Below are 60,948 nucleotides of genomic sequence, written 5' to 3' on the forward strand. Positions count from 1 at the left end.
AAGTGCTTTTTACAGTCAATTTTAATCAAATAATACTTGTAAACTTATGTCAATTTTATCTTCAAAATATATCTTCTTGGTTTTCTTATTGCTAATACATTAACAATTAATCGCCTTTCGAAACTCTAGGAACAGAATTTTTCCTTCGACGTAAAGACCGGAAAAAAATGTTACATGATGGGAGCAAGGGATCTCAATATTTCACACGGAAACAGCTCACAGAATTGGAAATGGAGATTTGATGCCGATTCCAGGTTCGTTTTCGAACGCCTCACTATCATTTTCAGGAAAGCGAAAAACGTTTACTAATTTTGAAAATTGTTTTGACGAAACATTTTCTCGTAAATCTTAAAGATTTGCGGAGGTGGCTGAGCTCGATTCAGTATGGAGGCTCGATATCCGAGCAAAGATTAGAACGAAAATTCTGCAGCCGAGGAATGTTTATGCAGCATATCTAGTCTTCAAGATAGGAGAGAGATCCGAGGGCATTGAATCGGCCAAGGCGATGATCCGATTCGTGAACGACGAGTCTGACGAAGAAGCTGCGAAGCGGGCTCAAGTCGTCCATTTTCACCCCGGGCCAAAAGGTACTACTACTACTAAGAGAGGAGTTGCGGTGGAGAGAGTTGGCGGATGGATGGAGGTCGAAATCGGAAACTTCTATATTAGCAAAGGGGATGGCGGCGGCGATGGAGAGGTGGAGGTGCGTCTGCTGGATATCCGCAGGCGGAAAATGGGCCTCATTGTTGAAGGCGTTGAGTTCCGACCTACGGATAGGTATTCGGAGACTCCACTTATTTCCAAGCAATTTTTGTTGACGAAGGTATTGGGATGATAAAACGCAAGTACCTAACGAAAATTGGATGAGTTCGTAATAAGTTCGAATTGTCATCAAGTTTTGTAAATTGATTTGTGCCATTCAAACAACTTATAGTTTCAACCAATTTTCTCATAAGTAGTTACATTTGGGATCTATAGTTACTTCCTCTTTTACCTTCAACTTATGATGAGCATTGTAAACTGTCTGATCCAGTACACAGTTTATGTTTGTTTGATTCCTTTACTTTAGGAATATTCATTCCAAATTTTTAATTTAAAAGGGCAAGAAATGGTCTTTCAATTTGAAAATTAGATTTTAAAATAGAATTTAAAAGGGGCTACTACAAATAAGTTCATTATGAATTACTTCTTCATAAATAGGTCCAGACTAAAAATTTATTTACAAAGAAATCCAGAGTTGTGTAAAAGACTAGAATACCCATTCACATTTTAATATGCTCCAATTTCATCAATTTAACCTCAATTTGACCCCTAATTTCACCAATTATTCAATTTTTTGACCTCTAACCCAATTTAATTCCAATTTTGATCGTCGCCACTGGTCAGCCGCTGTTGACCGCCGATCTCCGGCGTTGATTTTTTTTTTCTTCTTTATGTTTTTTTATTTTTGTCGCCGCCGCTGACCGGCGGTCAACGCTGACTCTGGCGGCGTTGTCTTTTTTCTTTTTCTTTTTTTTTTCCTAAACATTTTTTGGCCCCCGTTAAAAAACAATAGGGCAAATTACCAAAACCCCCCTGAGGTAAGCCTAAATAACGAAAATCCCCCCATGTTCTCGTAATTACGAAAACCCCCCTGAGGTATGCAGACGTCTTACAAATCGCTCTAACGGTGTTAGACTCCATAGAATCTTTTTGATTCTCCCGAATATTCCTCCGATAATACCAATTTTGCCCTTGTACACGAAATTATCCTTAGGGGGGTAATTGTAAGCATTTTATTTAATGAGGGGTCATTATGAATGTACAAAATACTTATTTTTCTTAAATTAAACCCAAATATAATCAATCATTATGAATGTACAATATATTTTTATTGGATTAAAAAAAATCAATGAATGAGATTTCAAAATTTAATTATTTTTTATATATAAAATTAAATATTTTACAATTCGAGAAATACAACCATGCATCATTCAAGCTAAAAGCATAAATCCGTATGAATACTCCTCTAGATAAATAAAATCAATTAAAATATATAAATAAAAAAATATATAAGTTTCTACAAAATACTTATTTTTCTTAAATTAAACCCAAATATAATCAATCATTATGAATGTACAATGTATTTTTATTGGATTAAAAAAAATCAATGAATGAGATTTCAAAATTTAATTATTTTTTATATATAAAATTAAATATTTTACAATTCGAGAAATACAACCCTGCATCATTCAAGCTAAAAGCATAAATCCATATGAATACTCCTCTGGATAAATAAAATCAATTAAAATATTAATGATATGCATAATTGGGCCAACCCAATGGGCCTACAAATTACTTACCTACTGGGCCACGAGCCCAATATCGAAGACCAATATCACCGAGGCCCAATCACCTTCAAGTAAGGTTTGGGCCCGACAATCTCAACTAAACTATAAATAATGGTTTGAACTCATTCTTTAAGGTATGTCCTATTATTGAGTAATACTACAAAATGTATATTCTCTGGACTATTTCTATGATCAGCACGTCTGACTTGAGCGTCGGAGGGGTTTCCGCCGGATCAACCCCCGGCGTAGTTCACGTGTGTTCATATCGCAGGTACCTCAGGATCATCAAGTTGTCAAGCTACTGATCTGCTTTGCTCTCCCATCTCATTTTCTACATCACCCTAGGTGAGCTATATTTTAGCATCATCATTTTGGCGCCGTCTGTGGGAACGATGCAAACCAGATCACGTAGCCAACAAGATCCTCCTGAGGCGTCTGCTCGGAGAGAAAATGACACAGCTAACGACCTCCCACCTCGTGGAGGCTCTGGCTTGCCACCTCCTCCACATCCCATGGATCCGCCTCGCGAGGTTCAGGTAATCCCCCCTTGGGACCCACCACTTGCCGATCCACCACTCCCTGCTCCTCGAATGGTTCAAATAACCGAGGATGCGCTTCAACGCATGATAGCAAAAGCTTCAACTCGCGCCGCCACAGAGGCCGTGACCCAATATATCGCCACGATGGGAGCAAATGCTCGCAACGCGATACTAGCACATGCTCCACATGTGGAGCCACCTATGGCACCACCGCCATCGACTCCCTGGGGGCTTACATCGCCCCCAAAATATTTCGCTCGCCAAGGGTTATCGACTCCCTGGGGGCTTACATCGCCCCCAAAATATTTCGTTCGCCAAGGGTTATCGACTCCCTGGAGGCTTGCATCTGCCCCCAAAATATTTCGTTCCCCAAGGGTTATCGACTCCCTGGGGGTTTATAGAGCCCCCAAAATATTTCGCTCGCCAAGGGTTATCGACTCCCTGGGGGCTTACATCGCCCCCAAAATATTTCGTTCGCCAAGGGTTATCGACTCCCTGGGGGCTTACATCTGCCCCCAAAATATTTCGTTCGCCAAGGGTTATCGACTCCCGGGGGTTCACATCGCCCCCAAAACATTTCATTCGTCATAGTAGGAGCCAACGCTCCTCCTCGTGAGGCCCCACTGGGTCCTCAACATGATCAATTTCTACTTACTTTTCGAACGGTTCAGATAACCGAAGAAGACCTTCAGCGTATGATCACGGAAGATTCAACTCGTGCTGCCACTGAATCAGTGGCACCATATATCGCCAAGGTTGGGCATCTCACCCCAGTGGTTCGTGATCGCCTCATCCTAAATGGGGGACTATCCTATCGTAAAGTTGGGCATCTCATCTCAAGGGTGGTACATCCACTTACCTTTCAACCCCAAGGGGTTTCACATCCCATCAAGTGTTTCACGTCCCTACTTCAAAAACAGAAAAAAGGGTCTGACGCGCACGCGCGAACCAATGGCACAACCGTGCGCATCCACCTCAGACCATAGGTCTCGAGCGTCTCATCCTACAGTGGGCAGTTATCCCCATCCTAAGGTTGGGCATCACCCTTACCTTCCAACCCTAAGTGGGTTCACATCCCATCTCAATAAACGAAGATAATCTCCCTACATCCCATCTCAAGGAACGAGGGTAATCTCCCTACTAAAAAAATAGAACATCCCCAAGGGGGTGCACATCTCATCTCAAGGAACGAGGATATCTCCCTACTCAAAAAATAGAACATCCCCAAGGGGGTGCACATCCCATCTCAAGGAACGAGGGTAATCTCCCTACTCAAAAAATAGAACATCCCCAAGGGGGTGCACATATCATCTCAAGGAACGAGGATATCTCCCTACTCAAAAAATAGAACATCCCCAAGGGGGTGCACATCCCATCTCAAGGAACGAGGATAATCTCCCTACTCAAAAAATAGAACATCCCCAAGGGGGTGAACATAAACCACGTAAATAAAAAAAAGGGGTAAAATCGCGCACGCGAAACTCAAAGAAAAAAGAAGATGAAAAAAGATAAGAAGAAAAAAGAAGAAGAAAAAAAGAAGAAGATGAAAAAAGAGAAGAAGAAAAAAGAAGAAAGAAAAAAAAAAAGAAGATGAAAAAACAGAAGAAGAAAGAAAGAAAAAAAAAAAAAAAAAAAAAAAAAAAAAAAATTTGGGTTGCAGCGTGCGCCCCGCTCCCCAACACCCCGCGAGCACGCTCCCCGCTCCCCAGCAACCAGCGAGCGCGCATCCCTCGCCCCCAATCGCCGACCGCGCGCGCCCCGCGCCCTAGAAGCCCCGCGCGCGCGCTCCCCGTTCCCCGCCAGCCCGCGCGCGCGCGCCCCGCGCCCCAGCCGCTTGCGCGCGTGCTCCCCGCTTCCCAGCCGCTCGCGCGCGTCCTCTCTGCTCCCCAATCACCCGACCGCGGGTGCCCTCTTCGCGCCCCAATAGACCTATCGCGCGCGCGTTCCCCGTTTCCCAACAGCCCGCAAGCGCGCCCCGCGCCCCAATAGTGCCGCGCGCGCGCTCCCTGCTCCCAAGTAGCCCGCCAGCGCGCGCCCCCAACCACCCGCACGCGCAACCTCTTCGCGCGCTAGCCGGGCCATATCCTCGCGCGTGCTCCCTGCTCCCGAGCATCCAGCGAGCGCGCGCCCCGCTCCCCAACACGCTTGCGCGCGCCCTACACCCCCGAAAAGCCTGCGCGCTCCCCACACACCAACCTGCGCACGCTAGCACCACGCTCCCCTTACCGCGCGCGCGCCCCGCTCCCTTTGTCGCGGCGCCTTGTGCCCCGCTCCCCAAGTGCCCAGCACGCCCGCGCCCTGCTCCCCGCGCACTCAGCATGCCCGCGCCCCATTAAAGGCGCGTCCTGCGCTGCAAAAAAAAAAAAAAAAAAAAAAACACGATTAGTGAAACACTACAACACCGACCTACTCTCGACACGATTCGGTACAATTTACGACTTGTCTCCCACATCGAATCGAGAGTGGGGGGCTTGCGAGACTCCTACGAGGAGCTAACTCGCTCAGTCTTACAACCCGTTGCGAGGCAACTCCCACAAGGAGCCAACTCCCTCGGCACTACAAAGCGCAGCGAGACAGCTCCCACGAGGGGCCAACTCGCTCGATAGTACAACTCGCTCAGAGCGACCTCAATCCGCAGCGAGACACCTCCCACGAGGAGCCAACTCGCTCGGTACCACAACTCGCAGGCGAGACAACTCCCACGAGGAGCCAACTCGCTCGGTCCTACAAACCTGTTGCGAGACAACTCCCACGAGGAGACAACTCGCTCTGTCCTACATCCCGCAGTGAGACAACTCCCACGAGGAGACAACTCGCTCGGACCTACAACCAGCAGCGAGACAACTCCCACGAGGAGCAAACTCGCTCGGTCCTACAACCCGCAGCGAGACAACTCCCACGAGGAGCAAACTCGCTCTGTCCTACATCCCGCAGTGAGACAACTCCCACGAGGAGACAACTCGCTCGGACCTACAACCAGCAGCGAGACAACTCCCACGAGGAGCAAACTCGTTCTGTCCTACATCCCGCAGTGAGACAACTCTCATGAGGAGCAAACTCGATCGGTCCTACAACCAGCAGCGAGTCAACTCCCACGAGGAGACAACTCGCTCGAAACTCACTACATAATCACAAGCTCAAGTTAGCACGATTACAACCCTAGAAACACTTAGAAATATTATGGGAATCTATATAGCCTGGCCAGCTTGATTACTCAAAATTATCTACTTGTTTTCGATGGGTCCTTCATTAAAACGTGGCCACGGTCCAAACATATTTACGACCCACGAGGTCTAACAAAGGGCACGATCCCCATATAAAAATCTTGAGAGCCTGATCCCCTCCTCAAGTACATCACGCACAAAGCTATATGTAAACACATACAAGCAACGCGTCACAACATTGACAATGTCGATAAATAACAACTCCCACGAGGAGAATACTCGCTCTGTGCTACTACATTATCGCGAGACAACTCCCACGAGGAGATAACTCGATCAACTCTATTACCCCGCGACGCGACAACTCCCACGAGGAGATAACTTGATCCGAGCTATTACATCGTCGCGGGACAACACCGACGACTCAAGTAACTTACATCGCGACAACTTGGTTGCGCTACGCGCTAAAGCGCCTTCAGGCCCCTCCGACACACGCTCCGATGCGTTTTCGCACACCATTAGGCCATACGCCAACGATCTACTTCTACAAATTTTACTCTCGACACGATCTGACACCCATTTCAACATGGCCCCCACATCGAATCGAGAGTGGGGGGCTTAATGATATGCATAATTGGGCCAACCCAATGGGCCTACAAATTACTTACCTACTGGGCCACGAGCCCAATATCGAAGACCAATATCACCGAGGCCCAATCACCTTCAAGTAAGGTTTGGGCCCGACAATCTCAACTAAACTATAAATAATGGTTTGAACTCATTCTTTAAGGTATGTCCTATTATTGAGTAATACTACAAAATGTATATTCTCTGGACTATTTCTATGATCAGCACGTCTGACTTGAGCGTCGGAGGGGTTTCCGCCGGATCAACCCCCGGCGTAGTTCACGTGTGTTCATATCGCAGGTACCTCAGGATCATCAAGTTGTCAAGCTACTGATCTGCTTTGCTCTCCCATCTCATTTTCTACATCACCCTAGGTGAGCTATATTTTAGCATCATCAAATATATATATAAAAAAATAAAAAATTATAATATCAAATTATCAAGACAAATTACAAAGTAATAAATAAATTTATAAAAGCAATAAATCATCAACTAAAAGGGATGTCAGGGGGGATTTTCGTTATTTAGGCTTACCTCCGGGGGGTTTTGGTAATTTGTCTTTTTTCTTTTATTTTTCACATATTTAACAGAAGGATATAATAGACATTTCACCTTTTCGGTTAAAAAAATTCGGTCAACCGTTAGTCAAGGGGGGTTTTCGTAATTACGAGAACATGGGGGGGATTTTCGTTATTTAGGCTTACCTTCAGGGGGGTTTTGGTAATTTGCCCAAAACAATAATATACGTTACAAGAAACCCCTTGAGGTAAGGTCTAATTACAAAAATCTCCCTCATGTTTGCGTAATTACGAAAATCCCCCTAAGGTATGTTACCGTCTTACATTGTCCCCTACGCTGTTACTTTTGACAAATCCCAACTTAAGGTGCTACAATTTTAGTAAGTTGAAGTATGCCTGTTCAACTTTTTTACGTTCAGGGGGTAAATGTAAAAATGTCCAAAGTTAAGGGAATTTTACGCTCTTTACCCTAAAACTTAACAACCATAACCAAACGACCCCTAAATGCATTTTTAAAATAATAAAAACTTTGCATAATCGTTTTCAAAAATTAAAATCAGACCGCTACTTTGAAGTTTACTCATCAAACACTAGTAACATATTCCATTAGTGAAACTAACCAATGTATAGCAATATTCTCTAAATTGGGATCCCTTCAAAAGATGATCAATATTGTTTTTCGTATTAAATTGATTTTGTTACCTATTTTGCTAGTGATCTTACACAATCTTTTGATATATGTAACATATCCACGTACCATTATATTAATAAAATATCTTAGATTGTAAAGATTATAATATTGTGTCTTTTATGTAGCAACTAGCTACTATTTAAACTCAATGAATTCATCACTTTGTTATCATCACAATTTAAAACCTTAACAAAGTTCCATTATTGTAGACAAAGTTCCAATGGAGAAAATCAATATCTCTTTATTTTTAATTTGCTTACTTGTTGGTGTTGCACACTCCAAACCAACTATTGGTCGTAAGCAAGCCGTCGATTGGTGTATTGCTATAGCAAATACTCCAGCAGACAAGTTGCAAGGATTTATAGACTACGCGTGCGGGGTTATAGATTGCTCAGCCATTTTACCAGGTGGTCCTTGTTATGCTCCCAACAATTTATTGGCTCATACAGATTACGCTCTGAATCAATTCTACAAGAGTAGAGGTACATGCAATGCGGACATCGGCGCGATCATAACAATCGATCCTTCTTATGGAAACTGCAAGTTTTCATGAGCCCGAAGGAATTCGAAGAACAAGCGAGAATTCTATAGAGTGGGAAATGTAGTTAGATAATATTCTCCAATATTTGAAATAAATGATGTCGTGAGGGAAAAAAAAAGTCTAAATAAGTATATTGTATACAAATTTTAGATTAAATATTTTGAAACGAAATGCTAATAAAAGTTCAGCTAGACATTGAATTTATCTTCGATATTACTCGAATGGTGGTTGAGTAACTCAATACCCCATTTTGATACTCCACATTTTTTTCATGGTCAAATTACGAAAAAAACTTCTCGTGTTTGGGTAATCATAGCCACCCCTCCTTTTAAATATTTTTACATAAAATTTATGTAATTCGGTTATTCACCAAATTAAATTGTATATTTAGTTCGGTAAACGGCACAAAAATGTTGGCGTAACGAAATTTTGGTTCGGTTTACCGATTTAACATCCCTAAATTTACCTCTAGAGGGGTATTTTCGTAAAATATTGCATGGTTGAGGGATGGCTGTAATTACCCAAACAGGAGGGGGATTTTCATAATTTGACCATAGCTCAAGCGGTAGCCGTAATTTGCTCCATATAATATTACTAAAACACATAACGATAATATGATTTTCTACACATCTCAAGTAAAATATACTACATAATCACAAGTGAAATAAAAACTTGAAAGATAATTATTATTAACTACGTTATGATTTGATTTGTAATAGCGGATCGGATAGCCGCCAATAGCGGATTCATGAATTTTCGGTTTGGAATAGTAATTTTACGGGTGTTTAGGGCCGGTGTTCAACCATAAATAAGTTGTTCTTGCACCAAAAGGAGAAATCCCTCATTTTAGGGCACCTATTTCCTAGTTCCAATTTTAATGGCGTTTCTTGATTTCTTAGTAGTTGGATCAACAGGCATTGCCGAATTTAGTTTTTTTAGGGCAAATAGCAGTTAACCCCACTCTGGTTACAAGATTTTGCAAATGATCCCTTGTGGTTTAGGGGGTAGCTTCCGTTTCCATCAAACTTAATCGCCTGTGTCAAACTTCAAAGTTAACCCCTTGTCCTTACATTTTCCCTTTCATTAATTATGTTTGATTGAATTTACTGTGTATTTTTACCACCTCGGAACATGGGGATCAAAATTAGAATCGGGGCAAACATGATGGACGGAAAATGTTTTCCCCCATAAATCAATGGAAATGTGATGAAATTATTTACATACCGTTTCGTTTATGGTATACAATATTTTTAACGAAAGAAATATGAGTTATAATGATGCTATTGTGCATCTAGCTAACTGGTGATAACTAAAAGTTTCTAAAAATAAATCATTGTAACGTGTTATTTCGATTTTTTGTATTTCAATTAAAATAGGGTAAAATACACTATGAACCCCTGTACTATGGAATATGTCGCACTTACCCCCCTATAGTATTGAAAACATCAAAGAACCCCCTATTTTTAGTCAATGGTCATAAATTTAAGGGCAAATTACCAAAACCCCCCTGAGGTAAGGCTGAATAACGAAAATCCCCCCCTTGTTTGCGTAATTACGAAAATCCCCCTGAGGTATGTTGTCATCTTACAAATTCCCCCTACGGTGTTACTTCTGACGGAATCTTTTTGATTCCATGGAATATTCCTCCGAAAATGACATTCTTGCCCTTGAGGGGTAATTGTAAGCATATTAATTACTTAGGGGGTAAATTGTAATGTATTTAAAAAATGTAGTTATTTTAATTTTAAAACTATAATGTATTTCTTCATTTTATAATTATTAAAAAGATAAAATGTATATAAAATAATTAAAGATAACATTAAAAGTTTTTATTTCTTTTTTAATTTTTTTATATATTTTTTTATTCAATAAAATCGAGGTTACGTATTTTTGAAATACTCTCGTATTTCTTATTTTATGCTACAAATATTTTTAATAGTTTTTTTAATATTATGGTAATTGTCAATGTTTTATTATATTTTTTCGTCAAAAGTAACACCGTAGGGGGGCTTATAATACTTAAAAAACGTAGTTATTTTAATTTTAAAACTATAACGTATTTCTTCATTTTATAATTATTAAAAATATACAAAAAGAATATATAAAATAATTAAACATATCTTGTAACATAATTTTTTTTACTTGTTTTGTATTTTTTTTTTATATATTTTATATTTTTTTATTCAATCAAAACGAGTTTACATATTTTTGAAATATTCTCGTATTTCTTATTTTACGGTAAAAATATTTTTAATAATTTTTAATATTTGTTTAATTATATTTCAATTTTAAACAAACGAAATGTAAAAAGTATATATTAAATACAAATAAATCATAATATTCCATTGAGGGGGATTTTCGTAATTACGCCTTACCTCAGGGGGGTTTTCGTAATTTGTTTTTTTTCTTTTATTTTTTACATATTTAACAGAAGGGTATAATAGACTTTTCACGTTTTCTGTTAAAAAAAATTGGTCAACCGTTAGTCAAGGGGGATTTTCGTAATTACGCAAACAAGGGGGGGATTTTCGTTATTCAGCCTTACCTCAGGGGGGTTTTGGTAATTTGCCCTAAATTTAACCATGTTGAATTTTGTTGTGCAATTACTCTTCTACCCTTTCTTGCATCTTCTGAAATATCTCTCTCATCACTCTCTCTTCTCTCTGCAAAAAAAAAAATCTCAGTCTCTCTTTCACAGTGCAAAAAATATCACTAGAAAATGGATTCCTCATTTTGGCCGAAAAATTGGTTGGAGAAATTATGTATTAAAGGAAGATTAACACAAATTACTTCAATTTTCCCCCACAACCGCCACCACCCCACCACCCACCACCAAAATCTTGAAATCCTACACGATGATGATGTCACCACCCCTACTGTCGATCTCCTCCTATTGAACGAATACACCATCACCGCCGTGCGTACGGCGGAAAATGACGCGTCACCACCTCTGCCGCCGCCGCCGCAGACTCCCGACGGGCGACGGCTGACACCAAGGTGAATTCTTCCGCAGGGATGAAAACACAAAAATTAGATGATGGGTTCTTGATCAAGGTTAAAGTGATGAAAATTGTAGAGAAAATACTGAACATAAAAGAATTAACAAAAATCTGATGATGGGTTCTTCATTCTAGGGATTGTTCTTCGGGATGGGGCGCTGAGGGCATGAGAAAAAATGATGGAGTTTTATTAATGGTAATTAATTGATAATATTAATTATTTATTGTTTTATAAATTGTAATTAAATAGAAATAGACATTTTTCTAATAATAATTATTTCTTTAATTTTTTTAAATAGTAATTAATTATAATAAATATCAGGAAATTATAAATACATTAATTATGATTTTTATCATTCTTTGAATGAACATTAATGTATAGTTTTTTTTATTTTAATTTGTAAATTATTGAAAACATTTAATCTAAAAATATATGCTTGATTTTTTTAGTTTGTCTCATTAATTTATTTTAAATTAAAACCAATTATTTGATACCTTAAGTATATTATATGTATGTTATCTCCATTTTTTTAATTAATTAATGCAAATACTATATAGATGTTATAATAAAAAAATTTCATTATAAATAAACAACTTAAAATTAAATTCGACTAGAATTTAAAATTTAATACAAACAATAAATATAACTGAAAAAATATTATATTTAATTAATGAATATTTTATTATAATTTTAATATATGAGGATAAGTTTTAGGGAATACTAATACTCACCACTAGAGCAACTTTTATTTTAGGGGGATAAAAATGGGTTATTTTTTTAGGGATTGGATAAATTGATGATGTGTCATATGGGTCCCACTATTTAGGGGGTGGTTTTGGGGTAAATGAGTAGAGATGCTCTGATTGCTGGTTGTGTTGGGGAACTGGGATTATTTTTTATTTTGGAAGATGATGAAGAGGAGAAATTAAGAAAAGGGGAAAAGATAATTTAATAATGTGAAATTCTAATATTAATATAAATATTTATATTCATAAAAAACAGATTTTTCTATATTACATAGAAATTTGAAATTTTAAAATTTTATATAGTTTTTAATAGAATATACATATTATATATTTTTCTGAATTTCTATAATCAAAAAAATATATTTTATTCTTTTGTTATTTTATAAATTAGAGCATATTTCATTATTTAGCAATTTTTATTATTTATTTGAAATAAATATAACATATATAAATGAATTTATAATTATTAACATAGAAATTTGCAACTAAGATTTTCATAATAGTTTCTATAATTTTATATATATATATTTTTAATTCATTTATTGTTTGTATGAAATACTACATATATATATATATATATATATATATATATTTTGTGAAAGGGTAAAAATGTCAAAAAAAAAAAGTAAAATAGATATAGTCAACGTGCCACCTCACTTTTTACTGACATATTATATAACACTGAGGGGGTGAATGATGTTTTCAATACTATAGGGGGATAAATGCGACCTATTACGTAGTACAGATATGCAAAGTGTATTTACCCATTAAAATATATTATAGATACTTCAGGGATAATAGTGCGATTAAAATAATCACTAATCAGGAATATTGAGTTAAGCTTTGATGAGTTATCTTTTCAAATATATATAATCGAGCATCCAACCAATCATATAGGTACATTGGATAAATATACATTCTGGTATATAAGCATATATTTGCTTGTTACAATCTTTTATTCTTTTGCTAATGAAGGAACACGCAGTCAATCATATAGGTGCACTGGATAAACCTACATTCTTGTATAATAGTTTGCAAATCATACGAGAAACATAAATCACATTAGACTAATCATGTGTGACAAACTCCATCTAGCGACTGTTGATAAAGGGATCCGAACATAAGTCAATTGATACAGACTCACTTACTCCAACCGCTAAGTCATCCCTTGCGAAACAACACATAACACACATCTTTCCCTAAAATAAATTAAAAATGCAATTTGACTTATGAAATAGATTTTTCTTGTTGATGTAATTTTGTAACATATATGGATTATATAAAATCATCAGCCCATTTTTCAGTTAAGGTATTAAATTTGATTTTGTCACCCATTTTGCTTTTGATATTTACACAATCTTTTGATATATGTCGTATGCCAACTTACAATTATATCCAATCATCAATAAAGCTTCATATAATAATATTGTAGATTATAAATATTAAATAAAACCGTTGTGTCTTTATATAGCAACTAGCTACTATTTAAAGGCAATGAACTTGTCCATTTGTTATCACCGCAAATAAAAACCTTAAACAAAGTTCCATTATTGTAGACAAAGTTCTAATGGAGAAAATCAATATCTCTTTATTTTTAATTTGTTTCCTTGTTGGTGTTGCACACTCCAAATCAATTGGTCATAAGCAAGTCGGCAATTGGTGTGTTGCCGAAGCAAATGCTCCCGACGAAAAGATGCAAGGATTTCTAGACTATGCTTGTGGGGTTATAGATTGTGCAGCCATTCAATCAGGTGGTCCTTGTTACGATGCGAACAATATATTCACTCATGTAGATTACGTTTTAAATCAAGTCTACAAGACTAAAGGTACATGCAATACAGAGATTGGTATGATCGTAACGGTTGATCCTTCATTTGGAAGTTGCAAGTTTCAATGAGTCTAAAGGAAATGGAATAACAAGCGAGAATTTTATAGAACGGGAAAAATAGTTAGATTATATTTTCCAATATTTGAAATAAATGATATAGTGAGAAAAACAATAATCTAAAATAGTATATAGTATACAAATGTTATATAAAAAATTTTGAAACGAAAAGCCAATTAAAGATTGAACTTGACATTGAATTTATCTTCGATATTGAGATTATATAGTTTGTTGAATATGTTTAGCACCACAAATGCACATGTATCATCCATTTGATGCATATGTTAGAGCATCAAATGGTGGTTGTGTAATTCAATACCCTATTTTGATGGTCCACATTTTTTGTATGTACACAAAATTAGCTGCAAACAATAAATTTCTACGGGGAAGTGCAAAATTTTCAAATTTCTAAAGGACAAACTGCATTTTGTCCTAAAAATATAAAAGAAAAATTCAACATTTTTTTATTGTGGAATTAATAAACATTAGAGATCCAAATTCTAATAGAAAGATTATAGAATTAATTTTACTAGATGCAAAAAACCCCCCGTTAAATTTAGTCAAACGCAAAACCAAAAACCCTGATGCATTTTCGTGTGGCACACTCGTTGGATGCGCTCGTTATGGATTTTTAGATATCCCACTTTGAATTCCATCCCCCTTCCACTACATCAACATGACCTCCACCATAGGCTGCTCCACCGTGTTGCTCTCCAATTACCACCGCTACCGCCAGACTCGAGCACATCGTGAGGACGCACAAGGGCACATCATGATGCCCCTCTCTCCTCTCCTCTTCTTCAACTAAAAAAATCTGAAAATAATCAATATGAGAAAAATCTGCATATTCACATTAAATGTGAATTCTCCTCATGCGCTTGACATTTGATTTCAAAAAATGAGTGACAGAGTATAAGGGGCGGAACATAAAAGGGGCAAGGTGGGGCTGTGGACCCCCCAAGATCTAAAAAAAAGTTTTTGTAGTAATTTTGAGTTATATTTTTAAGATATAGATTTTGGCCCCCCAATCTTATGTAAATATAAGTTTTGACCCTTCATTTTTTAAATTTTTTCTCTATTCTTTTATGTAAATTTATATTATATTGCTTATTTTTGCTTCATTTTTTATGAATTACTCTAAAAACATTCCCGGGCGATCATTTCATAAAAACTTGGCCCCCTCAATTAAATTTTCTAGTTCCGCCACTGCGCGGATGGCAGGAGAAGAACACGGAGGGCTGGACGGACGTAGCAGACGACGGAGGGCTGGAGAAAATTGGGGCTGAAAGTTGTTTGGAGGTGGGGGGTGGGTTGGGGGACGAGGAAAAGGAAAAATTAAAAAAGGAAGAGTTGGTGATGAAGCAGGAGGGCTGAGGTGGTGGCGGTGGAAGAAGTGTTGGAGTATTGGAGATATTAATATTAAATGATACATTCACTAACAGCTAAAGTTATTGGTTGAGATGGAGTTAGTCTAGGAAATGTTCTTAGGAGAAATTGCAATCAAGTCCCTATTCAAGTTTCAAAAATTTAGCATAAATTACAATTTGGCCTTTATTTAATTTTTTTGGAATCAATTTGAACACAATTTTATGTCATTTTATTTTATTGAAGGGTATATTTGTCTTTTCACCATCAGTCAATGATTAAAATTACACTGGTCGAATGTGTTATTTAAAAAAATTCACAGGGGAATTTTTTGCTAGTTTATTTATCATAGGGGATTTTCAACTATTTCGAGAATACACCGGGGAACGTTTTGCAGTTTACTCTTTTGATATGTCAAGAGTATGGAGGATAAAAATATTTGGGGGGCCAAAACTCATATTAAATGATATTAGGGAAAAATACATTTTTCAGCCCTTAAGTTTGCACAAATTTCATATTTGACCCCTCATGTTCACAAAAAATATGTCCGGTCCCTCATATTTCAAAATTTCAACATTGTTAGTCTTTTTCGTCAATTTTCCGTTAGTAATAACGGAATCAAAATTCTGTCCATCATGCTTTGATTGCGGACTAATGGTAGATTGAGAAAAATGGCCAAAAGCGTTAAATTATTCAAAAACGAAGGACCAAATTTGTTTTTTTTTTTTTGTGAAAATGAGGGGTCAAATATAAAATCAGTGCAAAATTGAGGGGTGAAACTATAATTTTCCCAATTATATTATAATAAAATAAATATAACCTCGTGCCTCGATGTATTATTGCACAGCAGTTAATTAGCCATTTTTTTCTACAACATGTGGGCCAACTTTTTTGAAAACTAGGACATATTTTTAGCTTTTTTTATTTCTACAATAATGCGTCATTCAAAGTGACGCTTTTTAAGAAGCTGCAACGTGTCAAGGTAATTGTGGGTCGCTTTGTATTTTCTTCAAATAAAAAATTGATGCAAAAATTAAAAATGTGTAGGACCCACACGGTAAAAGAGGAGATGGATGGATGGGCTTGGGGGTAAGAGGCCGAATGTGGGGGGGGGGGGGGGGGGGGGGGGGGGGGGGGGGGGGTGTTTGGGGGGTTAAGGTCATATGTGGGGGCTTTTTTAGCATTTTTTAATTTGTTTATTTAATCAATTTGTTTTGAATAACTAATAAAAAATTAATTAAGTAAATCAAATATTCGTATTTGTATTTTTTTACTTAATAATTTTTTAATAAGTAATTACAAACATTATTTTTTATTTTAGACCCTAATTCAGAATTCCTTAATTTCACCATTATTCTAAAAAAATCAAAAACATTGTGAAAACTTTTATAATTTTAATAATAATAATAATAATAATAATAATAATAATAATAATAATAATAATAATAATAATAATAATAATAATATATTCTTTAAACTTTAAAACCATATTCAAAATTCTGAAAATATGAAATGATTAAAAAATATTAGAAAAAGTATATTATATCTGTTTTTTTTTTTTTTTTACAAATTATACAAGTTTTCAAAATTTATAGATATTCCAAAGTTATGTTCTCCAAATTTATTCGGAAATTTAAAATATATCAAGTTTTTAAATTAAAAAAATGTTGATATTGTCAAAATAATTTCAAAATTAAAATTATATTAATTTCAGAATTTTAGTTTCTTATTCAAAATAAAATATACAAGAGTATAATTTTTTTTTTCTTAATAATGATTATATTTGCATCCCCCAAATTTATTTATACAAAAAAAATGCATACACTCCAAACCCCCCATTCGGTCCTCACCTCCAAAACCCACCCACCCACCCATCTCCTCTTTTACCGTGTAGGCCTCACATATTTTAAATTTTTGCATCAATATTTTATTTGGAAAAAATATAAAGTGGTCCAATATTACCTTGACACGTGTCAGCTTTTTAAAAAGCATTACTTTAAATGAGGCATTATTGTAAAAGTGAAAGAAGCCGAAAAAATGTCTTAGTTTTCAAAAAAGTTGGTACATATATTGTAGAAAAAAAAAATGGCCCATGCTTCTTTTACATCTCATCTGACACAATTTTCAGAGAGAAACCCTAAAATAATTTCATGTGTGAACCAATCAGATCGGACAAACTACAGATTAATATTAAGGTAAACTTTTCATTAATGTGTTTCCAGTTTCATGAAATCATATCTTCATTAATTAGGTGTTTGCATTTCTATTTGTTCATGGATTCAGGTTTTCTGGGATTAGGGTTTGATTATTTTGGATTAGATTAACTAACTAATCATTAAATAGTGAGATGTTTGGTTTATTATAAGAGATCGAGTTTCGCAATTGTCGAAATCTGATATTAAATCTGATTTCTCAAGAACATGTCTAATTGAACAATAATCATATCGTAATTTTAAGTATTTTCATGTCGAAATTAATCATAAGAGTAGGGCAACTACTACATTCGTTGCATAGTAGCATTTAATTGCGAGTTTCAGTTTTTGTACCGGGCTTAAGTTAGTTTCAAAATCTTGCCAGTCGAATATTATACTGACTTCTACTATTTAATCAACACAACTTAGTATTGACGAACGAACGAGGCCAAATAATTTTCCGAAATACTTTAGATTTTTGCAAAATCATTTCCCGAAAATTAAAAACCAGACGAGGATTTAAAGATAGCACATCAACCAAGTGAATTACTAACCACTAGTAGAAAAAAAGTTTTTTACTAATTTTTCTTTTTCCAACAGTAAAAAGTCATAACAAAAAGTACGTTTTACTATAGGGCAATAAAATCTTGAAGGCATAGTAAATGCTAAGATTTACTGGAGCAAAAAAATATTTGGTACCGCGATTTACCGTAACAAAGTTTTTGTCACGCTCGTGTATGATACAGGACAAATTCTTAGCAAATGCATAGCAAAAGCTTTTTTACTACGAATTTGATACATTTTGCTGGTTACTGGTCGTAGTAAAAAAACATTTTTCTACTAGTGAACACTAATGAGTAATAACATATTGTTTACTACTGTTTATCAATGTTAATTAATCAAGATTCTTTTTGCGCCAAGCTTTTTTCTAGGATAAAACTCGAATAAATAAAGATGTCTACAAACTATGACAACTGGAAGAGACTGTTGAGAGCCGTACGATTTAGAGAGCTAGACAAGCAAATGATCTTGTTAAAATCCACAAAATCTCCATTATCTAGTTTCGATCTCGGTTATAACACGACTTCCGCAATAATCGACGACAATAATCCTCAAACGAGAAGTCTATTAGCCATGCACAATTTAGGGGGCGCGCTCGACCACAATCAATGGAAGGCAATGCTCCCAACCGGCAAAGATGTACTAGTTTGGAAATCAAATTGTTCATTGGTGAGGACTTTTTTTTTCGTATATCCTTTTCTCGACTATTCTATTTTTTTTTAACACATTTGCAAATTTAATGAACAGAGTTTTTTTATGGACAAAAATGGGAAGAATTGTTTCTTGTTTGGAGCCTACTCAAGACCCGGAATTTCACCGAAAGATGGCCTCAAATTTACTTATGACCTTAAATCCAGGTATTTTGTGCAAATTTTTATTGTTCATTATAATTATATATATATATATATATATATATATATATATATATATATATATATATATATATATATATATATATATATATATATACATTTATTTTAATTTTATTGCAGATTCGGGAGGGTGGCGAAGCTTAAAAATAAATGGGGGGTCGATATCAGCTGCAGTATAAGTGCACAATTTCTTTCGCCCGAGACTACATACGTTGTATATCTTGTGATTGAATACAATTATAAGAACGAGAGTAGATCTCCTCAGAAAGCACTTTCATTCGTCGGTTTTAACGAAAGTAAATGGGAATACGGTTACTCGAAAGAGCGAGCGAGGATTGTGGATTTCGGACGGATCAAAGAGAGATCGGATAGATGGGACGAGGTTGAAATCGGGAGATTCTATGTTGGTTTGGAAGAAGAGAATTCTTTTAGAGAAGAGCGAGATGTGCTCGTGCAATTGCTCGGAAGTAGTGGATACATTATCGAAGGTATTGAGTTCCGACCTTTGGAGGAAGAGTCTTGAGGAATTGTTTTTCTTTTTTTTTTTTTTTCGAATTTAAGGATTTTCTAAAACTTATAATTTGTGGTGCGAGTGGATTGAAAATTGAAAACCTACGTTATCGATTTACTGAAAAACTCCTCGTGTTATTGATCTTATGATATTTTTTTCTTATAGCGACACTTCCGAAATGGTTAGTTTTTCGGGGCATAATTTGCTAATAGTATAACAAAGAGAATTTTTTTTTTTTTTACAGTTGGCATAATCAAAGATGGATTAAGGTTTATTCCTTCAACCTCATTTTTTTCCTCGAAAATCCCGTCGTTGCATCCCTAATTTATTTTCTAACATTTTGAATTCTTCTCCTTCCCACATCTGCATTGGTTTCTAGTATTAATTAGCAGATACTACAGTTTCGAAGAATTAGTTCGTGAACGAAATTGTAGGATTTGAAGGGGATTCTTTTGGAGTGATTAGGGGATTTGAAGAATTAACCCTAAACTCGTTCCGAAAGTAGCAAATTGTTATAAAGCGAGAGCAACGTGCGTCTCACGGTACATTATTTCTCATATTTAAGAAGATACAACAAGAGAATTAATTGTTTTGTAAAATTGCATGCGCTCCATAGTTTTGTCTTCGATAATTAACAAGACCTAAGAGGGTGTTCGGGTAGCTTATTCAAACTTATAAGCTCTTCAAGGGTGTGATATAAAAAAAAAATCTTAGAAACTCAAAAAATAAGTTGCTGGATGGCAAATAATAACTCTTCTTCTTCTTTAAATAAAATTAATACCTAAAATAAGACGTAACAACTTATCAGCTCTTGAAACAAATTATCAAATATAAGAGTTTATCAGCTGTTTAAAACAAGCTTAGCCAACCAAACCCTTAATAACAATTAAACATGCACTCACTAGCTTCGATCTAATCCATGTTTCGACAACACATTAAAATTCAACTATTTTAGACAAGCAAATGATCTTGTTAAAATCCACAAATTCCCCATTATCTAGTTTCAATCTCGGTTACAACACGACTTCTGCAATAATCGACGAAAATGACCCGCAAAAGAGAAGTCTATAATCTATGAATTTCTTGCGATTACAGCTCCGACAGATGGAAGGCAATGATCCCAGCTGATAAAGACGAACTAATATGAAGTTCAATTTATTCGGTGGTGAGACTTTTTTCGAAGAATATCTTTTTTTCCGACTATTTTACGCGAGTATTGCATAAAATCTCCTTGTGTTAACGAAAACTTGCACCAAACACTGGGGGCAGAGCTACATGTAGATTTGTGGGGGTTAGGGGATGGGTGGGGTGGGAGGGTTGTTGGAGCCGATTTTGTTTATTTGTCTTAGGTTCTATTTATTTATGAGTTTTTAGCACTAACCATCCCCTGTAATTAGGGATGGCAATTTTTATCCGACCCGTGGGTATCTGCCCCGAAGTTTTCGGGTAATACCGCCCCGCAAATTAATGAGGCGGGTACGTATTCTATTTTTTCCCCGAAAACGGGTTCTGTGCGGGTGCGAATTTGTGCATACCCGCCCCTTAGACCCGCCCTGCGTATATATATTGATTATTATGATATCATTATAATAAATTTGTTATTTGGATTTAGAATTGTTGTTCTCTATCAGGCTTATTCAATTTTTTTTTTTTTTTTTTTAATTTCTTCAATTTTCATGGGTTTTTTAGCGGGGCAGGTCCCGCAGGTTTTCTATGGGGCGGGTGCGGGTTGGTAAAAATTATACCCATTGTAGGGCGGGGCAGGTGCGGATTGAACAGGTTTCTTAACGGGGCGGGGGCGGAAATGCCAAACCCGCCCATGGCCATCCCTACATGTGATCTCTAATTGTCACAAAAGTCCATATTTTAAAATAACTAGCAAAGACGTCCCTATAAAAGTTAGTCAAAGCCAATAAGGTCCCTGTGAGTTGGTCGTGCGATACACTCACAAATAACGCGAATGGGGTTAATTTTTTAACTTAAAAAGACTGGAATACCCTTTAAATTAGAAATTTTATAAATAAGCCTCAAAATGAAGTTTTCAGCATTTTCAATTTAATTAGTCCCTTTCGCTTTGAAAAGGGCCCTCTTCTTCCTTAAGTAAGGAATTGATTTGCAATTTTCCAGAAATACACTTAACATAGCTGAGCTGCCGCTCTTCTTCGGGCGAACAACCTATCCGGCCTCACCTTCAGTTCAACCATATCCCCCTTTCGCCCGCCGCTTCAACATTTTCTCCGACGAAGTTCGGTTCGGTTTAGAGCTTCCCACACCTTTTTCCGCCTATATATTGGAGCTTTTTCATCACACCAAATTGAGAGCAGGTTGAAGAAAGATGTGGTGGTCGGGGAGAGTGCAGTGGGGGCTGAAGATTGTTTAATTTTGTTTCTTTTTCTCATTTTTTAATTTAAAATTGAAATATTGTTTAATTTTTATTAGGAAGTTTCGTCATTTCACAAAAGTCAATAGATAATTTTGAAATAAGGGGTGGTGTCTTGCAAAACACAACGTACAGGGGTTAGTGCTAACTTTTTTAATTAACATGTCGATTTCTTTGGTCAGTGCTAAAAGCTCTTAATTTATTTATACATTGTAGTGTATTTGCATGCCCCAATCCCCTAGAAATTAATATACCCACTTATATTGCAAAAATTTCCGAGCTTAAAAAGTTTTAAATAAGGGTAAATTACAAACACCCCCCTGAGGTATGGTCAAATTACAAAAACACCCCTCTTGTTTGGATAATTACAACCACCCCCTCAACTCCTCAAATTTAGTGGGAATCTTCGAGATTATATGGAATATTATCACCTGTGTACCCGTTTTATCCCATTCAAACTCTACATTATGAAGCAAGATGATCATAATATGCGATTTTTAGCTTGTATATATCAGTTCGTGGTGCATCGAAAATTGTATTTTTACACAAAACGAGTACAAACTAGTGCACATTCCACGGAATCTAGATGATTATGTTGAATTTGGCACAATAAGGGTGAAGGTGTAAGAAAAAATCATAGTTGAGGGGGGTAGATATAATTATCCAAACAAGAGGGGGATTTTTGTAATTTGACCATACCTCAGGGGGTGTTTGTAATTTACCCTTTAAATAATGATATCATTGTCATATTATTTAAAAAGTTAACTTCGAGGGCGGGCAAGTCTTATTTACGGTGAGTCCCTCGCCCCAGGCCCCCCATCCTATGGCTCAGGTCGGAATATTGAATTCTTTGTTATTTTTTTTTTGTAACGAATGACAACCATAAAGGTGTACCGGGTAAACCTACACTCATATATAATAGCCTGCAAACAACACGAGAGACGTAAATCACATTAGGCTAACCATGTGTGACAATCTCTACCTAGTGACAGTTGACAAGGGAATTTAAACCAGGGTAAATTGACACATGCTCACTTGCTTCAACCGCTAGACCATATCTTGTGGGATGGAATATTTTATTCTATTTACAATAAAAGTTGCTGATGCCTTTTTTTTCCTTCTTTTTTGAATTCAATATTTTTGTTATTTTGTTCTCATATGAACTCAAATGCCACTAGAATTATTTATTGGGTAAATTTCACTTTATCCCCTCGTACTCTGCCCAAGAACCACTTTACCCTCTCGTACTCTCAATTTTATCGATTTACCTCCTTGTACTTGTACAATTTCCCAATAAAGCCCTCTTCGTCAACCTTTTTCGATTTTGACTCTGACGCCATTTGGTCAAGAGTCAAAATATTGACGTAAATATTGATTTTTTTTCGATTTTGACTCTCGTGATTAGAAAAGAGAAAGTTTCACACATTCATATATTTTTTTTCTTTGCACTGGGTAGAATCGATCAATTTTTGGGTCTTGATTTTTACTAAGTTAGGGGTTCAATTTGGGGATATCTTGGAAGGGGAAGTGGTGGGAGAAGAAGAAATGACAATATTGATGGAGAAGAAACGACGCGTTATAGGCAGTGGCAATTGTGTAATTTACAGAGTTGACCAAACGGCGTCAGAGTCAAAATTGACAAAAGTTGAAGGAGAGGGCTGTATTGGGAAATTGTACAAGTACAAGGGGGTAAATCCATGAAATTGAGAGTACGAGGGGGTAAAGTGGAATTTACCCTTATTTATTAGAAATTCTTGGATCAAAATCGTATTTAGTCAGATGCAACCTAAGTTTTGAGTAGTTAGCAGAGCTGAGGTGGTGGAGGTTGATTCTGTTACGACACTCGGTATTCGTGACACTACAAGAAAAAGTTGCACTACCGATATCCCAATTGTGACACATACAAAAGTTGTAACTTAATACACACATTAAGTGACAACATCTTTTTTATTGTCACTAATAGCTCTTTTTATTGTCACTTAATCCTTATTTATTGTCACTATAGAGCATTAGCGACACCCCGTTAGTGACAAGTATAGTGACAACACTTTTTGCTTAACTATGTGAAAAATAGGTGTTATCACTCATTTTTTTTAGACATGGCCACGGGGCGGGTCGGGTCCGGGTCCGGGTCGGACCCGCCGGGTCCGGGTCCGGGTCCGACTTCTGGAGGACCCGAAACCGACCCGCGGGGAGCCGGGTCCGGGTCCGGGCCGGGTCCACCCGGGTCCATCCGGGTCCGGGTCCACCCGGTTTTTCAATTTTTTTTTTCAAAAAAGAAAAAAAAAACTTATATTGAAACTTGAAAAAAAATGAGATTAACTTTAATTCAAAATTTAAAAAATAATTGAATTTAAACACTAAACAATTTTATAAAAAAATGAAACGATTAAGACTTTGAGACATAAACTAGATAAAATGAAAGTTGTGAAGATTGAATTATAGGGATTTATAAGTGAAAGTAATAATTGAGAAATTTTTCAAAATATCAAAATTTGGTATTATTTCGTTTAAATTAAATCGTATTTTTTTATATTTTTCAAAATTAAATATATATGCATTTGTTATTAGTCGATATTTTTGATATTAATAATAGTCAACCTGACAATTAATAATTTATAAAACATTAGTTATAAAATTATTATAATCATTTTACAGTGTTATTTATATTAATATATTTATAGTTAGGATTATTATAACAAGGAATATATATAACATAAACAAAAGGTGTAAAATGATTATAATAAATAATGTTAAATAGATAATTAATTATCATATTCATTATTATTAAATAATTTTAATTAATTTATTAACAGATATAATATAATAAAAAAATAAAAGAAATTGAAAGGACTTGAGCTTAATTCATTTAAATCTTACGATTCGATTCTAAAATTTGAATAAAATATAAATGTAAAAAAAAATTAAATTATATGATATTCGATTCTCTATATTTTTTTTTTTTAAAGTTTCTTATACTGCATTTGTTGATAATTTAATTAAAATTATTTAATAATAATTAATATGATAATTAATAATTTATTTAACATATTTATATATCATTTAAATCATTTTACACCGGAATTGTTATTATATATATTTATTGTCTACATTTAAACAAACATATTTGTTGTCCCAGTGGTAAGAATTGCTCAATATTTCCACTCTTGCCCGAGTTCGAACCCCGTTATGTCCAATTTTTTGATAAAAATGCTATTTAATACCCGGGTCCTCGGGCCGGGTCCAACGGGTAGACCCGTCGGGTCCCGGATCCTGAAAATGGGGACCCGAAACCGACCCGTCCAATGGCGGGTCAACGGTCAACGGGGCCGGGGCGGGTCCGGGTCAGGCCCGTGGCCGTGTCTAATTTTTTTTTCTTTTTCTAGTGAGAAGAGATCGAAACATAATTGATATCGTCATTTTTTTTTTATAATTTAACCTCAAAATTGTAGTTTTTGTAATTAATCCGGTTGACGAAGACGAATTAATATTGTTTAATGCGGACAAAGACCTTAACAAGCAAATTCCACAGGTCCATAGTAAATAAATTATAGGGGTAATATGCATGACACCCCTCAAACCAAACCTAATTAGATATAGGGGACAAGCCCAATTAGATTTTTTTTATTGAATCCTTAATTTTGAACAAAAATTGTTACACATCCTTTTAATTTTTTTAAACCCAAAACTACCCTTAATATAATTAATAAAAAAATACCTTACTCATTCTATTATTTATCTTTCTCTGCCTCTCTCTATTCCTCCGCCGCCCAACTCCTCCTCTCTCTCTCTATTTCCACGCCACAATCTGCCCAACTCCTCTTCTCTATTTCTCTCTCTTTTTCTCTATTTCTCTATTTCCAAGCCCTCTTGTCTCATTCACTATTTTTCTTTCTTTTGATTTATTTTTCTTTCTTTTTAATTTTCAGATCTGAGGTTTTAAAAATCTACAGCGGAACAACATATCTACAACGGACGATGGTGGCCAATTCAGACGCCCTTGAGCGGCGGGCCAATGTCCCTGACTCGCCTTGGCCGGGGAAGTGGCGATTGCATCATGGAAGGGTTGGCGAGATGTGGCCTGCAAATGTATTTTCATTTTTTTTTAACGGTTGCTAGGGCTGGTTATGATGAATTCATGGTATGTGTGTGTTTAGTTTGCGTATACGGCGAGGACGGCTCGACGGCGGCTGATACACGTTTGCTAGCGGTGCTAGGGTTCTAAATTAAATTGCAAAAGTAGGGTTTTGGAAATGATTCCAGTTGTCTACGAGTTTATGGCGCTGTGAATCGAAGAATCGGATGTTATTGAAAGCTTTTTTTTTTCTTATGTTATAAAAAAACATTTTTTTGACTAATTGCATCGGATTATCTTTTAAGAGATTTTGCTTGATTTCAACGCTAGAGTTTGGCGGCAGTTGCGTTTGGCTGCTAGGGTTGGTGACGGCTGTGAGTTATTGCTGGCTAGGGTTTTGATAGTATTTCATAGTAAAACATAGTACACCATAGTATATAATAGTACTATACTATAATATATCGTGGTATACTAAAGTCTACTACATAAAAATATGTATATTGGATTAAAAAAGAAAAATAAATAGCATGCTTTTGTTTTTGTAATAATATTATGTAAAAAGAAAAAAAGGAAAAAAATAATTTTATTTTATAATATTATATAAATGTTAAAATGAAGAAAGAAAAGAAAACGACAAATAAAAAAAATTAAAAAAATATTAGACGTCAAAATGAAACTATTAACTGTAGAAAAAATAAAATAATAAATGCAGTTCGAATTTACTAAATGCAGATTTTAAATTTGTGAGTGAAAGGGCATTTTTGTAATGAATTTTATAAAGGATGTAAAGCAAATGTTTAGTTGGACTTGTCATTTAGTTCTAATAAGTTTTGTCACTAAGGACCTATATCTTAAGGCCCCTAAATTATAATATGCATGTGTAGCAGTTGGAAGACTAAGTAAGCAAATTAAATTAATTTAATCATTAAATCGGAAATTCGATCTTCAATATCTCTATACATAAACTTCAGATCGCCTTGATAGTTCATTCAATACAATGGATCTCAGCTCCACGTCATCGTCTAGTTTCGATCTTAGTTTTCGCTCGACGAATTCTCAATTCGACCGAGACCAATCATCACTAGAAAGATGCCGATTAGTTATGCACTACACGGACTTAACGCTCGATCACAGTAAATGGAAGTCGATGCTGCTACCTGATAAAGACGAACTAGTATGGAGTTCAGCTTATTCGTTGGTCAGTCAAGAAACATTTTCTTCATTTGTTTTCGTGTAAATAGCAATTAACCCCCTGTTGATACAAGCTTTTGCAGATGAACCCCTGTGCTCGTAATATCAGCACATAACCCCTTTATGGTTTATGGGGTAGCTTCCGTTAGTTTTTTCCGTCAAACTTAACCGCACGTGTCAAACATCAAGGGGGTCATCTGCAAAAAAAATACTTTGACGTTTGATACTGGCAGTTAAGTTTGACGGAAAAACTAACGGAAGTTACCCCATAAGCCATAAGGGATGTGCTGATATTACGAGCACATGGGGTCATTTGTAACCACATGGGGATTAAGTGCTATTTACCATTTTTTTTATATAATTAATCGATTTTATTTAGTGCTAACTAATAATTGCCCTAACTCATGGTTGTTAAAATTTGTTCGATTCTCATCGAGCTTTAAAAACTTATGTTTTGAAATTGGTCTGGTTGTCAATCGAGTCGAGCTTTAGTCGAGTTGATTATCAGTCAAGTCGAGCTCGAGTGGATCTTATATATATAAATAGGGGCGGCGTAACTTAGGCCAGGCAAAAAGAGCACCTGCCCTTATCGACAGAGAGCTGATACATAGCCTTTACTAATTAGAGTAGCGGTCCAGAGTTCAAATCCTGTACAACACCCGCCCGGATTGAATATATATTTTTTTTATTTTTTTTATTAGATTTTAACTTTTATTTATATAATTTAGTCTATTTGAAACAGAGATTTTTTCTGGACAAAAGGACCGGAAAGAATTGCTTCTTGCTCGGAGCATCGAGACCTGGAATGCGTTCCGGGCACGGCTTCGAGTTTATACATGGCAACTTTAAATCCAGGTCTTTAGTTTCTTAATTTAATCTTGGAAATTGGAAAACCACTTTTTTTTTTTTTTTTAATTTAGCATTATTCAAAGATTAAATTATTTAAATTTTTAACTCTGTCTTTACTTACAGATTCCCAGAGGTGGCTGTGCTTTCAGATTCAGGGGGGGTTGAAATCCATTGCATGATAAAAGCAACAGTATTTTCTCCCGCGACTTTATACGCAGCATATCTCGTGTTTGATTTCATCGACAATTACGAAAAACCCCAAAAGGCAATCTCCGTGGTCGAAATTGTTTACGGCATGTCGGATAACGGTAACTCCAAAGAGAGGGAAAGGATAGTGGAGTTCGAAGCGTGCAACAATAGATCCGACGGTTGGATGGAAATACTACTTGGAGAATTCGATGTCGGTGAAGTAAATAATGGAAATGTGCACGTGCAATTGCTCGAGAGTAGTGGGTTCTACGTTGTCGAAGGTATCGAGTTTCGACCTTTGGAGAAAGAGAAAGATTGGATAGGGAAAGGAATCTTTTCGAAAATCAAGATTTGGTAATACATGTATGTCTGTCTGGTTGGTTTTGATATATTACTAATAAGGGCGGTTGTCTTTTATTTGGAAGCGTAGTTTGAAGTTCGATATTGTGTAACGGGCGCGATAACTTGTGTAATAATTGGTTTGAGAGTGAACATTTTGATACGGTAACAATGACAATGTAACGAATAATTTTCTATTGATTTGTGTTAATATCAAAACTTATTAGGGAATCCTCGACGCAATCTTCAAACTCTTCGAGAATCCATAATTTATAGACTTAAGCAAACAATGGAAGACGATTGGGGGTTCTAAAGGGTCTTCGAATCTAGAAATTTTTCCAGAGTCTATCATTTTCCTAAACTTGGGATCGAATTTGACGACTCTAATATAACTTAATATAGAAACTCATTTTTATAGAGCCCTCACTGTGGACTAGGTTTTTTTTTCTTTATAGAGACTGTATATTTATACCGATCTCTAAATATATCTCCAAAACAAAATTTGAAGATCAATTTGCTTTTCTTCTTTGAGATTTGGAGAAATAACACTTCGCCCTCTCAAAAAATCTATTTTTGCACTTATCCCCCTAAAAGTAAAAAAAAAAAATTAAAAAATATACAATTTGTTGCACTTTGCCCCTAATTAGGGTGTATATGGAAGGATAATTTCGTCATTTTAGAGCTCTCTTTTTCTTCAAATTTGGAGTCGGCGCTCCATATCCTTGAAGGTTTTCTGAAGTTGGGGCTGCATTTCCTGAAGGAATTCGTCTAATAGCTTTCGTTAGTTATCTATTTGACTAACGAAAGAGAACCTCAAAGCCCCATTGGTTGAGCTCAAGACCCGACCCGACCCGACATCCCCGCTATCAGCAACCTATAAAAGTGCGCCGACTTCGCACACACGTTAACGCTCGGCTTCAACATTGACAAAATTACCCATCCAAATTAATCAAATCCGACTAGGATTTTACAGGAAATACACATTTGGACAAAGTGCAACAAATAGTATATTTTGAAAGGGGGCTGTCTCTTTTTTGTTTTAGTTTTAGGGGGGGAGAGTGCAAAAATGAGATTTTTTAGGGGGTTAAGTGTTATTTGCCTATAACGATAACAATCAAGATATTTTTTAAGAAAGAATTATTGATTTATATTTCACCGGTTGCATAGGAATTTATTTAAGGGCTAATGGCAAAAAGGCCCATCACATGTGACTTAAATGCACATTGGTTCACAAAAAAAACAGTCTCTCAATTAAACTCATCCCCAGGTCTTTAGTCTAAAATACCCTTCATAATATAATTCTTATCAATTCCATTCATTATGCTCTAACTTCCTTAATATTACACATTAACCCCCAAAAAAAAAAATTTCAGAATTTTTTTTTTCTGAATTTTTTTTTCCGACCAGATTCCGGTGTTGACCGCCGGTCTTCGGTGCTGACTTTTGTTTTTGAAAACTTTTTTTTTCCTAAAATTTTTTTTGAGCGCCGGTCTCCAGCGTTGACTTTTTTTCTTTTCAAATTTTTGTTTTTCTTAGAAAAAAATATTTTAATTAATATTACTGTCTTGGCTACTAAATTACTGTCTCAGACAGTAATATTACTGTTTGGGACAGTAATATTATGAATATTATTTTCCCGAACAGTAATATTATTAATATTATTGTCTAAGACAGTTAAATTATTGTTGGAGACAGTAATTTAGCAGCCAAAGCAGTAATATTAATTAAAATATTTTTTTTAGAAAAAAAATTAAAAATTAAAAATAAAAGTCAATTAACAGTTAAATTACTGTCTCCGACAGTTAAATAACTGCTGGAGACAGTAATTTAGCAACGAATACAGTAATATTAATTAAAAATATTTTTTTAAGAATAAAAAAGTTAATTAACACTTAAATTACTGTTTCTAACAGTTAACTAACTGCTCGAGACAGTAATTTAGCAACGAATACATTAATATTAATTAAAATATTTATAAAAAAATTTAACAGTTAAATTACTGTCTCTGACAGTTAAATAACTGCTGGAGACAATAATTTACAGCCAAGACAGTAATATTGATTAAAATATTTTTAAAGAAAAAAAAATTCAATTAACAGTTAAATTATTGTCTCCGATAATTAAATAACTGCTGGAGACAGTAATTTAGCAGCCAAGACAGTAATATTAATTAAAATATTTTTGAAGAAAAAAAAAAGTCAATTAACAGTTAAATTACTGTCTTCGACAGTTAAATAACTGCTGGAGATAGTAATTTAGCAGCCAAGACAGTGCTATTAATTAAAATATTTTTTAAGAAAAAACAAAATTATAAAAAAAAAAAAAAAAAAAAAAAAAAAAATCAACGCCGGAGATCTGGCGGTCAACGGCAGTTGACCTACCGGAAAAAAAAAATCAATGCCGGAGACCCGCGGTCTCCGGCGCGGGTCTCCGGTGGTGGCGGGTCAAAATTGGGGTTAAAATTGAAATTAAGGTTAAAATTGGTTAATTGATGAAATTAGGCTAAATTGGGGTGTAAATCATGAAATTGGAATTGAATTGGGTTTCAATGAATTTGGGGTAATTTTGGTATATATAAAATAATTTTCTTTATTTGCAAATAAGTTTGAATGCGGTGGATTTATTTGAAAGACAAAAAAGTTGGATGTCCCTCTTTTAATTAAGTGCACTTGTCATAGGCCTATTTGTCATTTGCCATTTATTTAATTTTCCGTGTCGTCCCACATTGTAACCAAAATTACTATTTTAACGACATTATTAATTAATCGATCATTATTAATTTTAACCAAAATTGACGAACTGATGTACCAGTGATATGTAAGCCTAATCATGAAATTAATAATCATCATATAATAAGCAAACCGCGTTGCATTTAAAGTCGAGGTTGACGCAGACCAATTTGCATTGTTTAATTCGGTTGACGAGGACCTTACTTTTTTCATAGCATGCTGCCGTAGTAGGTGGAAGACTAAATAAGAAGAAAAAAATTTAGTATTGTTTACTCGAAAAATATCTAGCGAAACGGAGGAATGTCGAAGAACTACGACAACTGGGAGAGGCTAGTGAGAGCCGTTTTGCGCAGGGAAAACGACAGGCGAATAGCCTTGCTTAATTCCTCAACAGATTCCAGCTCCAACAGTGCATCGTCTAGTTTCGATCGTAGTTTTGGTCCCGCAAATTTTCAAATACTCGATCATGATCAATCGCAAGAAAGAAGTCGACTAGTGATGAACTACACGGATTTAGGGCTTGACCACAGCCAATGGAAGACGATGCTCCCACCCGGTAAAAAGGAGCTACTGTGGAGTTCAGCTTATTCACTCGTGAGTCGTCAAATTTGTTTCAGTTTTTATCATTATTTTATTTTGAACTTTTTTTTGAATGACCATCTCAATCAAAAGTTTAAGCTATTAGTGAAATGTATCATTTAATATTAATATCTCCGATAAGCCCCCTCAAGTGCAGGAGAACACGAACAGATCAGTTTGAGTAACTTGAGTTTTTATGCATATATACTTTCTTAATTTTGTTCAAGTTGTGAAGAAGTTGAACTCGATCGATTAGTCATATTTTGCACCGAGTTTAGGCGAACTTTTCGGATTTATTTGAATGGAAGAAATTATATGTGTGTGTGTGTGGGGGGGGGGGGATAACATAACATGGTTTTTTTTTTTTTTAGCAATTCGATATAACACAGGGGGTACGTATACTAAATGCAATAAACTCATCCATCTAAATGCAACCTTAATGATCGATCTTGAATCGAGTATCAAATTCGTTTCATTTGATTCAGTTAATACTTGACGGAGGCCAAATACAATTATTAATAATTTTATGAAATTTCGAAACAGATCTTTTCTGTGGACAAAAAAACTCGAAAGAACTGCTTCTTACTCGGAGCTTCGACTTCTGGAACGTCATCGAGAGATGCCGTTGAGTTTATAAGTCGTCACCCTAACTCCAGGTATACATACATTCATCCCCGTATTTCGATTTTGAGTGATGATTAAATTTTCTTAAACTTAATTTTCTCTTCAACGTAACAGATTCTCCGAGGTGGTTGAGCTTACGGATTCTAGAGGAGTTGAAATCCATTGCAGGATTAAAGCACAAGTGTTTTCACCGGTCACTTTCTACGCAGCATATCTTGTGTTCGATTTCACAAAGGACAAGAATCAAAAACCTCGTAAAGCGATCTCCATTGTCCGAATTGTTGACCGTAAATCGGATTACGGTTACTCGAAAGAACGAGGAAGGATAGTGAACTTTGAAAACGGCGACAATAGATCAGATGGTTGGATGGAAATACATCTTGGAGAATTCTATGTTGGTGAAGTAAATAGTAATGGAGATGTGCTTGTGCAATTGCTCGAAACCACCGGATATTTCGTCGAAGGTATCGAGTTTCGACCTTTGAAGAAAAAGAGAAACAAGAGGGAGAAAGGAATTTTTTCAAACATTTGGATTTATTAATACATTATGTTAGTCTTGTTTAGTTATAACTTCTTGAACCACCTTGGAAACTTTGGGAGTTTTTTTCAATCCTTAGGTGTTCCTAATTATTTTTGGACCTGCATTTATTATTTTCACTGATTTTCCTTTTATATAAATACATATTTGTTTATTTTGTTTTTTCTATACTTTTAATGTTTTTCTTTTCTATTTTTTTTTTACTTTTTTTTTTTAATTTTTTTTGTAAAGAATTTTTTGATATATTTATTGTACTGAAATTGATATAAATGACTATAATCGACTATCCCATTTGTAGTCATGTTCCTTCTTTTTAACCCAAGGTTATTGTCAAACGATTATGTACATGCACGAATATCGCCGATTATGTACAAAAAAACTTCATCCACACCATAAAACAAAATTCACAATTTGAATCTTTATAACATAAATCAACTTGTAACCAACAAATAGATAGATCGAAAAATACAATCACATGCATATGTTCTTCAACCAGAACAGTCATCAGAATAAATATACATTAAAAAAACCACATAACTTATACACGAACATATATCACTATATGTTTCTATATATGATTCCACATGACTACAGAAGTACAGTCATATGTAGTCTGTAGTCGACTATAGCTTGAAATTCAGATGTCAAACTCGTCTACAACTTCAACTAGATTTTGGACACCTTTAAAGAGAAGAGCAATGGCTTCCATCAAGCTGTAATTGCAAAACAAGAAAAAATAAATTGTTTAATTAGATTATTTGGGGAGACAAGACTAGTAACATATTGATGAGTATAATTTTGTGCCATTTCAATTAAATATTGGTGCAAGTTAAAAAAAATTGACAAAGCTTCAAAACACTAAAAATCAATGAAAATTAAGAGAGAGTTTATTGCAGTGAATTTGACTGTATATGACAAGAAAAAAATCCTATTATCTTCAAGTCATATATTCATCTGCGAACCATTGGGGAAATTTATCTTCTTCTGATTAGCCATAGCTGCGAGAGAGGCCTAAAACAGCCGCACAAGAAAACACGCGCCAAGAAGAGTCCAAATCGTCGAGAACCCCTCATCCCAAGCTCGTCCTACCAAAGGCCTAGCCGTTGCCAATCACCCAAGGTTAAACGCGTGCAAGGTAAGAATGTCACGTAAAAAATTCTGAAATTTAAAACCGAACAAAATTAGAACCAAAATATATATATATCTCGACAAGTGGAATCCAATAGCAGGTAATCCGTCAAATTCCGACTACCGAAAAAAAAATAAAAAAATATCCATGCGAAAAGAACCATCGTCGTCGAAATACGCATGCATGATAAAATGATTGCAGAAACATATCCAGATTAGCTCTAAATCGCACGAAATCACTAATAAAATATAGAGATCAAAGAGATGAATCCAACAGGGGTTACATCATCAAATTTCAACAACACATAAAGAAATTTACAACTTCGAGAAGCACTGTTATCGGCCAAAAACCTTGGGGGGTGGGGAATTTGGAATTGAGAACGGAAGACAATGAGAGGGAGGGAGAAGAGATATAGAAATAGAGAGACAGCTGTGTGTTGACTAGGGTCTGAAATTGATTTTCTAAGTATATATATATATATATATATATATATATATATATATATATATATATATATATATATATATATATATATATATATATACTAGATTCGGGAGTTTAGACGGGCCCGTTCACATGTCTCTAATAAGGAGGAGATTCACAGTTGTAAAAAATGTAAAAAATAACAATAGGAATAAGAATTATGATGGTTGATTTAATTCTAGCATCATAAATGGAGATGATGTAGCTCTCAAAGAAGAGCTCTTAAATACTATATATAAACATATTGTTTTTACTTGTTTGCATTTCTCAAGTTAATTATCAAGTGGTGATTGCCATTCTCATGAGATGATTTAGCGCAATTTTTTTTTTTTTTTTTTTGGTAATGATGTTAAAAGAGCCTTCTTTTGGTTGAAAAAAATGCGTTAAGAGGTAGGCTTTTCTATAAGATTTGACAGGGGATGATGGATGGGGAAATTTGGAGTGCCTTGTTCACACTCCATATATAATTCTTTATTACTTAAAAAATATCATTAAGATTATTGTTACGGGCTGCCCATTTTACATTGGAACCAAGAGGTTACAATTAACCCATCAAGCGACCCCAAGACGAAGTGGGCCAACAAAGCCCAATAGTGGGAAAATTACAATTTTCGTCCTCATACTTTACCCACTTTTTCAAAACTGTCCCTAAATATTTTGAAGTTACAATAGTAGTCCTTAATCATGCCATTTTTTGACAGAATTGGTCCGCCGTTAACTTTTGCAGTTAAGTTGGATGGAAAATGGCATGTGCGTCTCACATGCCTTCAATTTACAACACTACATGAAAAATGGACTTTCAACAACACGCATTGCGTCTTGTTAAAACATATTTTTTTTAATTATTATTTTTAATTAAAATGTAATATAAAATCGAAATCACGTAAATTCCAAAAAAATCAACTCTTTCGGAAATATTGTTTAACAAATCAAAATATAGTTTAAACATTGAAAATATTTTGAGAAATATTCTTTAAACAATTGAAACATTGTTTTAAAAAAAATGAAATATTGCTTTCAAAATCAATATTTTCGGAATTCAAATGAAAACATTGTTCAAAATAAAATAAAAATTCGATCCGAATAAGCGGGATAAGAAACCTCCATTTCAATCTTCACCCTAATTTAATAATGTAAAACTCGATAAATTGTTTCAAAATATTTTTAGAAGTATTGTCTAAAATAATAATACAATGTTTTAAACAGAGCTTTTTTCTTGACAAGTGGGGAGAAAAGAACTGTTTCTTAGTAGGCTCCAAAAACCTTACAATGTCATCAGGGGATAAATATGGCTCAGAGAATTGCTGGGAATATATATACAACCCCAAATCCAGGTGTGCTGATACTCACTATACACAGTGGCGGAGCCAGGATTTGTGGACAGGGTGGGCTAAAATTTTACGGAGGTTCGGAGGTAGAGCCCCGAATTTTTTTAAGAGTTTTTTTCAAAAATAAAGATCAAAATAAATAGAAATTTGTATATTTTAATTAAATTATATAAATTAAATTGTATATTGTCCAAAATATAATTATTGGAGCTCTTTAAAGTACATTACAAATTTCTTGGGTGGGCTAATTAAATTGGATTATGATTAAAATAATGTATAAAATGGCTAATTAAACATAATTAGCATTAAAATATTGAAAAAAAATAAAAAATCAGGGTGGGCTTCAGCCCACCCACAACTCCACGTAGCTCCGCCTCTGACTATACACACACGCTTATATATATATATATATATATATATATATATATATATATATATATATATATATATATATATATATATATATATATATATATAAATCTCTATAAATTAATACAGTCGGGATCAGAGAAATTCTATTAATTTAGGAAATTATTAAATTATCGAGTTAATAATTTAACACGTTTTCACCGAGTCGGGATCGAGAGAAACTATTATTCAATTGAGGTTATTAATTTATCGAGGTTCTACTTTATAAACAATATCGATATTCTCTTATGCAGATACTCAGAGGTGGCTGAGCTTCGAGATTCGAGGCACCTATATATCGAATGCGTGATAAAAACTCGGATGCTATCCCCACATACTTTATACGCAGCATATCTCGTGTTTGGATTGACTAAAAATCATGCAAAACTTCACTCAGCGGTTTCTATAATCAGAAACTTTTGCGATGAAACGGGTTTGACTTATCCCGAAGAGCAAGTGAGGATAGTTCAGTTCAAGAGAGGCAGTGGTAGAAAAGAGGATTGGTGGATGGAAATCGAGCTCGGAGATTTCTATGTGGGTCCGGGAGAAAATGGAGAGGTGCAAGTTCAATTGTTGGATACGAGTGGATATTGGAAGAGAGGCTTAATCGTTGAAGGTGTCGAGTTTCGACCTTTAATGCCTCGAGAAATTAGAAAGCAGTTACCTATGGACTATTCCGATTTAACGCTTGATCACACCGTGTGGAAAACGATGCTTCTACCCGATAAACGAGAAGTTATATGGAGATCGGCTTGTTTGGTAATAACGAACACATTTTCTTGATTATTTATTATTATTATTTTTTTTTCATATTGATCTACACTCTCTCTTATGTTAATGGCGCCAAATCCCCCGCGCTTTGTTCATTTTATTGCGTAAAACGTCTCTTTGGTTTGCATATTTTTCATATGTACATCCGAAAGGGGCAAAATGGTAACTTGTCCATTTGTTTTCGAAACAGAGCTTTTTTCTTGACGAAGGGACCGGAAAAAACTGTTTCTTTCTAGGGGCTGCAAATATTCTAATGTCGTCGAGAGACGACGGAGACGACCTTGTAATGGAAACGAAATCTCATCCAAAATCCAGGTCGTTCACTATACCTAGTTTCTATTAATTTAGCGGTAAACTTCTTTAAATTAATACATTCGGGACTAACAAGTTTCTATTAATTTAGCGAAATATTAAATTATCGAACTAATAATTTAATACGTTTTTACCGAGTTGGGACCAGAATAAAGTATTATTTAAGCGAGGTTATTAATTTATCGAGTATTAATTTATCTAGGTTCTACTGTAATATTGATGGATAAAATGTTTATTGAGTTTCTGTAACATTATTCAATCTTATTTTTGCTAATCTTATCTTAGAAACCAAACAGAAAGACTCGTCTATTACTAATCTAATAGCATTGGTCTATCATTAAAGACTCGTCTATTACTAATCTAATAGCATTGGTCTATCATTAACCTTTTAGTATAATAACTCTAACCAATTGATCGATTAATGCAGATTCTCGGAGGTGGTTGAGCTAAAAGCTTCAAAAACAATCGACATCCAAGGGAGGATAAAAACAAGAATGTTGTCCCCGAAAACTATTTATACCGCATATCTTGTGTTTGGATTCATTGTGAAGGACGAAGGAAAACTGTCGGCAAATTCGATCATCAGAAGTTTTCGTGGCGGAGGTATTGATTATGATTTAATGTTGCAAGCTCGTTTGGTTGGCGATGGTCGCATGGTTGACTTTGATCAAGCGGGATGTGATAATAGTAGAGGAGATGAGTGAATGGAAGTAGCACTTGGAAAATTCTATGTACTTGTAGGAGACGATGAAGAAGTAGTCGTGCAAGTTTTGAATTTAAGTGATAGCGGCACGAGTGGTGTCGTTGTCGAAGGTATTGAGTTTCGACCTTTGAGAGAAACGGGTTGAAGGAATTCCCGATAAACACATCTTCTTAGGTATATCCGGTTTTGCAGGCATGTCGCATCGATCAGCTCGTTTGGCCTTTTTTCATTGTATAGGAATTTTCTTTTTTCTTTTTTTTTTTTTTCGGCTTCGTCATCGTTATCTTATTTTGTAAACAAGAAGACTCGAGAAAAGAGAAGGAATATTAAGAACTTTCATTAAAAAAAATTGATGATTTTTCATTTCAATCTATTGTTTGTTCTTAATCAGCTTGATTTGGGGGAGAAATTACGACGAGAGGCACGCAAAACTAAGGTTTTCGAAGTTGGAGGCAATCCTCTTCTAATTTGGAAGTGAAAGAGAAAATGTTTGTGAATGGGGTATTGAGGGAGTGTAGAAGATGGTATGGATATTTATGTCATTGCACCCGTAGAGCTAACCGTGTTAAGTGTGACTGTTGTAAATTTGACTAAAACCCGCTATATTGACGCAATTGAACGAGTACATAGGACAAAGTGATATAATTGATGAAATTACCCATTATTTATATTCATATGTAGTCGCCGCCAGGCCTGCCATTCACAATAGCCGCCCCCATAACCAACCCACCGTACCCTCTGCCGCCACGTGACACTTAGATAGGTAAAAAAGAAAAAGAAAAAGAAAGAAAAGGAGAGGAAAAATAGAGAAATAAGAAATAAATGTTTTATTAATTATATTAATTAGGGTATTTGTAGGTTAAATAAAAATCAAAGGATGAATGTCAAATTTTATTTAAACTTAAGGATTTAATTAAAATGTTTTATTTAAACTTATCCCCATATCTAATTAAGCTTGATTTGAGGGGAGTCAAACATAAATAATCTATTATTTTGTGTGTTACCTCAATTAAAATACTCTTTTAAATCTAATCAGCCAAAAAAAAAAAAGGAAAAAAAGAAAACCTAAAAGAATTAACGTGCAAACCCTCAGATCAATTGTGGATTGACAAACTACATATCAACAAGGTACGCTTCGGATCAAACCCTTCTTTATTATTTATTTGATGACTCAATATATACTTGCGTCATATCATATATGATTGATTATTCCAGTTTCATTAAATTCTCCTGTTTTATTTGAAATATGTTTTTCATGGATTCTTTTTTTCTTTTTTTTCTTTTTTCTTTTTTGAGTAGGGTTTAAACAAAACAAAAAAAAAAAAAAAAAACTATACTGAAAAATCCCCCCATTAAGACTAAGGACTGTGAATTAGTTTCAGAACAGAACATATTCCCAACGATGGATAGAAGGATTTGGGGAAGTGATTTCAAATCCATAATAACAAATCCCTTCGACTTGTTTTAATTGAGGGATTTGGGGAGAGATTTGATTTCAGATTTTGGAGTCATTTGAAATCCACCAAAAACAACTGAAAAAGAGGGGTGGGGATTTGAAATCCATCTCCAAATCCCTCAATCCAAACAAGTCCAAGTGATTTGTTATTATGGATTTGAAATTCCTCCTCCAAATCCCTCCATCCAAACGCACCCTAAAAGTTGATTATATAAAAGGTGGTTAATGCAAATAAAAAAAAATAAAAAAAAATAGGGCATATTACGAACACCCCAGAGTTATTGTCAAAACTCAAATTACGAAAAATCCCCTCCTGTTTGGGTAATTATAGTCATCCATCGACTATGTATATTATCTTACGAAAAAACCCCTTCAGAGGTAAATTTAGTGATGTTAAATCGGTAAAAAACTGAACCGAAATTTGGGTACGCCAACATTTCATATTGTTTACCGAATTGAATATACGATTTGGTTCGGTTAATAACCGAATTACATACATTTTATGTAAAAATATTTAAAATGAGAGGGTGGTTGTAATTACCCAAATAAGAGGGATTTTTTCGTAATTTGGCCATACCTTAGGGGTGGCCGTAATTTGTCCTAAAAAAAATAACATGATGACTTTTGTAGCATTCAATTATTCAAATATATATAATATCAGGCAATTTTTCTTTTTATTAACTGGTACTTGTTCACGGCAAAGGTCGAATAAAGAAACATGTCTACTACAAACTACGAAAACTGGCAGAGACTGTTGAGAGCCGTTCGATTTCGAGAGCTAGACAAGCAAATGATGTGCTTAAAATCCAAAGAATCTCCATTATCTAGTTTCGATCTCGGTTACAACACGACTTCCGCAATAATCGACGATAATAATCCGCAAAAGAGAAGTTTACTAGCGATGAACTTCTTGGGTTTAGGTCTCGACCACAGTAAATGGAAGTCGATGCTCCCAACCGATAAAGATGAACTAGTATGGACTTCAAATTTTTCGGTGGTGAGACTTTTTTTCGATACATACATACATACATACATATATATATATATATATATATATATATATATATATATATATATATATATATATATATATACTAGGCAGGTGCACGTGCGTTGCACGTGTCTAGTTAATTCTTTATTTTTTATATTGAATTTTGTATAATTATCCTAATATAATATTACAATTTTAAACATCTTAGGTAAATAGTGTAAATTTAACACGAGATTTTAGTTTAAATTTTTCAAATTTTAGATTTCATGCTATGTCCATAAACTATCTGGAAAATGAAATGAATCAAATTTTCCATTTCGAATCTCATACCACAGTCCGAGCAAATATTTTAGAACATGCTATCGTTCAATTCAAAATTTTCTAAAATGCTTGTAACACATATATTATAAATGTATTTAACATAGTACATATCAAAGATATTAAGAAATGAGCAATTTTCTAAACTCCTCAGCGCAATAATACCTTTTCAAATCAAGACAATTATATTTCCGAATGTTGCTAAAGTCCATCAGGTACCTTAGTTAGAGATTAGACAGAAAATAGTTATCTTAGACTGTAAATACATTATCATCCTCCATCTCATATATCCTCAAAACCACATCCACTTAAAAAATTGCCTTTCTTCCATTTTTTTGCCTCTCCTTACTGGCCCCTGACAGCTGACCACCTATATTCCGCCACAACATCATTGGAAAAATCTTATTTTCATTTAAGGTGTCTATTTCAGTACAAATTTTCTAACTAAATTGTCCATTTTTCATCCTAACCTATCTATTTTCAGTCTAACTCTCCAACTATCTATTTTTAGTCTAAGATGTCTATTGTCAGTCTAAGTTGTCCGACTAATCTGCCGCGAAGGACTTTAAGAAAATTTAAAATACTCAGGCAGATTGTTAGCTATACAAAATATTTGAGGGATTTTTAGCAAATTTTATGAAGAAAACATTAACTTTCAAATCCATAATTTAATTTATGCAAATAATATATTTCTATCTACATGAATGATCCAACGAACATATGTACATTGAACTACTAAGGAAAATAATATTTTCCATCAAACCATTTAATGTTGGTTTATTGTTAAAATAAAAATATATTTAACTTACTTTTTTTCATGAAAAATATATTTTATTAGGGCTCAACATTGTCTTTAAAGTTTTAATCATTATGGATTAATAATTAATTTCAGGTATATATTGTTTGAACAAAGTTATAGTGATACATATACCACTAAATATTCTTTTATATCAACAATTTATTACTTTGTAACATAGATTTATTTGATAATTAATTGTCCCTCTCTACAGTTATTGCATAATATAACTTATATTTCCTTCCTTTTTAACTAAGTACATACTTTAATAATTCAAAATATACAAAAATCAATGTATACATAAATTTAAATTTAAAAGTACAAATAATTCTAAGATTTTTAAGATAGTGTATAATGTTAACATGGACCTCAATGCACATAAGTTAATTGCTTTCATACATGTATCTAGCTAGATAAAAAAAACACATAAATTTGCTACAGTAGCTAATGATTCGATGGATCTCTGGACAATGCCAACTATGGAAATGACAACAATTAACTATTCTAGCAAAGAGCTTGTATATCATTAATAAAATACTTACAAAACAGTATTGACACCAGTGTTTCTCTAAGGCTTGTGTGCTAAAATATGTGACGTAAATAAGTTGATACGGAATAACGTCTCAAAATATGGATTTGTTCAGGATATGCCTTGTGCTTGAGTTTCTCGAGAGGTCGATGACTGAAAAAATTCAATGTTTTAAAGGTGGGGATACATGATTTTTTTTATAGGAAATCAGTAAAGCAATGCCATTAAAACTTCTCTGTTATAATAATGAAGTATAGGATGACATAAAGATCACGATCACGAATCACGATCACGCACCTAAATCACCTTAGCAGCTCTGCAAAGATTCCTACTTTAGCTGTAAGGTTTTTATATTTTCGTCTTTTTAGATTCTTAAATTCCATTTTCAGCATATCTAAAAAAAGCTGGAAACAAAATAATGAATTGCATTGACCTAAAAAACATAAGAATGATACAGAGTCATGTTTAGTACTGTTACCTAATACTTAAATTGTACATGCAAAAGGGAAAAAAATAGCACACTACATAACTGGATTTTTGGTGAGCACACTTTACTGAAGAATGTATATATAGTAGATAAATTTTTTTCTTATCGAATCCATTTATGTAGCATTGATGCAGCGAACGTCTTTATGTAGTAATTGAACATAATTTTTTTTTTCAATACTATACAATCTGATTGTAGAAACACGAATGTTAACGTACAACTAAGTGTCTGTAGCCCGTACAAAAGAATGGAGAGCCTTCTTTTTTTGCCCTGGCCAGAATACAAAAGGTTTATACTGGTGCATAATATATTCGATAAAAGATGGTATTGAAACGTTGCTTTGAAATGAATAAAGAAGAATTTTATCGGTTACACATAAACATTATTGTTTAGAAATTATTATCACTATTTTTTTAATTATTATTACCAGATTATTTAAGTCAAGGGAGAAAGGACTAAAAGTCTGGAGGTAAGTCAATTCTCCTGGCAGTGAGGAGTATTATTATTTTATTATTGTTACATTATTATTATTATTATTATTATTATTATTATTATTATTATTATTATTATTATTATTATTATTATTATTATTATTATTATTATTATTTTATTATTAATGAATGAGTATTAATTATACTACCCAATAATTATCCTTGAATGCTTTAGAACCGTATAAGTTACATATTGGTGTTGATGTTTGATAATTTCTATTATTATTAAATAATATGATATTACCTATTTATCCCCGCATGCCCTTACCAGTTGCCTAATGAGAAGGGTTTTTTTGTCCTCACATAAAAGGGAAGAAACTCACCCATTATTCCTCCTTTTATAGATAGTATAGATATATATATATATTTTCGACTATATATATTACAAACCCACTATGTTAATTTTATTGCGTAAAACCTCCATCTGTTTCATTTTACCTTGCATGAAATCCTCGTTTTCCGTTAATAATTATCGCGCCATTTACCTTATTTTTATGTTCGTGCAAAACCCGTAATAAATTGCAATTTTCGGAACAGAGATTTTTCCTCGACAAATATGGAAGGAATTGTTTCTTGTTTGGAGCCTACTCAAGACCTGGAATTTCACCTCAACCTGGCTACCAGTTTATTCGTTACCCTAACTCCAGGTCTTTAATATGTGCTTAAATCTTAGTTATCCCTTATTCGATTTTTTTCGGGAAAAATACAGTTTTCATCCCTCAAGTTTGCGCAAATTCCACATTTGGTCCCCATGTTCCCGAAAAACACATTTGGTTCCTCGTGTTTCAAAAATTCAATACTTTTAGTCTTTTCCGTCAATTTTTCGTTAAAACTAACGGAATCAAATGTTTTCCCGTCACTACATAACTGACAGATCGACGGTAAATTGATGGAAATGACCAAAAATGTCAATTTATTGAAACATGAGGAACCAAATGTGTCTTTTTTTTAATATGGGGGACCGAATGTCAAATCGTTGCAAACGTGAGGGATAAAAACTGTAAATTTCCCGATTTTTTTTCATTATTCAAGATGATGCTTCTTTTTTTCCAATTTTTTTTCTTGTATCTTGGTCTTTGCAGATTCCCATATGTGGTCGAGCTTCAAAATACATGGGGGGTGGATATCAGTTGCCGAATAAGAGCACGGTTGTTTTCACCGGAGACGATATACGTAGTATATCTTTTGATCGGTTACAGTTATAAGGACGAAAGAGCTCCTCAAAAAGCGCTTTCGTTCGTCGGAATCGACGAAGGTGTATGGGAGTACGGTTATTCGAAAGAGCTAGCAAGGATTGTGGAGTTTGGCCGGAGCAAAGAGAGACCGGATAGATGGAGGGAAATTGAAATCGGAAAATTCTATACCGGTTTGGAGGAAGATCGGAACGTGGGAGAAGTTAGCGATGTGCTCGTGCAATTGCTCGGGAGTACCGGATATGTTATCGAAGGGATTGAGTTTCGACCTTTGGATGAAGATGAAGAGAGAGTGGAAAATCTTCCGGAGGAACTTTTTTCGGATTTAAGGGTTTCGGAAAACATATAATGTGGTACGCTTGTTTTTCATCGCATTTAAGTAACTTTTGATTTTTAGAGTTCTTGAAAAGCAATTCTAAATTTGCTTCTAAAGAAAAGAGTAAGTTTAATGTATGGAATTAAGAGCTTAAAGATTTTGAAGTTCTTTCTAAAATGGTTTCCTCCAAACGAGTTGAGTGAATCTGCTATTATGTACTCCTTCTGTCCCACAATATTTGCTCGGTAATACAGCAAGGCGAGTTGTTATTGATTAGCTAGACTAAAAAAGTAGAGTACAGTGGAACTTCGATAAATTAATAGCCTCGATTAAATATTAGTTTCCCCCGGTTCCGACTTGGTGAAAACATGTTAAATTATTAATTCAATAATTTAATAATTCACTAAATTAATAAAATTTCCATAATCCCGACTGTATTAAATTATAGAGGTTTAACTGTGTAGTTGCACTTGCAGCCATTGTAAACATTGCGGTGTCGATATCGACTTGGCTTAGCCAGCTGCGTTAGCATCATCAAGTGCAAAATACGGGATTTGGTTGTCTTCTAGGTTAAGACTGATTGTTAGGGAGATTGTTTCTCGGAGCTTTCGAGTGTTGAGCTTTCATCGTTTGTAAGATCACATTACACAGACAAGAATATATGTTAATTAACCATTTGTAATAACATTAAAATCTATTTGAATATTCGTATATTCACAAATCAAAGATGTGTATATATACGTTTTTAGCGTTGGTTCATGTTTTCACCCCACAGAGATCGCATGCTACGAATCCAAGACCGATACAGTACGGACACTTTGCGCCTTCATCTACCCACTCCATAAACTGCAACATAATAACTCCATATCATTAGTATTTACCACATTATTTTTTTATTTATTATTTAAAAAAAAAATTAAAAAAAAAATAAACAAGTGTAAGAATTGCAATATCATGTTGTTTCTTGTTGAAGAAATCAAATTAAACACTGAACCCTTTTTTATGATTTTATACGGGATTTTTTCGTTCCTTTGGAACTGCAATAAAATCGAACTGCGATTATCGAAAGTTCATCTAACCTGTTCCTCAATGTTCGGCTCCCCAGTTCCATCGCATTCTGTAAAGAAAATGCAAATAATATAATCAGCAGCTAAAGCTGGAAAATAATTGCAATCTTATTCAAATTAAAAAATAAATCTTAATCCGATAAAGAAGCACTTGGTATTGATAAACTCGGAGAAAAAAATCAAAACACCAATTGATTTTTTTTTTTTAATATTATGCAGTTAATTATATATTGCGACTCGATTAACATTCCAAAACATGGATTCACGTATTTTTTCTATTAAAAAAAAAGATGGAAGTTATACCCATGCATAATAAACGGCCTTCTCCACGACAAGAAAGGCAATTGTTTTTAGCATTTCCACTTGTACTCTTGTTTGTAGTGTTTTTGCTACTTCCGGAAAGCCTCGAAGGATCTTCCCATCTATTTTCTCCGAGCAGAAATACTCTGTTATCAGACACGTATTCTCCTACAACACTCGGCTTAACTTCTGATACCTCTTTAACAGAAGCCGTAAATGGGGCTCCATTTGCACTCTTCCAGAAAACCAAAAAAAAATATCGAATTAGATAATATAAAAGTTACATCACTGCATTGTAAAGATTTTTAAAACAACGAATTATTCTTGATGGTTCGAAAAACGTCCTAACTAAGGTCACTCTTGAGGGGATAATATCTTTTCAGCAATCGAAATCAAGCCAATTTAAATTATTAATTCAATTACGACATTTTTTTGTAATAAATCGTTGTTTGGCCGAATGAGCCGGCAAGTAAATGTCTAACAATTCTTGTTTCGTACAATGAAAACAAGATACATATTGACGATTAATGTCTTATACTTCCTCGTTTTACATCCAAATTCACAAGAATCGAGATTGGGCTCGGTTATTTATATCCAATTTTGCTTTCCCTCCAACTATTTTTTTTTCCGAACCAATTATATCCTGATTAAACAGCTTTTTTAATTTTGGCGCAATTTAAAAAGGGGACGATGGTTTTATAAATTTGTTTTATTGGTGAGGAATAAGTTATCTTTATTGAGCCTATAGTTTTTGTTACATAGAATAGGAAAAGCATTACCAAATCAAGAAAATAGAACATACCTTCTCCGGATCAGTTGACTCGTATTCTTCGGTGCCAGAATTTCCGAATAACATCTCCAAAAGTTGGGCAGTCATAGTGCCATCTTCCGGTACTCCTACTGACGCCTGCCATTAAAAAAAAAAAAAAAAGAAAAAAAAAGGTGGCGGCAATATCTTAATCTTCAATTCTTCGATTCTACTCATGCAAAACAATAGCAACGGGGCATAAAAGAGATTATTATTATCTGAAATATTACTTGATATACAACGTACTTGCCAGGTTTTTACGGCACGAGCAGTTCCGCTAGCGAAGCTAGAAAATTCTATATCCTCTTCACCAGAGTAAAATCCGAGTTTCTGCAGAGCGTCCTATCAAAGACGAAATAAACTAGCATAAGCATAAGTTTCATATCGAAGAGCTAAATACTAATTGAAATCGAGCATACCTGCAATTCGCGTACTTCGTGTCCTTCCGATCCTACTCTCAAAGTTGCCCTTTTTTTTACTGTTTTCTTTTTATCTGGAATATTGATTACTTCCTTTACAACAACTTCTTCTTCTTCCATTTTAGCTGACTCGAACATTAGTGGCAAAGGCACAGCACTCGTCCCACTATCAGCTATTCTATTTACGCTCTTTGCAGAATCGCCCTCCTTCAGAACCTAAACCAAAACTGAAATATTCATCATCATCAAACCATGATGATAGTCATATCAATACATTCTAGTCGAAGGGTTTATAGTTTCGAGAAAAAATAACGTACCACACACCAAATACTATGTGGATATTACAATGATCCAATTTTAATACTTGTAGCAATCTAGCCTAATCACCTACAAAATACAACCCAATGCATACACACACACACACACACACACACACACACACACACACACACATATATATATATATATATGATTGAGGTAAAGCAGCGATGGTGGTAACGTTTGATCCACTGGTAAAAAGGGTTATTTTTCAATAAATTATTCTATAATAACAACTTTTTTAAATGGGTAAAATTACGGTCTCCGAGGTAATGTCAAATTACGAAAGAAAAAATAAAACGTCTTCTGTTTGGGTAATTACAACCACCCATTAACTATGAATATTCTTATACGTTCACCCTTATAAAAAGAAATTGAACCCTCCAAGAATACGAATCCAACACTTGGACTTGATTGACAGTATAATTAAGGTGTATTAAATGTTAGGAGTTTAAGTTTGAAGCCCGTGATTAAAAACGGGCCCAAATTTTTAATCAAGCATATTGTTTATATTGCGTCCAACCTCACCCATACCGGTACAAGGAAGGGCAAGTCCACCCTCAATTTATAATTTTTCCCCTATATTATATTTGTATATCTATTTAGCCCACCCAATTTTTATTAATTAGCCCAGCTAAAATATAAATTAATGCAAAAAAAAAACCCTAAACTTTATTAATTAGTCCACCAAAATCAAAATTAATGCAAAAAAAGGTCTTTCCTTTTTTTCTTTTCCTATTTTCTTTTTGTCACAAAAAAGTCTAGGGCTGGCATTTGGGATCGGGATTCGGGATCCCGTCCCGTCCCGAACGGAATTTTACGATTTGGGACTAAAACTTCGGGAATTCGGGATCGGGATTAGGAACAAATACGGGATCGGTATTCGGGAGTTGGTTCAATCCCGATCGGGATATTTTAATCCCGAATTAGGAATAAAAGAAAAAAAAAATTAATTAAAAAAACACAAAAACACACACACACACACACACACACACACACACACACACACACACACACACACACACACACACACACACACACACATATATATATATATATATATATATATATATATATATATATATATATATATATATATATATATATATATATATATATATATATATATATATATATATATATATATATATATATATATATATATATATATATATATATATTCAAGTTGGTTTGGTTTAGTGTATAAAATAATACTAATGGAAAAAAAATGCAATATACTTACTTTGTAGGCAAAAATATGGGATTTCCCGATCCCAATCCCGAATTCCCGAAATATTTCGGTATACCGATGATTTAATAATATGGGACGGGATTGTGATTTAAAATTTCTATCCCGAATCCCGAAATCCCAATCCTGAAAATCCCGAATTCCCGAAATCCCGTCCCGAACTCACCCCTAAAAAAGTCCTAAAAAAAATCAGGGCGCTGCCCCGAATCCCCAAAAATTGAAGCTCGCAATGTAACAAATTCCTGGACCCGCGACTGAGTACAAGGATTGTATAATCATAACATCCAAACATAAGATAATCACATATTAGGTCACCATGGACAATGTAATCTTATCCGGTTTAATCAATGTTATCAATCCAATCAATTGTTCCCAAACGAGCCGTAATTTTAAGTAAAATTAAACCTCGTGAAGAAAAAAAAAAAGGTCGACAAATTATATATTACCTGCATCAATTTAGCAATAGTTGCAACAGTTTCGGAAACAGGTAAACCCTGAAGAGAATTGAGGCGCTGAAGCTCTTGGATTTTGAGCTTAAGGCTGCTTATCTCTTGCAGCAGAATTTGGCGCTCGGCGTTCCATCGGGACTCCTCCCTCAGCCACCGCTGCTCCTCCCTCAACCACCGCTGCTCCTCCCTCAGCCACCGCGCCTCCTCCCCGATCGGATTTTGGTCTGACGGCGAAAATGAGAAGCATATGTGGGATTTGGAGAAGGGCCTGTACGAAACTGCGAGAAATTGGGGCTTTTGGAGGAAAGGCAGTGTGAGATTTGAACTCACAGGTAGTATCGACGACAACATTTTCCGATTCACTGTGTGTGTGTGTGTGTGTGTGTGTGTGTGTGTGTGTGTGTGTGTGTGTGTTTTGGGATTCTGAAGAAGCTGTGGAGATACCAGATATGGTGGGTTTTAGGGAGAAGATATTTACAAATAATTTTAACGGTTGATTTTTTTTTTTTTTGTTTTTTTTTTTTTTTTTAATTACAATTGAGAAATGGTAAAAGGGGCCCAATGAGAATGAAATAAACATGAACTATACTTGGGATGGCGGGAAAATCCTAAAAAAAAGTTGGTTGATTTTCGATATTTTAGAAGTTGTTGAAAATTAGACCAAGCTACTTGATCCGATTATTCGTTAAAAACTCCATTTGAGCTCGAATTATTAATTTAACGAAATCAAAATTGAACACATGTTTATGTTTGATAAATTATGAAATTCGGCTTGAGCTCGAATTCGATCAGAAGAAAAATGATGAAGTGTGTACAAAATAGTCAAGGTACACGGGGCTTGATTAGTGTGTGTTCAACTCGACTTGACCAAAGTCCACTGAAAATCAAGGTTCTAAACAGCAGTTCACGGGTCCGAGGCGGTTAGGGACCGCCATACGATCAATCGGCGAGGCGGTGTTAATCAGAGATAAATCGAAAATAAATCGATTTTTAGATTTAGTGTAATATATTTCTAAATATTATTTGTAAATACTCAAAACATATACTAAAAATATTTAAACATGATTATATCCCCACCGCCGCCTGCGGCCGCCACCGAGCACCCTCTCTGTAGCGTTGGAAAAGTGCAACTTGTTTTGGGTCAGTAAGTTTTGGTCAGATTCTTCTTTCTTACTAGGGGTGGTGACTTGGTTCGATTTGGTTTCGGTTAAAATCAATTGGGTTTAAATTTGGTAAGAGAAAAAAAAAAAAAAAAAAAAAGATTTATTTTTGCGATTTATTGGCCCGATATATTGTTTTGACCCGCCACAAACCGCCTCATCGTCCAAAAACTAAATTTTCAAACCACCTCACCGATATTACTGCCGATATATCGGCCACCACCAATATTTAGGACACTGCTAAAAATCAATAAAACTTGAACAATCATGTAATCGGCTCGAATCACTTATCCACAAATAGATGTTCAATTGAACTACCCTATAAAGAACGTAATCGGACAAATAACATTATCTGCAGCACACACAAATCAAATTTAGCTCTATATTTCGATACAAGATGTTTCGAACTCAAGAATAGAATGTAATACTAACAAATTCAAATGTCGAAATCGAAAGGCAACAAATTTTGGATGAGGGTAATAGAACCCAAAAAATATACTTCACATCAACTGTCTTCACCATCTCGATACACGGTAATAAAAAAAAACAAACAATATAGCACAATCATTTCCAACTTCCAAATTTCCAAATTTCTCCTCCAGATTTCGAGGTTTATCTCCAATCGTGATTAATACATTTTATTCCAAGTTTGAGCTACCACTAAATAAATAATCAAACAAAAGCACGTAAAAACTACATAATCACAACCCGAGAAATCGAAAAAGTCACAAGCAAATTGACTGGATCCACAATCACAGATTTTTAATCTCATCTGCATGAAAAAATTTCATGGCAACCTTGCCCTCAAGTATTCGATTGAAGAGGATAAACTGCCACCCTGGATATTCAATCGAGCTTGACATTAGAATATAGAAGGGTGTCTTTGGTGATTGGCATGTACATAAGGAAGTAGATCTGCAGTCAATCCAAAAAAGAAGACACGATTAGTTGATGTTCGAACAATGTGTTTGTCGTGTCATAGGATGCATAAAAATAATTACTAATCGAGGCTAATTTTAACAAAATCCTTTGATAGTATTGATTATGAAAAGAGACTTTACCGCCAAGTAAGTGGCGATTAGAAGGATGATTCCGGTTATCCAAGCCAAGGCTGTTCTAACAAACACGATTTCTGCGATTTTGGTGAATTCAGCAGAGGCTTCTTCTGTTTCCGCCATCGAACGAGCAGACGGTCGAGAAGTTGCTGTTATGTCGAAAACATTCTTCGACTCTGACCCGACATGAGCAATGACTCCAACAAGTTGTCCTGCCATATAACAGATAATATTAATTTTTTTAAGACAAGAATATAACTGATAATATTTGTTATGCAAGCAGAATAATATCAATCTTCAAATGGAAAAACATTCTCCATATTCGTGCAGATTGCTAAAAGTTTCCTTAACACGTGATATTTCATTTGCATATACTAAACTCATTCACAGAAAAGTAGTTCAGCATTAAAAAACCTTCGTATGCTGCCTGCAAGGAATCGAATGCCTGTGAGATGCAATTGACAAATAGTTCTAATCCTCTTTGTGTGATGCCTTCTTTTCCATAACGATCTTCTAAAGCCTGAGAAAGATCGAATAAACTGATAAGCATAGAACCGCAATAAACTAATTAATTAAAATTTAGCAAGTTATTTTTTCTACAATTTTACCTTGATTCCATCAAATCTCCCACTGATTAGCATTGCTGGGCTGTGCTCGTTTATTGCCAAGACTTCATGTATCTTCTTTGCCTTTTTAATATTATTAATGAGGGATACAAGACCCGTTGTGAACTCTCTGTCGGCTCTCTGTAAAATTCAAAATAAAATCTTTCAGAACTTTTTTCAGGAATATAATAATTAATGCAACATTCAAACTGTTGTATTTTGGGAACCTCTGACAAATGAAGTCTCAGAAAGGCACCGTTTGCCATGGGAATGACTAACTCTCCATTCAAAGGGCCGGATGCATCTTCAACATATGATCCACCCAACTCGGATGCCTGAATACAGAATCCAAACATCCTATCAATAAAGCTTAAGTAAAAGGAGAGGGAGAGAGAGAGAGAGAGAGATGACGAACAAAATCATTTAATTCACTGTCAGAACATTCGGCATCACTTGACACTTCATTCAGGACCAACGAATCTTCATCTGCATACATAACGAAATAGGTTAGTCAAGGATTTGATGATGTCACGACACAGGGATAATTTAGCATCCACAAAGGTGAGTCACCTGTCCACTGAATGTCCACTCTTTGATTACCATCAACCTTGATTGTCAGAGCACGACTAAATGCAGATTTCTCTGAGTCCGAGATAAGTTGAGAGTCTGTATACGTAACAGCATTCAGTGACTACTTTTACAACAAACAGAATAACTACTGACTGCAGTTTGTAGGCATTTTAGTTTAAGCAGCATACCTTCAGCTCCTGTAACTTCAAGCATAAACACGGCACGAGGCTTATCAAACGGTTTAGGCATAAGAACCTCATTTAGCTGGAAAACGAAAAGTCAGTAAACGTGGATAACTTACAACAGATATAGATAAATATTATAAAAAAAATAAAAAAATAAAAAGGGTGAAGTATCACAGTTATAATATTGAACCTTGGCTGAGCTAGCAGCACTAAGTGTAGGAGGTAAGGAGCCAAGTAACACTGATGCAGTAGCACCAATTTCAGATGGTGAAAGTGAACCAATCTGCATAAATAACAATGCAATCACCAATCCATCCTTCCAATAAAACAATTCAAATCCATGTAATGAAATGCAAAACAGCGTGAAATTTAAGGAGGACACATCAATTTTACTTTTCAAGTGATGTATATTACAGACATATGAGGCCATATCTTAGTTGCAAGTTGCAACTGAACACAAGCACATACTAAGGTAATGATCGACTGGAAATAGCACCTGTGGATTTTTTTTTAAAGATACATAACAAAATCAAAACCAATCCCTCATCACAGCGCTCAGCTCCATAGCATAGCATACATATTCCGCAGTATAATTTCCCATGGTTTATGGATTTTCTACACAAATTCCGCAGTTCATCAAACTTGTGTTCCTTCACTCTATCACATTTCTACAAAACAAGCCTCTAAACCTAAGGTTCTATCTCTTAAGTTATCACAAACCGTGTTGCAGATTCTTTCTAACTAGAAGATATGAAATGCAACAAGTTACATGCAATTGCCTAGCACATCCATACTTTAGAATGAACCTTTAAGTTAGCATACCTCCATATTAGAAATTTTGTCAGCTCAATCACTCACACTAAGTCAAAAGGTAAAGACCATAAATCCAAATCCAACGGGATACCCAATGATCAACTACAAAACGAGATTTTGAGAACGGCAACACATTGGCACATAAGTTATATCAACGGGAAAAAAGCTCCAAACTTGGGTAAATCTTCAAACGAGAAAAGCTTCCGTATCATCAATCTTAAAGGCTTTGGTTTTATCGCAGGTCAATGGCTCTATTTGCAGAATTCCATCGAAAAAGCAGCCAATCAAATGCAGTCAAAAGGTAATAAGTAGATTATCGAAGTTTTTTTCAAAACTTCAACTAGTCACCACAACTCTCTGTCTCTCTCTCTCTCTTCCAATTAATTTCTCATTAAACTTCTAAGAAATCCAGAGGCTACAGCTAAAGTATGTGGGATGAAATAAAAACAGAAATTCCCAAAAGAATAACATAACGCCAACATTTAATTAATCAGAACAATTACCTCAGATGATGGATGGCGAAGATACTGGCGGGTAGGGCTATCAAGGAAAACAACCGTGGAATCCCCAAAAATCACCTGAAACAAAATCAAATCAAAATCCCTAATCAAGTCACAATTTTTGCAATCAACAATCATATATCAGAATCGCCAATCAGATCCTACATATTCACAATTACACGTCTAATTTGTGTGTAAACAATTGGGTAAGTGCTTCAATTGGTGCGTGAGAGAGAGAGAGAGAGAGAGAGAGAGAGAGAGAGAGAGCAGACCTTGGGATGGATAGAGAGAAGGGAGAAGATGAACAGAAGAGTGAGAGAAAAAGCTCTGTGCGTATCCATTCTAGAGAGAGAAAGAGAGAAGTTGTGAGCGTGTGATCTGTGTGTGGTTTAGAAGATCGAGATTCAGGAAGAAGATGATGAAGGGAGAAGAGTCGATACGACCACGTTTTTGGTTCCCGAGTTTGATTAACTAGTTTGATTGGATTTTAATATTAGCTTATTAAAATACCTAAACTATATTTTCTATCATGCACTTATTTTTCTAGGAAAATACCAAAAAGTCCCAATTCAAAACTTTTACACCCAAAAAAACCCTAAGAAAAAAATTCTACCTGAAAAGCCCCAAAATAAAAATAATCATACTAAAGTATCCCCTTCTCTAATAGTCTAAAATCCATCATAGACAAGAATGAAGGCAAGGAGAGAAACTAAATATGATCGTGCAAAAGAATTAAAAGCTTTCGAGGAAGAGAAAGCCGACGTGAAAAGAGTCGATGCAGGGTACAATTGTCAATATATTAATGCTTTTGGGAGAAGGGATTGGAGAGAACACTTGTCTATATATTGATCTTTTCTTTACATAGTTTTGATTTTCGTTTGGGCTAATGCACGCACGTTAAGAAAATTAATAAATGTGTATGAATTCTGGTAAAAAAATAATACAATAACTAAAATACCCATTTTCGTTAATTGTTTAACCGTTAATTTTATTTAAATAAATTGAGAACATTAAGGGTATTGATGATGCTAGTTAGTTAGATCACCTAGGGTAGTGTAGAAAATGAATTGGGAGAGCAAAGCGGATCAGTAGCTTGACAACTTGATGGTCCTAAGGTACCTGCGATCATAGAACACGTGAACTAGGCCGGGGGTTGATCCGGCGGAAACCCCTCCGACGCTCAAGTCAGACGTGCTGATAGTGGAAATAGTCCAGAGAATACAGTTAATAGTATTGCTCAGTTCATAGGACGTACCTTAATAAAATGAGTAAAACCTCTATTTATATGTCGTTTATTGGGTTTGGTTTGCTTTGTTGGGCCCAAGCCTTACTTGAAGGTGTTTGGGCCTCGGTGATATTAGTCTTCGATATTGGGCTCGTAGCCCAGTAGGTAAAGAAATTGTAGGCCCATTGGGTTGGCCCAATTAGGCATATCATTAAGCCCCCCACTCTCGAGTCGATGTGGGGGCCATGTTGTGATGGGTCTCAGATCGTGTCGAGAGTAAAAATTGTAGAAGTCGATCGTTGTCGTATGGCCTAATGGTATGCGAAAACGCGTTGGAGCGTGTGTCGGAGGGGCGTGAATGCGCGTTGGCGCGTAGCGCGACCAAGTTGTCGCGATGTGAGTTAATTGAGTCGTCGGTTTTGTCCCGCGACGATGTAGTAGCGAATTATCTCCTCGTGAGAGTTGTCTCGTCGTGGGGTAATAATGTTGATCAAGTTATCTCCTCGTGAGAGTTGTCTCGCGATAATGTAGTAGCACGGATCAAGTAATCTCCTCGTGGGAGTTGTCTCATGGGTAATAGAGTTGATCGAGTTATGTCATCGTGGAAGTTGTCTCACGATAATGTAGTAGCACGGAGCTAGTATTCTCCTCGAGTTGTTATTTTTCGACATTGTCAATGTTTTGACGCGTTGCTTATATGTGTTTACATATAGCCTTGTGCATGATGTACTTGAGGATGGGATCAGACTCTCAAGATTTTTTTTTATATGGGGGTTGCCCCTTGTTAGACCTCGTGGGTCTTAAGTATGTTTGGACCGTGGCCACGTTTTAATGAATGACCCATCGAAAACAAGTAGATAAATTTGAGTAATCAAGCTGGCCAAGCTATATAGATTCTCATAATATCTCTAAGTGCTTCTAGGGTTGTAATCGTGCTAACTTGAGCTTGCGATTATATGGTGAATTTCGGGCGAGTTGTCTCCTCATGGGAGTTGTCTCGCGGTGAGTAATATTATCGAGCGAGGTGGTTGCACGTGAGAGTTGTCTTGCAACGAATTTGTAGTGTCGAGCGAGTTGGCTCCTCGTGGGAGTTGTCTCGCTGCGGGTTGTAGTATCGAGCGAGTTGGCTCCTCGTGGGAGTTGTGTCGCTGCGGGTTCGTAGTGCCGAGCGAGTTGGCTCCTCGTGGGAGTTATCTCGCTGCGGGTTCGTAGCACCGAGCGAGTTGGCTCCTCGTGGGAGTTGTCTCGCTGCGGGTTCATAGTACCGAGCGAGTTGGCTCCTCGTGGGAGTTATCTCGTTGCGGGTTCGTAGTATCGAGCGAGTTGGCTCCTCGTGAGAGTTGTCTCGCTGCGAATTGTGGGACGGAGCGAGTGGTCTCCTCGTGGGAGTTATCTCGCTGTGGTTATGAGACCCGAGGGAGTTGGCTCCTCGTGGGAGTTACCTCGCAACGGGTTATAGGACGGAGCAAGTAGTCTCCTCGTGGGAATTATCTCGCTATGGTTTCGTAGACCCGAGGGAGTTGGCTCCTCGTGGGAGTTGTCTCGCTGCGGGTTGTAGGACGGAGCGAGTGGTCTCCTCGTGGGAGTTCTCTCGCTGCGGGTTGTAGGAAGGAGCGAGTGGTCTCCTCGTGGGAGTTGTCTCGCTGTGGCGGCTCCTCGTGGGAGTTATCTCGCTGCGGGTGGTAGTACTGAGCGAGTTGGCTCCTCGTGGGAGTTGTCTCGCAAGCCCCCCACTCTCGAGACGATGTGGGAGCGAAGTCGAAAGGGGTACCGGATCGTATGGAGAGTAGATTGGTGCTGTAGTCTTGCGTTAATCGTTGGCATGGCGTGGAGAAATATATATATTTTTTTTTCATTTGATAGCGAACGCAATTTGGTAGGTGCGTTAAAGAGCTCGCGCAATTTGGTGGAGCGAGTTGAAATTCTCGTGCGATTTGGTGAAGCGAGTAAATCTACGCGCAATTTGGTGGAGGGCGGTGAAAGTGTCGCGCGATTTAATGGGAGCGCGCAGTCCAAGGGTGCTTGGGAAAGCGCGCGCGCTCCAATTAATTTTTTTTTTTTTCTGTCCGCTGCGTGTACTCCATGCGCGCGTGCTGTGCACGCGCGCCAATTCTTTTTTTTGTTTTTTTTGCTGACGCGCGCGTGCACAGCACGCGCGCGCGTCAGGCGCGTGTTCTCCACGCGCGCGTGCTGTTCACGCGCGCCAATTCTGTTTTTTTTTTTTTTTCCTGACGCGCGCGCGCCCCGAGGGGCTTGGGTGATGGCTTGGCTTGGCTTACTTCTTCTTCTTTTTTATCTTCTTTTTTCTTCTTCTTCTTTGATTTTTTTTTCTTTTTTCTTCATCTTCTTCTTTTTTCTTTTTCTTTCTAATTTTTCTTTCTTCTCATCTTCTTCTTTTTTCTTCTTCTTCCTTATTTTTCTTTCTTCTCATCTTCTTCTTTTTTCTTCTTCTTTGATTTTTTTTTTCTTCATCTTCTTTTTTTTTCTTCTTCTTTCTTATTTTTCTTTCTTCTCATCTTTTTCTTTTTTCTTTTTCTTTCTTATTTTTCTTTCTTCTCATCTTCTTCTTTTTTCTTCTTCTTTTTTATTTTTCTTTCTTCTCATCTTCTTCTTTTTTCTTCTTCTTTGATTTTTTTTTCTTCATCTTCTTCTTTTTTCTTCTTCTTTCTTATTTTTCTTTCTTCCCATCTTCTTCTTTTTTCTTCTTCTTTGATTTTTTTTTTCTTCATCTTCTTCTTGTTCTTGGGTCTCGCGTGCGCGATTTTACCCCCCTTTTATTTTTTACTTTGGTGGTTGATGTTCACCCCTTGGGATGTTATATTTTTTGAGTAGGGAGATTATACTCGTCTCTTGAGATGTGATGTGAACCCACTTGGGGTTGAAAGGTAAGGGTGATGCCCAACCTTGGGATGGGTTAACTACCCACTGTAGGATGAGGCGCTCGAGACCTATGGTCTGAGGTGGATGCACACGGTTGTGTCGTTTGCTTCAGTGACAACACGAGTTGAAGTTTTCGCTGTCGTATGCTGGAGGTCCTTATCGGTTATCTGAACCGTTAGAGGAGCAAGTAGAAGTTGATATTGTTGAAGTTTCGGCGATCATACGCTGAAGGTCCTCTTCGTTATCTGAACCGTTCGAGGGGGCGGAAGTAGGCCCCCTGAGAGTCGATGACCAATGGCGAACAAAATATTTTGGGGGCACTATAAACCCCCAGGGAGTCGATAACCCTTGGCGAACGAAATATTTTGGGGGCAGATGTAAGCCCCCAGGGAGTCGATAACCCTTGGCGAGCGAAATGTTTTGGGGTCATTGTATACCACCAGGGAGTCGATAACCCTTGGCGAGCGAGATATTTTGGGGGCAGATGTAAGCCCCCAGGGAGTCGATAACCGTTGGCGAACGAAATATTTTGGGGGCAGATGTAAGCCCCCAGGGAGTCGATAACCCTTGGCGAGTGAAATATTTTGGGGGCAGATGTAAGCCCCCAGGGAGTCGATGGCGGTGGTGCCATAGGTGGCTCCACATGTGGAGCAGGTGTTGGTATCGCGTTGGGAGCATTTGCTCCCATCGTGGCGATATATTGGGTCACGGCCTCTGTGGCAGCGCGAGTTGAAGCTTCTGCTATCATGCGTTGGAACGCATCCTCGGTTATTTGAACCATTCGAGGGGCAGGGAGTGGTGGATCGACGAGTGGTGGGTCCCGAGGGGGGATCACCTGAACCTCGCGAGGCGGATCCATGGGACGTGGAGGAGGTGGCAAGCCAGAGCCTCCACGAGGTGGGAGGTCATTAGTTGTGTCATTTTTTCTCCGAGCTGACGCCTCAGGAGGATCTTGTTGGCTACGTGATCTGGTTTGCATCGTTCCCACAGACGGCGCCAAAATGATGATGCTAGTTAGTTAGATCACCTGGGGTAGTGTAGAAAATGAACTGGGAGAGCAAAGCTGATCAGTAGCTTGACAACTTGATGATCCTGAGGTACCTGCGATCATAGAACACGTGAACTAGGCCGGAGGTTGATCCGGCGGAAACCCCTCCGACGCTCAAGTCAGACGTGCTGATAGTGGAAATAGTCCAGAGAATACAGTTAATAGTATTGCTCAGTTCATAGGACGTACCTTAATAAAATGAGTAAAACCTCTATTTATATGTCGTTTATTGGGTTTGGTTTGCTTTGTTGGGCCCAAGCCTTACTTGAAGGTGTTTGGGCCTCGATGATATTAGTCTTCGATATTGGGCTCGTAGCCTAGTAGGTAAAGAAATTGTAGGCCCATGGGTTGGCCCAATTAGGCATATCAGGTATAATTGAGAAAAGTATAAGAAATGCCTAATTGAGATTCTTTAGTGACAAGTAATTTGAACAAAAAAGGTGTTCAAAACGACAAATATTATTGGAAGGAGAGTTTAAAAATGTATTAAATAAATAAATTAAAAAAAATGAGGATTTTGAGCTATTAAAAATTTAATGCTTTACTTATGAGTTATGACTAAAAAAAATTAGAAATTAGGTATATTTAGTCAATTTTTCCTTTAATAAAACTATTGTTAATTTAAAATTTATACATGTAAATTCTTGAATAAATACAAATGTTTATGTAAAAATGAGGTCAAGAGAAACCCACTTCAACATAACACATTGTAAATAATGGATTCTCTTGCATCTTTATGGGGTTAGTTCGGCAAGCATGAGCGGAATTCCCAAAAATGGCCCTAAGTATGAGGAGGAAGACCTGTTATGTAGTATGTAGGCCATGATAGATGCATCGAGTTAGAGGCCCAATAAAGTACCAAAAGGTTGAGGCAGACCTGCAACTCGCCAATAGGAAGCTCTTTAATACTGAACTAGCTAGTAACAAATTTTACGATAGGGAGCTTGTATGAAAGAAGTTCGTCGCTGGTTATCATGCTTGGAAGCGCGCTACCATGGAGTCTGCCTTCATGTCTCAAAATGCGTAAATGATAAAAGTGTGGTAGGTGGCAAGCTAATTGATAGACACTGGAAAATCATAGAATATATAGAAAAAAAAAATTATAAAATAGATAAGAAAATTTGTAAATCATGCTCGACAGATAAATATCTAGCATAAATCATGGACAAATCACGAGACCTAAAGACAGGAGATATCATCCTTAGGTCATCTATATGTACAAATGTAAACAGACGAGTAGGATTACATTTTGAATACACGCACAATCACAATAATACCTAACTATTTTTTTCGAAACGTCTTTGTCTTTCTCTTTTTTAATAGTATCAATCGCTAGTTAGCGCCCTTAAATTCTAGTGTTGGGTTATATTTACGACGATTAAATGAGACGTATTTAGAAAGGATTATTGAGGATGTAGATCTTCACCATTTCATCAAGACAAAAGTGCCATCACAACGCATGATTAATTATTGCTTGTCACATGTAGGGTCTTTCACTTTAGTGGATAAACTATTGATAAGTGAGATTGAATTTGATTGATAATTAATCAAAGA

The 60,948-nt window shown here is 35.8% G+C and overlaps 8 protein-coding genes across 10 annotated transcripts in view; 6 read left to right on the top strand and 2 right to left on the bottom strand.

Moving 5' to 3' along the window:
* The window catches only part of LOC105964621 (F-box protein PP2-B11), a 2,238-nt gene extending 1,181 nt beyond the window's left edge, over positions 1-1,057 (top strand). Inside the window, exons 2-3 of the mRNA XM_012989127.2 lie at positions 130-254; positions 355-1,057. Of these exons, the coding sequence (XP_012844581.2) occupies positions 130-254; positions 355-835 (606 nt within the window). The 3' untranslated portion in view covers positions 836-1,057. The remainder of the gene's footprint in view (positions 1-129; positions 255-354) is intronic.
* Positions 1,058-8,074: 7,017 nt separating this feature from the next.
* On the top strand, positions 8,075-8,589 carry LOC105964549 (major pollen allergen Ole e 10). Its single transcript, XM_012989058.2, has one exon. The coding sequence runs from the start codon at positions 8,087-8,089 to the stop codon at positions 8,417-8,419; it is 333 nt and encodes a 110-aa protein (XP_012844512.2). The 5' UTR covers positions 8,075-8,086; the 3' UTR covers positions 8,420-8,589.
* Positions 8,590-17,488: 8,899 nt separating this feature from the next.
* LOC105964620 (putative F-box protein PP2-B12) lies at positions 17,489-19,680 on the top strand. Of its 2 annotated transcripts, none has more exons than XM_088820782.1 (4): positions 17,489-17,598; positions 18,517-18,825; positions 18,904-19,013; positions 19,149-19,680. In XM_088820782.1, exons 2-4 carry the CDS (start codon positions 18,550-18,552, stop codon positions 19,549-19,551), a joined length of 789 nt encoding a protein of 262 aa, XP_088676908.1. In that variant the 5' UTR covers positions 17,489-17,598; positions 18,517-18,549; the 3' UTR covers positions 19,552-19,680. The 2 variants fall into 2 exon arrangements, with proteins under 2 accessions (XP_088676908.1, XP_088676909.1); XM_088820783.1 differs by having other exon boundaries at positions 18,528-18,825.
* Positions 19,681-26,936: 7,256 nt separating this feature from the next.
* LOC105964539 (uncharacterized) lies at positions 26,937-38,490 on the top strand. 2 transcript variants are annotated; one of them, XR_016032150.1, is made up of 6 exons: positions 26,937-27,192; positions 35,851-35,978; positions 36,635-37,139; positions 37,342-37,466; positions 37,891-38,349; positions 38,404-38,490. XR_016032150.1 is itself a non-coding variant. In XM_012989048.2 (5 exons), the coding sequence occupies exons 1-5, from the start codon at positions 26,992-26,994 to the stop codon at positions 38,165-38,167; spliced, it is 1,236 nt and encodes a 411-aa protein (XP_012844502.2). In that variant the 5' UTR covers positions 26,937-26,991; the 3' UTR covers positions 38,168-38,490. The 2 variants fall into 2 exon arrangements, 1 of the variants encoding a protein (XP_012844502.2); XM_012989048.2 differs by having other exon boundaries at positions 37,891-38,490.
* On the top strand, positions 31,495-33,186 carry LOC148769012 (F-box protein PP2-B7-like). The gene is made up of 3 exons (XM_088820392.1): positions 31,495-31,885; positions 32,414-32,526; positions 32,609-33,186. The coding sequence occupies exons 1-3, from the start codon at positions 31,592-31,594 to the stop codon at positions 33,033-33,035; spliced, it is 834 nt and encodes a 277-aa protein (XP_088676518.1). The 5' UTR covers positions 31,495-31,591; the 3' UTR covers positions 33,036-33,186.
* Positions 38,491-39,192: 702 nt separating the features above from the next.
* LOC105964638 (F-box protein PP2-B10-like) lies at positions 39,193-44,961 on the top strand. The gene is made up of 4 exons (XM_088820785.1): positions 39,193-39,294; positions 40,326-40,619; positions 43,772-43,881; positions 44,317-44,961. Exons 2-4 carry the CDS (start codon positions 40,341-40,343, stop codon positions 44,774-44,776), a joined length of 849 nt encoding a protein of 282 aa, XP_088676911.1. The 5' UTR covers positions 39,193-39,294; positions 40,326-40,340; the 3' UTR covers positions 44,777-44,961.
* Positions 44,962-45,403: 442 nt separating this feature from the next.
* On the bottom strand, positions 45,404-49,831 carry PTAC5 (plastid transcriptionally active 5). Its single transcript, XM_012989136.2, has 7 exons — positions 49,351-49,831; positions 47,338-47,553; positions 47,165-47,260; positions 46,913-47,017; positions 46,114-46,345; positions 45,823-45,860; positions 45,404-45,589 (listed from the first exon to the last, which is right to left on the bottom strand). Exons 1-7 carry the CDS (start codon positions 49,702-49,704, stop codon positions 45,500-45,502), a joined length of 1,131 nt encoding a protein of 376 aa, XP_012844590.2. The 5' UTR covers positions 49,705-49,831; the 3' UTR covers positions 45,404-45,499.
* A 1,238-nt stretch (positions 49,832-51,069) lies between these two features.
* Positions 51,070-55,046, bottom strand: PMP (putative type 1 membrane protein). The gene is made up of 11 exons (XM_012989138.2): positions 54,514-55,046; positions 54,245-54,319; positions 53,119-53,211; positions 52,932-53,007; positions 52,744-52,839; positions 52,589-52,659; positions 52,401-52,508; positions 52,177-52,314; positions 51,983-52,088; positions 51,575-51,780; positions 51,070-51,428 (listed from the first exon to the last, which is right to left on the bottom strand). The coding sequence occupies exons 1-11, from the start codon at positions 54,580-54,582 to the stop codon at positions 51,360-51,362; spliced, it is 1,107 nt and encodes a 368-aa protein (XP_012844592.2). The 5' UTR covers positions 54,583-55,046; the 3' UTR covers positions 51,070-51,359.
* Between the last annotated feature and the right edge of the window lie 5,902 nt (positions 55,047-60,948).

This window comes from Erythranthe guttata, chromosome 7 (genome assembly GCF_056151865.1).
Source record: "Erythranthe guttata isolate IM_541 chromosome 7, IM_541, whole genome shotgun sequence".
NCBI lineage: Eukaryota > Viridiplantae > Streptophyta > Magnoliopsida > Lamiales > Phrymaceae > Erythranthe > Erythranthe guttata.

Bases quoted from the DNA above. Each gene is read 5' to 3' on its own strand.
- LOC105964549 (XM_012989058.2), top strand. From the start codon at position 8,087: ATGGAGAAAATCAATATCTCTTTATTTTTAATTTGCTTACTTGTTGGT.
- LOC105964620 (XM_088820782.1), top strand. From the start codon at position 18,550: ATGTCTACAAACTATGACAACTGGAAGAGACTGTTGAGAGCCGTACGA. The intron at 18,826-18,903 runs GTGAGGACTTTT...TTTAATGAACAG, and splicing joins GGAAATCAAATTGTTCATTG to AGTTTTTTTATGGACAAAAA. The intron at 19,014-19,148 runs GTATTTTGTGCA...ATTTTATTGCAG, and splicing joins ACTTATGACCTTAAATCCAG to ATTCGGGAGGGTGGCGAAGC.
- LOC105964539 (XM_012989048.2), top strand. From the start codon at position 26,992: ATGGATCTCAGCTCCACGTCATCGTCTAGTTTCGATCTTAGTTTTCGC. The intron at 37,140-37,341 runs GTAATAACGAAC...TTTTCGAAACAG, and splicing joins TATGGAGATCGGCTTGTTTG to AGCTTTTTTCTTGACGAAGG. The intron at 37,467-37,890 runs GTCGTTCACTAT...CGATTAATGCAG, and splicing joins AAATCTCATCCAAAATCCAG to ATTCTCGGAGGTGGTTGAGC.
- LOC148769012 (XM_088820392.1), top strand. From the start codon at position 31,592: ATGTCGAAGAACTACGACAACTGGGAGAGGCTAGTGAGAGCCGTTTTG. The intron at 31,886-32,413 runs GTGAGTCGTCAA...ATTTCGAAACAG, and splicing joins GGAGTTCAGCTTATTCACTC to ATCTTTTCTGTGGACAAAAA. The intron at 32,527-32,608 runs GTATACATACAT...TCAACGTAACAG, and splicing joins AGTCGTCACCCTAACTCCAG to ATTCTCCGAGGTGGTTGAGC.
- LOC105964638 (XM_088820785.1), top strand. From the start codon at position 40,341: ATGTCTACTACAAACTACGAAAACTGGCAGAGACTGTTGAGAGCCGTT. The intron at 40,620-43,771 runs GTGAGACTTTTT...TTTTCGGAACAG, and splicing joins GGACTTCAAATTTTTCGGTG to AGATTTTTCCTCGACAAATA. The intron at 43,882-44,316 runs GTCTTTAATATG...TGGTCTTTGCAG, and splicing joins ATTCGTTACCCTAACTCCAG to ATTCCCATATGTGGTCGAGC.
- PTAC5 (XM_012989136.2), bottom strand. From the start codon at position 49,704: ATGTTGTCGTCGATACTACCTGTGAGTTCAAATCTCACACTGCCTTTC. The intron at 47,554-49,350 runs GTAATATATAAT...GTTTTGGTTTAG, and splicing joins CTATTGCTAAATTGATGCAG to GTTCTGAAGGAGGGCGATTC. The intron at 47,018-47,164 runs GTACGTTGTATA...TTTTAATGGCAG, and splicing joins GTGCCGTAAAAACCTGGCAA to GCGTCAGTAGGAGTACCGGA.
- PMP (XM_012989138.2), bottom strand. From the start codon at position 54,582: ATGGATACGCACAGAGCTTTTTCTCTCACTCTTCTGTTCATCTTCTCC. The intron at 53,212-54,244 runs GTAATTGTTCTG...TTATTTATGCAG, and splicing joins TTCGCCATCCATCATCTGAG to ATTGGTTCACTTTCACCATC. The intron at 52,660-52,743 runs GTGACTCACCTT...TTATGTATGCAG, and splicing joins AGTGGACATTCAGTGGACAG to ATGAAGATTCGTTGGTCCTG.